This window comes from Hylobates moloch, unplaced genomic scaffold (genome assembly GCF_009828535.3).
Source record: "Hylobates moloch isolate HMO894 unplaced genomic scaffold, HMol_V3 SCAFFOLD_20, whole genome shotgun sequence".
NCBI lineage: Eukaryota > Metazoa > Chordata > Mammalia > Primates > Hylobatidae > Hylobates > Hylobates moloch.
In genome coordinates, this window is record NW_026652295.1 from 13,161,901 (window position 1) to 13,233,989 (window position 72,089).

The 72,089-nt window shown below is 43.1% G+C and overlaps 2 protein-coding genes across 2 annotated transcripts; both read right to left on the reverse strand.

Moving 5' to 3' along the window:
* Nucleotides 1-1,922: 1,922 nt before the first annotated feature.
* On the reverse strand, nucleotides 1,923-25,964 carry MCUR1 (mitochondrial calcium uniporter regulator 1). Its single transcript, XM_032140756.2, has 9 exons — nucleotides 25,406-25,964; nucleotides 18,348-18,467; nucleotides 13,672-13,775; nucleotides 12,720-12,821; nucleotides 11,805-11,846; nucleotides 10,278-10,349; nucleotides 5,368-5,421; nucleotides 3,040-3,154; nucleotides 1,923-1,999 (listed from the first exon to the last, which is right to left on the reverse strand). Exons 1-9 carry the CDS (start codon nucleotides 25,830-25,832, stop codon nucleotides 1,944-1,946), a joined length of 1,092 nt encoding a protein of 363 aa, XP_031996647.1. The 5' UTR covers nucleotides 25,833-25,964; the 3' UTR covers nucleotides 1,923-1,943.
* Nucleotides 25,965-66,386: 40,422 nt separating this feature from the next.
* LOC116460143 (integrator complex subunit 15) lies at nucleotides 66,387-68,102 on the reverse strand. Its single transcript, XM_032753980.2, is given in 3 exon segments — nucleotides 66,387-67,264; nucleotides 67,336-67,880; nucleotides 67,882-68,102. Coding segments are annotated over 3 exon segments (1,347 nt in total). The 5' UTR covers nucleotides 67,914-68,102; the 3' UTR covers nucleotides 66,387-66,494.
* Between the last annotated feature and the right edge of the window lie 3,987 nt (nucleotides 68,103-72,089).

A 72,089-nucleotide genomic window follows, 5' to 3' on the forward strand; every position in this document is an offset into this window, starting at 1 on the left:
CAAAGTTAAGACATGACATCCAAAGGACAAAAGGTAGCTATTTTTTTTACCAATGTGGTTGGAACAGTGATAACGGGTAATGTATTCACCAAACTGATAAAAAAATCTGCCTGTGGTTCCTCCACTGTATCTGTGTGCATGTGTGTGTACGCACAGAAAGGCAGAAAAGGTTCTATCCATGTCATTGTCTCTAAAATGCTTATTCTTGCCCATGTGCCAGGAATTTGAATAAGATGAGAATGGGCCAGGTGCGGTGGCTCACGCCTGTAATCCCAGCACTTTGGGAGGCCAAGGCGGGCAAATCATGAGGTCAGGAATTACAGACCAGCCTGGCCAACATGGTGAAATCTCATCTCTACTAAAAATACAAAAATTAGCTGGGCGTGGTGTAATCCCAGCTACTCAGGAGACTGAGGCAGGAGAATCGCTTGAACCCGGGAGGGAGAGGTTGTAATGAGCAGAGATCACGATGCCAATGCACTCCAGCCCTGCGACACTGTGAGACTCCGTCTCCAAAAAAAAAAAAAAAAAAAAAAAAAAGGTGAGAATGTGCTTTTCTAGAATAACCCCAGTTGTATCTAGAATTTACTTGTTTTCAATATAAAGGTAAGGTAGGTATGAGAATGTTTTTAACAACAGAATTAATCAATCTAGATTAGGATGCTGTGTGGCATGGCCATTCTCGAATTTTGAAAGCCTGAGCTGATTGTGGGCAAGGGGATATTCATTAATGACATAAATTTCATTTATGAACTATGTATCCATCATCTAGGTAGCTTACACATGGAGAGCTGAGTGCATCCCTTGTATAAAAAGTAAATGAAGACCAGAAGGAAGCAGACTTTGTCCTGCAAACTGAAGCAGAGTTCCACGCTAAGAATCAGCAGATTTTCTAGGTAGGTAATGCCACCAGTGGAGTATTATTACAGTTCTCAAATCATGAGGGAAAGAGATGGAGAAGAGGGAGGGAGGAAGGAAAATCTTGCATTCGAAGAGGTAAAAGAGTCCCCATTACAACTGCAATGCTTCATTAGACAGCTGATTTTTCTGGCTGGAAGGCACATTAAAAATAACCCTAACATAACTTACCAAGACAATGGAAATCAAAAGAAAAGAAGGTAGAGGTGCAGCTGTCTCATTAACATAACAACCAACTACAGCGGAAACAATACTCTGGTACAGGGACTAGCTCATGTTAAAGACTGAGTATTTAGGTAAAGAGGATCTGGTGCTCTTGGTTTAGCTTCAGTGATTTTCCAGCGCTTATTAAAGCCATTGCGCCCTGAACATGGAGACCCCCAAATCCTCTACGTGCCAAAGATTAAGTCGTAGAGAATTACACCAATGTTTGCTGTTGGTGTGCACCACAGATGAGACCAAGCTCCTTGGTCCGGCTAAGTGGAATCTTCCATGCACTGTGCGCAGCTCAGGTAGAAAGTCAACTAAGCAGAAAGGAGATAAGGAATGGCTATGAAATACCTGACTTCTTTATCTTGGTTATGTGTCCGTAATTTGCATAAAAATAAATAATACGCATTAAGTCAAAATCTGGGTTCAAATATGTAACAAGAAAACAAAAGGACAACAATCTGGTATTCTTTTTTTTTTTTTTGACAGAGTCTCGCTCTTTTGCCCAGGCTGGAGTGCAGTGGCGCGATCTCGGCTCACTGCAAGCTCTGCTTCCCAGGTTCACGCCATTCTCCTGCCTCAGCCTCCCGAGTAGCTGGGACTACAGACGCCCACCACCACGCATGGCTAAGTTTTTGTATTTTTTAGTAGAGACGGGGTTTCACCGTGTTGGCCAGGCTGGTCTTGAACTCCTGGTAATCCGCCTGCCTCGGCCTCCTAAAGTGATGGGATTACAGGCGTGAGCCACCGCACCCGGCCAACAATCTGGTATTCTTAAGGCAAAACAGTAGAAATCTCTTTAAACAGACACTTTATTAGATCCACAGGCGATAAAATCCCAGAGCTACTGTTAGGCATGTAAATACAGACCCTGTAAGAAAAAAACAATTGAGAATACTATTAGTTCTGTTAAGAGTTACTTGAGGGAACATCTTTTTTTTAAGAAAACACACATTTATTTACTAAGAAAACCTAAAAAAGAAAACCTAGAAACTTAGATTGCTCACTAATGTGCCATATTCTGTGAAACACCTGCCTACTGAAAAAAAAAATCCCACACCCCTTATTTTGTTTTCTTATTTTAGAGACACGGTCTCATCTGGCACCCAGGTGGAGTGCACCATGCAATGGTGTGATTACAGCTCACTGCGCCTCAAACTCCTGGGCTCAAGCGATCCTCCTGCCTCAGCCTCCCAAGAAGCTGAAGCTACAGGCGGATGACACCATGCCCGGCTAAATCTTATTGTAGAGACTAGGTCGCGCTGGGTTGCCTAGGCTAAGAAAACTTTTCAATAAAAGTTTCGAATTGCAAAAATTCTGTGGTCACAAGGTCTATGTATATGCACTATATAGACAGTAACACACAATTTAATATAAAGAAGAACATTTCACTATTAAATAATGCTGTAACCTTAAAATATTTAATTAATCCAAGATGTTAAATCTGACTTTAAATAATGGTTAATTTGGATGTGGGGGTGGTACATGAATGTTCATTCTCTCTTTTGGATCAAAAATCTCGAAAGTAAAATAACTCCTTAAAAGGAGTGTCACCAATTGAAGCAGAAAGATTACAACTGAAACACACCTTCCATTTTATCCATAAAATATTTCCTCTCTTGAATCTCATTAAAATCCCTAATAACCGTAGTTCAATTATAGTATCTTATCAAATTTCCAATTCTATCAATTATAAAGTACACAATTACTTTATTTACTACTAAGAAAGAAAAAGTGCCAATTAAACTATGATACTTCATCTACTGGAAATTGTAAGATGCTTTCCAATTTCAGAGATGTTAAAATATTTCAGAAAGTGTTGGAATCAATGAAATGCAGTATCTGTCAATGACTTATTTTATAAATTTATTTTCTTTTCAGGTTGATTTAAATAGATATAAAATAGCTTACCTGCTAAATATTTAATATTATCAAGCTTGTGTGACTCAAGCATGGTTTTGAGGCCAGCAACCTCAGTTTCGATCTTCCTGTCTGTCTGGGTAAGGGCCCGATCTTGCTGGGCATGCTTTTAAAACGAAGAGAGTCACAGCGTTAGACCACAGCACGTCCCCTCTGCTCAGCATCCTATAGCTCCTTCCCAACGGGGTGCAGTCACAGGGAAACCTGGGTAAGACTATGGAGGCCTGGGCTTTAGTCTCAGTTCTAAAACCCTAATGCTACACTGCATTGGTCAGGACCCTTAACCTCTCCAGGCCTTAGTTTTCTATTTGAAAAAAATAAAAACAGAACGAAACGAAACAACCAAGCCAGAGGCCCTGCCTTTACCTAGACTGTTTAGAGAATCAAATGCAATAATCTATGTGAAAAAGCATTTGTAAGCTCTAGGTTGCTATATAAATGAGGTGGCATTATGAGGCCGGTCTATTCTCAAAGGCAACGGCTACATCTCATCCTTCTGAATCCTCCTTAGTCAAAGACAGACAGTAAACTCAAAAATGTTTTCAAGAAATGGAGTCTTAGATATGCCGGGCACGGTGGCTCAAGCCTGTAATCCCAGCACTTTGGGAGGCCGAGGCGGGCGGATCACGAGGTCAGGAGATGGAGACCATCCTGGCTAACACGGTGAAACCCCGTCTCTACTAAAAATACAAAAAATTAGCCGGGCGTGTTGGCGGGCGCCTGTAGTCCCAGCTACTCGGGAGGCTGAGGCAGGAGAATGGCGTGAACCCGGGAGGCGGAGCTTGCAGTGAGCGGAGATTGCGCCACTGCACTCCAGCCTGGGGGACAGAGAAAGACTCCGTCTCAAAAAAAAAAAAAAAAAGAAATGGAGTATTAGATAATGTAAAAGCGGCAGTGCTTGTCTTGAGCTATTTCTAGTCATATTTTTAAAAAACTTTCTTCTTTCGTGTTCAAATATCAAGTGTTTCATTACTATGAGGCTTGACTATCCAGGGCTAATTTCTGTCCTTCCCCAAATATAATACAGTTAAACTGGATACATAATCAACCCTCAAGAAGGCAGTGGGTTTGGCCAACGCTATAGGGGGTTGTATAACTGCATTAAAGCATAAAAACTGTGGGAATGCTTCACTAAAATTCCTAGAGCAACTAAGTCTTTCCCTATGCTACCAATTCAGGCAGAGAAAAAAAGAAATAAATGCCTGGATGAGTAGAAAACTATTCCACAGAAATATCCCAGGATTCTGGAATTCTGTCATGAAAACCTCTTGGGGGTTTCAGAGGTCCCAGGTTCCATACAGTATGGAAAAGGAGAAATGTATGCTATAAATTAAAAATAGAATAAGACTTCTCCATTCCTCACTATTCTTCAGTTACTGAGATTTAAACTTTCTTAATAAAACTTTCGTTAAGAAAAACAAACTTTCAAGTAGGGTGTGGTGGTGTGCACCTGTGGTCCCAGCTACTCTAGAGGCTGAGGTGAAGGAGGTTGCAGTGACCTGAGATTGCACCACTGCACTCCAGCCTGGATGACAGAGCGAGACCCCATCTCAAAAAAAAAAAAAAAAAAAAAAAAGAAGAAAAGGAAACTTTCATTAAGAAAGTTTAAATCTTTCATAGGATAACTATCTTCGATTAAGATAACCAAATATTTTTTGAAGTGCAAAAAATCCCATGACACTCCACTTCTGCATATATACCCAAAAGAACTGAAAGCAGGGATCCCAGTAGACATCTGTGCACCCATGCCCACTGCAGCACTATTCACAAAAGCCAACGGGTGGAAGCAACACAAGTGCCCTTGACAGACGAATAAAGAAAATGTGGTATATACATATAATGGAATACTAATCAGCCTTAAAAAGGAAGAAAGTCCTGGCATTCCAACAGCATGGATGAACCTTCAGGACACTGTGTTAAGCGAAATAAGCCAGCCACAAAAAGACAAACACTATGACTCTATTTACATGAGGTATGTAGAATAGTCGAATTCATAGACAGTAGAATGGAGGTCGCCAGGGGCTGGAAACGGGAATGTATAAAGGGTGCAGAGTTTAAATTTTGCAAAATAAAGAATTCTGTGACAGACAGTGGAGATGGTTGCCCCAAAATGTGAATGTACTTTAAGTGTACTGAACTGTACACTTAAAAAATGGTTAAGATCCTAATTTTTATGTTGTGTGTATTTTAGCACAATGTAAAAAATTCCCATGACAGTAAACCTGCATGTAACTTCCTATTATCACTACAAACAACCACGCATGGGACGAAGCAAAGATGAGTACAATGACAAAGAAAAATCAAAGTCTTGTTTCTTACCAAGGCCACTATTTCTGTTCTCAATTCCAGCAGCTTCTTTTCATTCAATGAATACTGAAATAAACACATAACATGGGTCAGATTCTGATCTACTCCTCTCTCTTCTCCTTCTCTGGTGCCTTAAATATTCTGGTCTCAGTACCTCCTAGAATATGTAACACCAGAAAGTCACCTCTGGGACGAAGTAGCCTACCTGCCTCTTTATAACTGTTACTTGAGGTTTCTTTTTTTTTTTCCATAGAGATGGGGTTTTGCCATGTTGCCCAGGCTGGTCTCAAACTTCTGAGCTCAAGCAATCTGCCCACCTCGGCCTCCCAAGGTGCTGGGATTACAGGCATGACCTACTGTGCTGGCTAAAGTTTCTTATTATACTTACTCATTCCTCCAATATCTGGATTTCCTTAGTCATCTGTCACTTCTCCCTGCATCATTCCTGGGATGTCTTTAGGTCCCTCCCACTATTGTAGCAGCACACCCTGGGGACCAGTTTCGAAGGATGTGGAGTCACATGGTTTTTGGTTTTGAGAGGGTTGAAAATGGAGACTCAACTCAATTTAGGAGCTATCCCATCATAACTAGTAGCAAAACAGGTCACTACTTGAGTCTCAACAAAAGACAGGAAAGGTATGAAGTTGGGGAAAAAACAGCTGCAAGGATTATTATTCTATGACAAAGACATTGTGTTGTGATTATAAAGCACAATGTAAATACATAAATACACTAACTCATCACACGCTGGGGTTTTTTTTGGTTTGGTTTTTTGTTTTGAGATGGAGTCTCACTCTGTTGCCCAGGATGGATGGAGTGCAGTGGCTTGATCTCGGCTCCCTGCAAGCTCTGCCTCCCGGGTTCAGGCAATTCTCCCGCCTTAGCCTCCTGCACATGTTGGTTTTAATAACAATAAAAAAAACCCACTTCGGCGTAGTCATAATCCAGTGCTACTACAGGAACTAATTCTACCCAGAGTTAAAGTATCTCGCCTTTGGCTATTAATGTCAGTGAAAAGATTTAGTGCAGTTTTGTAGACAGTAAGATTGAAATCAGACTTATCTCCTTAGTAGTGGGCAACAGGATTTAATTGAGCATATGACAATCAGTAATTTAAATGAAGACTTTTAAGACCTACATTAATTTTGTTATAGAAAGAAAAAGTTAATGCTTTGAAGTATACAGAAACTTTCTAGCTATAAAATGTTCTCCTGGGACTACTGGGAGCTTAGAAGTAGGAAAAAAAAAAAAAAGACAGAGAGAGAGAGAGAGAAACAAAACCAAAAAACCCCAAAACCCTAAGCCAAGGAGTAGGTTGTAAAACCAAGAACAATCAATGCTCTTTAAACCTCAGGGTTTCAGACCAGGAGAGCCCTATGCATCAGAGGACCACTAGAGGGCGGCGTGGAACAAGATTTTGTGCAGTCAGTCTTCATTAACTCAACATTGACTCACCCTCAAAAAGAAGAGCCTAAATCTTGACGCTGCCATGGTTTTAAAAATAACATCTATGTGGGTCTATATCCCCATGCCCCAAAAGTTTATGTGCCATACTGCTTTTGGAACTGGCTGTAAATATCATAGTTAATTTGCAATTTAATATTTAACCTTATAACTTTACCAAAAGAACGAGAGCCAAAAAACTCATCTTCACCAATGCATGTTACAAACACGCTCACTGTATAATTTACTACTGCCTTGTGCTTCAGAGAAATCTAAGTTTATGATTACCAAGAACAATCTCCCAGCTAGGTTACTAAATCACATAAATTCACTGGCTTGATGGGAGCTAAGATATGAGGATGCAAAGGCAAAAGGATGATACAGTGGACTTTGAGGACTTGGGGGAAAGGGTAGGAGGTGGGTGAGGGGCAAAAGACTAGACACTGGGTATGGTGTACGCTGCTAGGGTGATGGGGGCACCAAAAATCTCAGAAATCACCTCTAAATTTCTTCATGTAACCAAACACCACCTGTTCCCCCCAAACCCATTGAAATTAAAATAATAATGAAACACTAAAAAAAGACTATGAGAACAATTCATAGTCACAGTTACTGTTCAAATATACCACAAAGACACTTTTGTGTCATGTAGAAAAAGTTACTATCATGATGGACAGGATTTAATTGAAACTCTGTGAATTGGTTGCTTTCTGGAGATTAAGGTCAATATAGTCATTCCAGATAAAGTAATTACATGTAGATTATATTTATCAGCATATTTAACTAGTAAATTCAAGTAAAATAAAATCAAGTTAAGTAGTTTGAGTGCTGCATTATCAAATTTGCAAAATATTATAAGCTTTACTTTTCTTATAAGAACACTGAATGGATCCACTCTATATATCCAATAATTTAAAAATATTAATATTTGCAAGAATGAAATTTCATCATTTTTTTCTTTTTTTTTTTGAGACAGGGTCTCGCTCTGTCACCCAGGCTGGAGTGCAGTGGCGTGATCTCGGCTCACTGCAATCTCTGCCTCCTGGGTTCGAATGATTCCTCTGCCTCAGTCTCCCGAGTAGCTGAGACTACAGGCGCCTGCCATCATGCCGGGCTAATTTTTGTATTTTTGGTAGAGACAGGGTTTCACCACGTTGGCCAGGCTGGCCTCGAACTCCTAACCTCAGGTGATCCACCCACCTCGGCCTCCCAAAGTGCTGGAATTACAGGTGTGAGCCACCGTACCCGGCAGAAATTTTTTCATTTTGGTTTAAAGACTAAAATTATAATTGTGAAAAAAATTTCTGGAAAATTTTTGTTTGCTGGATGATGTGAATGACTTAAAATGAGTAAAATCTAACTGTTACATGATTGAAAAATGTACATATAGATCAGCCTAGTTATGTTATTAAAATGACTCTATGTAAAATATAAAAAAATTCACTGGCCTTAATCTGCCCTGTATTTCCTGATGTCCTTGATGCAGTTTTTCCCAGGTTAGTTAACTACACACAGTCATTTTCCTACATCAAGTGAATTCAGTTCTTCCTGAGTACACACCCCATAAAGATAAAGGTAACCAAAAGAGTTTCTCCTCTTCCAGACACCAGTGACATGCTATAGTCAGTAACTATTTTAGTAATACTAGGTGATTTAATCTTTACGGGTGGAGACTGTTGTCGTAAGACTAGAAAGACAGGTAACACAGCCTTAATAAGTATTTTGTATAACGAAGCTGGGATTAACTCTTGAAATCCAGTGGCATTCCAAAACACAAGTAGGTTGCTTTGTTGAGTTTCAGTATTACCTTCACTTATCATTAGAGCACATTTTAATTAAAAGCAAATTGTGAAAAATGAGAAGACAACAAACAGTTGTGAGTACTCAGTTTTCTGCACGTCTATTCAGTTTTGTGTTAGTGCAAGATGCTCTCTCTGCCCTATTTCTCATTATGCTAAGAATAAAAAAGGCACCTGATGTTACCAAACTCAAATAAAGTCTGAGCAAGAAGACGGCTGAATATTCAGACAGGGTTAAAAATCACTAGAGGCAACCCGACACATATCTTTATTAAAACACACTTAGGCCGGGTGCGGCGGCTCACTCCAGTAATCCCAGCACTTCGAAAGGCCGAGGTGGGCGTATCACAAGGTCAGGAGATCAAGACCATCCTGGCTAACATGGTGAAACCCCGTCTCTACTAAAAATACAAAAAAATTAGCTGGGCATGGTGGCGGGCGCCTGTAGTCCCAGCTACTCTGGAGGCTGAGGCAGGAGAATGACGTGAACCAGGGAGGCAGAGCTTGCAGTGAGCCAAGATCACGCCACTGCACTCCAGCCTGGGCAACAGAGCAAGACTTTGTCTCAAACAAAAAAAAAAGAAAAAAAAAAAAACAAAACACTTGCCAGCCAGCCGCAGTGGCTCACTCCAGTAATCTCAGCACTTTGGGAGGATAAGGTGGGCGGATCACTTGAGGTTAGGAGTTTGAGACCAGCCTGGCCAACATGGTGAAACCCTCTCTCTACTAAAAATATAAAAACTAACCGGCGTGGTGGTGGCGCCTGTAATCCCAGCTACTCGGGCGGCTGAGGCAGGAGAATTGCTTGAACCCAGGAGACGGAGGTGGCAGTGGGCCGACACGGTGCCACTGCACTCCAGCCTCGGCAACAGTGAGACTCTGTCTCAAAAAACCCAAACAAAACAAAACAAAACAAAACACCCTCACAACTTCTCACTACATTTAAAAGACAGCATAGAATTTTTATTTTTTGGGGGGGGGACAGAGTTTTGCTCTTGTTGCCCAGGCTGGAGAGCAGTGGCACGATCTCAGCTCACTGCAAACTCTGCCTCCTGGGTGCAAGCAATTCTCCTGCCTCAGCCTCCCGAGTAGCTGGGATTACAGGTGCCCACCACCACATCCGGCTAATTTTTTGTATTTTTAGTACAGACAGGGTTTTACCATGTTGGGCAGGGAGGCTGGCTCGAACTCCTGACCTTAGGTGATCTGCCCACCTTGGCCTCCCAAAGTACTGGGATTACAGGCGTGAGCCACCGTGCCTGGCCACAAATGTTTTAATCTTGAATTCCAGTATATAATTTAATATTATTTAATATTAATAATTTACTATATTCAAGCCTGAGATAATCAACTTAACTTTTGCAAGATCAAGACCTATGAAGATTTAAGTCAGTATTAAATAGATCAAGATTGCATTTAATTTCTTTAAGAATGTCTATGTAACAGATATCTAATATTTCTGAAACAAAGATTCAAACTGACTAACTAGGATTTTAATTTTAATGTTACTTTTGAAAGCATCAAATTTAAGTCTTAATCCAAAATTATTATAATAGAGAAAATACACCCTAACACTGATAAACAGATAAACATTTAACAGTACCTATGACTTAGGCTTAACCAAGCATTCCATTCCAAAAATAAATTAATTCATAATGTATTTTTAGTAAAGGAACGTACCAATTCTTTTACTCTGCTCTTTTCTAGGTTGAAGTCTAATTTGGTATCTGTTCGGACTTTGATCACTTCATCCTAAAAGGAGGGCAAACAACAAAGAAGGAGAAATCCAAAGTAAGAAACCCAAATTCTCTGAGGACGTGACGCCGGGACCACTGCCCCCACTGTCCCTATCGTAGGGGAGGCAGCCCAGGGAGGGACAGAGCCAGGGGCTTCCAGAGAAATGGATCTAGGCCTCCGGGCATCAGGGAACTCTGGCCAAGCCACATCTGGAGGTAGCCCATCCCAGGACTTCCCAGTTAGACACAAATAACCCCCTTCTATGCTTATGCCAGTCTAGAGTGGGTTGTTGACCTCCATCCCCATTTTTTTTTTTTTTTTTTTTTTTTTTTTGAGATGGAGTCTCGCTCTGTCACCCAGGCTGGAGTGCAATGGCGTGATCTCTGCTCACTCCAACTTCTGCCTCCGGGGTTCAAACAATTCTCCTGCGTCAGCCTCCTGAGTAGCTGGGATTATAGGTGCATGCCACCACGTCTGGCTAATTTTTGTATGTTTAGTAGAGATGGGGTTTCACCATGTTGGTCAGGCTGGTGTCGAACTCCTCACTTGTAATCCGCCCACCTCGGCCTCCCAAAGTGCTGGGATTACTGGCGTGAGCCATCGCGCCCGGCCTGTTGCTGCTTTTAACCTCAAGACTCCTCATACAATCTCTGAATGGAACTTATGAATAAAGCTGATCTTAAACAACTTTGGAAAGCAAAGATGGACTCAAAGCAGCAAAATATTAAAATCTGGTTTACACAGAGCCTTTTCTCTGATACATATCAAAGCCTTTTTTCTTTAATATCTATGTTTTTTCTATTTAAAAAACATGAAATAGCTGGCACAGTAAGCATTTAAAAATCACGTGCGATTCTCTAAAAGACAGTCTAAGAGAGTTTAAGGGTTCCTTCCATGCGGCTACTTTAGAAAAACTTTTACTTAAAAATGACTTAATTCCTCCTAGAACACAATTTTCTTTTTTTTTTTTTTCTTTTTTTTTTTTGAGACAGAGTTTCATTCTTGTTACCAAGGCTGGAGTGCAATGGCACAAATCTCGGCTCACTGCAACCTCTGCTTCCTGGGTTCAAGTGATTCTCCTGCCTCAGTCTCCTGAGTAGCTGGGACTACAGGCACCTGCCACCACGCCCAGCTAATTTTTGTATCTTTAGTAGAGACAGGGTTTCACTATGTTGGCCAAGCTGGTCTGAACTCCTGACCTCAGGCGATCCACTCAGCCTCCCAAAGTGCTGGGATTACAAGCATCAGCCACCATGCCCAGCCACAATTTTCGTAATGAATATGGTTATAGACAACAGTAATTCATTCATTGGCTGTGTTCTTAGCTAAATCTTCCAATGTGTACTTTTGAGGCATATTACACAAACATTTCACATAGAATTAAGTTTTTAAAAACATCTATTTCTAATATTATACTTATTAAGTTTATATAATTACAAACAAGCCAACAAACAGGAAAGCGAATCTTACCATTACTTGTTGCTTTAACTGATGTAGTTCGAGTTTTATTTTCTAAAAACACATTAAAAAAGTCTTTAGAAAGAACAACATAAAACGTAGTAATCGACAAATATTACAATATATATTTATGCACAAGTTCTTCAGGCTTTTCCTTCATTCAGAAACCGTATTGACTGCAGAATGGCATTACAACACAAGTTTGAATTCATCTTGGAGGCTACATAAAGTTAACTCAGTTGTGTTTGGCACACACATTTGCCTTCAGTGACCCTGCTTTATTTAGTATCTCCTTCAGTTTATCTTTTAACTAATTCTACCCTCAAATAACTGATTTCAAGGACAACCTAGAGAGTCTGAAACTTTCCCACTTTACTTTTTCCTAGAAGGTTTCTTACAAGGCTAAGGTCAACAGGCAATAAATGGCCTTCCCTATGGGACTTTAAATAGGACTGAAACTAAAAGATGCATAGAGAACACTTACTTAAATGCTGATCCCATATGCTCTATTTAAAAGAAACACAGGAGATATTTTGCAGCAGCAATTATTCAAAATAACCAAAAACTGGAAACAATTCTAATATACACTACAATAGAATGATGGGGCCTATTCATGTAAGACTATAGACAATGAAAAAAATGATCTCTTGCTACAAGACACACAGTATGATACCATCAAATGGTTCTAGAATAGGCGAAACTAGTCAATGGTGTTATCAGCCAGGACAGCATTTCCTCTGGCGCAGGGGCAACTGAGAGGCATGAGAAAGGGACACTGGTCAGGTTTTCCTGCTTGATCTGACTGGAAGTGTACACTGTATGAAAATTCACTGAGATGTACACTTATGTGTGCTCTTTTATGTGTATATATTTCATCTCGATGTCTTAATATAATCAACTTTCTAAGTGTGAGTGGCTCTGTTTTACCTCATTTTCTGCTCTGAGGGCTGAAAATTCACTCTTCTCCAAAATAATCATATCCTTTTTCACATTTGCAATCTGAGACATTATTTGCTGAAAAGTGATTTCCTAGGAAAAGAAAAACAAAATACATAATCTAGTCTACCCTAAAAAGTCCACTTCCTATCATCTCAATGTGCTATCTTCTTAGTGAGAAACCAGGAGAATATGGACACAAGAAGAGGTTCAGTAAAGTCATCTTTTATTCCACAAGGGGAAAAGCAAAAGAAAAAAAACAACACAAATCTGGCCAGGCAAGGTGGCTCACATCTGTAATCCCAATACTTTGGGAGGCCAAGGCAGGTGGATTGCTTGAGCCAAGGAGTTCGAGACCAGCCTTAGCAACATGGTGAAACTTTTCTACCAAAAGTACGAAAATTAGCCAGCTGTAGCAGTGCACGCCTATAGTCCCAGCTACTTGGGAGGCTGACGTGGGAGGATCGCTTGAACCCAGGGGGTCAACAAGGCTGCAGTGAGCTGAGACTGCACCACTGCACTCCAGCCTGGGCCAAACAGTGAGACCCTGTCTCAAAAAAACCCCCCCAAAACATAAGAAAACAAAAACCACATATCTGGTTATTGTTACCAAGTGAATCACAGCTAAAGGGTGGTGATCTGAAGACTCGAGAACATGATGCTATAATATTATAATTCAGGCCACGCCTCCATTTATTAAAGTATATTTCACTGGAATCATTTTGAACAGTGAGCTTTCAAGCATAATGATTCTACAACTGTTGACTAAATAGCTCTGAGTAAGTATTTTTTATGCCACTGTAATCTTTTGCCTCTTAATCATGGTAAAAGTTACTATATACTTTTCAACTGGGTATTATCCAAAAAATTACATTAAAACATTACTACAAATAATATCCCATCTTCACAGTCCTAATTTGCTAAACCACCCAACAAGGCTAACCTGCTGCATCTTGGTGACCATATCTTTGTAGACGATGTCCATGTTGGCCTCCAGGATCTTGACCAGTGCAGACACAATGATTTCTGCTTGTTGAGTAGCAAACCCTAAGCAAGCACACAAGCAAAAAAAATCATGCTCAGGGTTACAAAAGCCCACAGCAAATGCACACATTCATGTGAATGTCCAAATCCAGGAGCAAGAGTACAGCACAGTGTGGTAGGAGGCAGGGAGGAGGGTAGAGCCACAAACTGTGATGTGTTGGTCACTCAGAGCAAGCACGAAACATACAAGTTGGCTTCCCCAGGTACCGGTGGCTTTGCTGACTGATCTGTAAGTCCTTCCTAGCTATCAAAAGTCATGTTTTCAGAGACTATTTAATGACATAGACAATGCTGGCAAGTCAATGTCAAGTGAAAAAAGGCAAGACTCAAAATTACAGATGCAATTCTTGTTTTTATAATTTAACAAAGATTCATAGTCATTTTTATTTTCTTCTTTATGTTTCTCTGCATTATGTAATTTTCTATGGTGGACAATATTTATTTAATTTTATAATGTGTACATGATTAAAAAATGATTTCCTTAAATAGGAAAGCTCAGCTGTTTTATGTCCAGCATAAGGCAGTCAAATCATTGACTATATAAATAGTAATCTAGCTGTTGGCTAACGTAATGATAAAAGACAAAATCAGCTCTTTCATTTTTCCTCCACAATTCTATTCAGTAACTAGTCTGGGAGACCCAAAGTGGAAAAAATATGTTCTTTGGCAGTCAATAAATGATACTGAATTGAATGACAGAGATTCAATGCAGTACTTGGTATTGTTTTTTTTTTTGAGACAGAGTTTTGCTCTTGTTGTCCAGGCTGGAGTGCAATGGCACGATCTCAGCTCACAGCAACCTCCACCTCCTGGGTTCAAGCCATTCTCCTGCCTCAGCCTCTAGAGTAGCTGGAATTACAGGCATACGCCACCATGCCCAGCTAATTCTGTATTTTCATTACAGATGAAGTTTCTCCATGTTGGTCAGGCTGTTCTCGAACTCCCAACCTCAGGTGATCTGCCCGCCTTGGCCTCCCAAAGTGCTGGGATTACAGGTGCAAGCCACCACGCCTTGCCAGTACTTGGTATTGTTTTTAAAAACGTTGGAACGTAACTCCTATTTCACATAAATGCCAATTAAATGCTTAAAACTGAGTGCCTGGGAAATAGTTCTATTAAATGCTTCCAGCTATAAGAATTTCAGAAGAATCTATTGATTCCTGTAATTAATTGTGTATTTTTTGGAATAAAGTAGTACTGAATTAATGGAATTTGTTTGGATGAGATGAAGCATGGGACTATAATGAACAAAAAAATCAAAGACACAGATTTAAAGGAGAAGGAAAAAAACCTCCAAAGACCTATTCCCATCACTTTCATCAAAATCCTTTAATTTTTCAACGTGTGTTGTGCACATGTCTAGGAAAAAAATACAAAAGGTTACCCACCAAAATGTTAACATTGTTTAGCTCTGAATCTGTTTTCTTTTTTCTCAGCTGTCTTTCTAATTTTTAAAAACTCAAACTAAACTTTTGCAAATTTTAAAGCTTTATTAAGAAGAGTTCACTGGCTGGGTGTGGTGGCTCACGCCTGTAATCCTAACACTGGGATGCCAAGGTGGGAGGATCTTTGAGCTTAGGAGTTCAAAACCAGCATGGGCAACATAGTGAGATCCCATCTCCGTTTTAATGTAAATAAAATTTAAAAAAAATTTTAATTAAAAAAAAAGAGTTCATGTTTAAACATAATTAGGTTTGGCAACTGGACACAGTGGTTCACGCCTGTAATCCCAGCACTTTGGGAGGCCAAGGTGGGTGGATCACTTGAGGTCAGGAGTTTGAGACCAGCCTGGCCAACATGGTGAAACCCCATCTCTAGTAAAAATACAGAAAAATTGTCCAGGTGTGGTGGTGCATGTCTGTAATCCCATCTACTCAGGAAGATGAGGTGGGAGGATCACTTGAAACCGGGAGGTGGGGGTTGCAGTAGGCCAAGACTGCGCCACTGCACTGCAGCCTGAGCGAAAGAGTGAGACTCTGTCTCAGAAAAAAAAAAAGAAAAAAATTAGGTTTGGCAATGAAGAGGAAAAGAAAAATAAAGGTAGAAAGAGAACTTATGTTGATTGTAAAACAAACTCTAAAGCCATATACTGTATAACCACTTGTGGGAGGAGAAAGGGATAAGAAAAAGTGGAAGTCTTGGCTGGGTGCGGTGGCTCAAGCCTGTAATCCCAGCACTTTGGGAGGCCGAGGTGGGCGGATCATGAGGTCAGGAGATGGAGATCATCCTGGCTAACACAGTGAAACCCCATCTCTACTAAAAATACAAAAAATTAGCCGGGCGTGGTGGCAGGCGCCTGTAGTCCCAACTACTTGTAGTCTTAGGTACTCAGGAGCCTGAGGCAGGAGAATGGCATGAACCTGGGAGGCAGAGCTTCCAGTGAGCCGAGATTGTGCCATTGCACTCCAGCCTGGACCACACAGCCAGACTCTGTCTCAAAAAAAAAAAAGTGTAAGTCTGAAAACCTAATGAGTTATGAGGCAGAAATTAATTTTTTGTAGACACGAGGGAATAGGACAGAACCAGGGTCAGTGAGATCACAGGCATATAAGAAATTTTGTTAATCTGAAGACAGGTCTGGATAAAGAAAGGGTAGAATATGCCTTGAAAAGTCCTTCCTGGCCTCCTACTCAGCCAATCATCTCAGACACCCCCAACTCATCCACGTTGGATTGAACAGCCCCTCCACACCACGTACTGCAGTGTGGCCCTCACACCACAGTCTTCAAAGATGCAAATAACCATGGGTTAAGGTTTAAAATCAAGAAAACTAGGAAGACTTCTGCTTATCAGTTTTGTTTTTTTTTTTTTTTTTTTAGTAGAGTCAGGCTCTATGTTGCACAGACTGGTCTTGAACTCTTGGGTTCAAGCCATCCTCCCACCTCAGCCTCCTGAAGTGCTGGGATTACAGGCATGAGCCACCTCGCCTGGCCTTATCAGAGTAACTTCACGTGCTCCCTTCTCACTTCTACTTTTCTCTTTTAAATTCTGTACTGAAAGAAGTTTTGGCGAAAAAAGGCTACTGTGACAGGAAAAGTTGTGAAAATTATTACACAGCATATGACAGTTTTTCCAAAGTTCATTCATGCATATTATCTTGTTTAATATTCAAAAAGATCTTTGGAATTCTTATTACACTCATACCATAATGGATGGGCAAATGGAAACTGAGAAGGAGAAAAGGCTTCCTAAGCTATGCAACTAGAAGTCTGCAGAGTTAGGCTCGAGCCCAGAGCTGCTCTCTCCCACAAAGCACAGAATAATTCATTCTGTCACTTTGTCTTAGGCATGTGAAGTACCTCTACGGAGAGTAGCTTTTCGGACACAAACATGTACAACTGGACAAATAACTAAACAATGAAGTAAAAACACAGGCAAATTTATTTCACAAGCATAATTTACACTATTTTGAAATTCTGATTTTTCAGAATGTGTCACCATATAGAGAATTATAATTGGTATATTTGTCTAAATATGATTTAGTACGAGAATGTTCCCTACATTCTAAGTCTAAAGTGCATTTTCAATGAATGCCATATATACCAGAACAATCTTTTATCTTAACAGCAATAAGGGAGAATGTTAGGCTGAATATTAAAAAGAAAAAAGAGGGCTGGGTGTGGTGGCTCACGCCTGTAATCCCAGCACTTTGGGAGGCTGAGGCGGGTAGATCATGAGGTCAAGAGTTCGAGACCAGCCTGGCCAACATGGTGAAACCCCATCTCTATGAAAAACACAAAAATTAGCTGGGCGTGGAGGCTTGTGCCTATAATCCCAGCTACTCAGGAGGCTGAGGCAGGAGAATCGCTTGAACCCGAGAGGTGGCGGTTGCAGTGAGCCAAGATCGCGCCATTGCACTCCAGCCTGGGTGACAGGGCGAGAGTCCATCTCAGAAAAAAAAAGAAAGAAAAAGAAAAAGAAAAAGAAAAAAGAATAAAGAACAGTAAGTTGAAATTGTCAAGAACTGCTACTCAGCAACATTTCAATTTCACAGGATTTTAAAAAGCACACAAGATGCACAGTAATAAAACTATCACTTCTGTGCTTCAGACACTGTTGTCATAGGAATCATTCTTCAGCTTTGCTGACTTGTGTCTAAATTTTTACCTATAACACTGTACTTCCATGGTGATGTTACAGAAATACACTTCACTTGGACAAAGAGACAATGTGTGAGAAAAGTCTCCATTCTATTGATGAAGCAAAAATGTCCTCAAGCAAAAAATGAGGACTTATAAAAACGGAGATTAATTAGAAGATTACCCATAGGCTTAAAAGTCAAAGAGATATAAAAATCAGCCAGACGTGGTGGTGTGTGCCTGTAGTCCCAGCTACTCAGGAGGCTGAGGTGGGAGGATGGCTTGAGCCTGGGAGGCAGGTTAACAGTGAGCCGAGACCACGCCACTGCAATCCAGCCTGGGTGACAGAGCCAGAGCCTGTCTCTAAATAAATAAATTAAATACAAATAAAAAATAGAAGTCAAAGAGAAACATGAGAAATTAAATGAAACCATAAGAGAAGTCATAATTTAAAGTGTTTTTCTAAGGCACTAAATGACGAATGAGAGAGGATTACCATTGTCTTCCAGTAAGCACACTAAGGCATGAGTGTCGAAGTAGAGTTTCCTGCTCCCAGAAGAGGTGAAATCGCTCCTTTTGCGCTCCAGCTGCAGGGATCCAGCAGACAGGCTTAGCTCTAGGGTGGAAAGGACATTAAGCTCAAAACAGACTTCATGCAAAACAAAAGCAACTCAGCACTCTGAGAAAATAAGGCATACCCCAAAGCCTATCTGGTACTTTATAACAGCTTCACTGAGATACACAATTCACCCAATTTCAAGCATACCATTCAATAGATTTTGGCATAGAGTTGTGCAACCATCCCACAATCAAATTTAGAATATTTTCATCACTCTCAAGACAAACTGTACCCCTTAGCTGTCACCTTCCAATTCCCCCAGCCCTTCTCCACTGCCCCCAACCATACCCAGGTCAAGCACTGGTCTATTTGCTGTCTCTTTCGTTTATCTACTCTGGAGATTTCATAGAAATTGAATCATATAATATATATAGTCTTTTGTGACCGACTTCTTTCACTTAGCATGTTTTCAAGGGTCATCCATGTTGTAGCACGTCCATACTTTTATTTCTTTGTATTGCTGAATACTCCTCCATTGTATAGCTACATTAAATCTTGTTTATCCATTTATTAGTTGAAGGATGCCTGAGCTGTTTCTACTTCTTGGCGATTACAAATTACATGGACGTTGTTTTCAATGATCTTGAGAATATACTTAGGAGTAGAATTGCTGGATCATATGATAACTCCATGTTTGTTTTAGCAACTGCCAGACTGTTTTCCAAAGCAGCTATACCATTTTACACTCCCTCTAGCAGTGCACAAGGGTCTCAATTGCTTCACATCTCACCAACCCTTGCTATTATCTGGGTTTTTAAAAAATTATAGTTATCCTATTGGGTGTAAAGTGGTATCTCACTGTGGTTTTAATCAGCATTTCCCTGATGACTAAGGATGCTGAGCATCTTTTTACGCGCTTGTTGGCCATTTGGATATCTTCTTTGGAGAAATGTGTATGCAAGTCAGCTATGGTTTGAACGTGTTCCCCAAAGTTTATGTGTTCAAAACTTAATCCCCAAAGCAACAGTGTTGAGAGGTGGGTCCTTTAAGAGATGACTAGGCTATCAGGAGGGCTCGGTTCATGAATGGATTAACGCTGCTATCTTGGGATAGGTTTCTGATAAAAGAATGAGTTTGCCACCCCTTCCCTGACACGTGTGCTGTTCTGACTTCTGCCACGTTACGAAGCAGCAAGAAGGGCCTGGCCAGATGTGGGCCCCTCAATCTTCAACTTCCTAGCTTTCAGAATTGCAAGAAATGTATCTCTTTTCTTTATAAATTACCAGTCTGTGGTATCTCCTTATAGCAGCACAAAACAGACTAAGGCAAAGTCCTTTGCCCATTTTTAATAGGGTTGTCTTTCTATTACTGAGCTGTAAGAGTTCTTTACATATTCTAGATACAGGCTCCTTATCTGATTATGATTTGAAAATATTTTCTCCCATTCTGTGGGTTGTCTTTTCACTTTTTGATACTGTCTTTTGAAGCACAGAAGTTTACTTCTGATGAAGTCCAACTGATCTGGTTTTTCTTTTGTTGCTTGCGCTTTTTTCTTTTGTTGCTTGTGCTTCTGATAACATACGTAAGAAACCACTAGGTAATCCGAGTACATGAAAATTTACTCCCATGTCTTCTAAGAGTTTTACAGTTTTAGCTCCTACATTGAGGTCTTTTCCTCATTTTGGATTAGTGTTTTAAATGGTGTGTGGTAGTGGGTTCAGCTTCATTCTTCTCCATGTGGATATCTAGTTGTCCCAGCACCACTCCCTCTACTGAAATGTCTTGTCACTCTTGCTGAAAATCAGTGAGCTGTAAGCATGAGGCCTTGTGTCTGGGCTCTCCATTCTAATGCTTTTATCTATGTGTTTGTCCTTACACCAGTGCCACACTTTCTTGATTACTTGTAAGTTTGTTTTAAGTTTGACACCAGAAAGTGTTTTTTTTGTTGTTGCTCTTGATTTTTTTTAAGACAGGGTCTCGCTCTATTGCCCAGGATGGAGTGCAGTGGTGCAATCACAGCTCACTACAGACTCGACCTCAGCCTCCCAAGGTGTGGGTTTTAAACTTTGTCGTTTGTCAAGGTTGGTTAGCTATTCTTGTTTTCTTGTATTTCCATAAGAATTTTAGAATCTGTGTGTCAATTTCTACAAGAAAACCACTTGAGATTTTGATAGGGATGTGTTAAATTTGTAGGTCAGTTTGAAAAGTACTGCCACCTTAATATTAAGTATTCAGATCAATGAACATGGATGTCTTTCCATTTATTTAGGAATGTTACACTTTAATGTACATTATACTTTAAGTACATTGCACTTTTTGTAAGTTGCTGGATTTGGCTTGCTAGTATTTTGTTAAGGATTTTCTCATCTTTAATCATAAGAGATATCGGTCAACAGCATTCTTTCCTTGTAATGTCTTCGCAAAAGCCTATCTTTAGAGAGCTATGTTCTAACAATTTTTACATTACCTTTTCTATAAGTTTTTGTGCATTTAGCCACAGATCCAATCCATTTTGTAAACTTCTTGTTTCAAGGTACTCATCTGAGGGAGATGATATAGTATATGGTACAGTTTCTTGGCTTTTGGATTTTATGAATTGCTAAAATCTTTTTTTTTTTTTTTTAATTGGGCCAGGTGAACTAGTTCATGGTCGTAATTCCGATACTCTGAGAGGCCAAGGTGGGAAGATCACTTGAGGCCAGGTATTCGAGACCAACCTGGGCAACACTGCAAGACCTCATCTCAAAAAAAAAAAAAAAAAAAAATTAGCTGAGTGTGGTGGTGTGTGCCTGTAGTCCCAGCTATTCCCAGCTACTTGGGAGGCTGAGGCAGGAGGATGGCTTGAGCCCAGGAGTTTGAGGCTGCAGTGAACTATGATCACACCACTGCACTCCAGCCTGGGTGACAAAGCAAGATCCTGTATCGAAAACAAAAATATTAAAAGGCTGGGCGTGGTGGCTCACGCCTGTAATCCCAGCACTTTAGGAGGCCGAGGCAGATGGATCACGAGGTCAGGAGTTCAAGATCAGCCTGGCCAAGATGGTGAAACCCTGTCTCTACTAAAAATACAAAAATTAGCCATGATTGGTGGCAGGCACCTGTAATCCCAGCTACTCGGGTGGCTGAGGCAAGAGAATTGCTTGAACCCGGGAGGTGGAGGTTGCAGTGAGCCAAGATCGCACCACTGCACTACAGCCTAGGTGACAGAGCGAGACTCCATCTCAAAAAAATAAATTAATTAAAAATAAATAAATAAAACAATATTTGAGTTGCCAATTTTTAATTGTGTCATGAAAGAAAATTTAAATATAGCTGCTTACTACTACTATTAAATATTGTACTAAAAAAGACATTATGACACCAAAAGAAAAAAAAGATGAACAATCTAAAGAACTTCCATTTAATCAACTTAGTATATGAAAATCTTGCTACATATTTGCCATTACTCTTCTAATTTTGCCATTAACTGGCACCAGTCTGAGGTCTGGTGTTGTAGAAGACAGGTAGGAGCAAGAAGGGTCACCTGCCAACTCAAAGGTCAAAGGTTTCCCCAGCAGGCCTCTGAATGACCAGAAAGATGCTCCAGCTGATCAGCTTCCACTCGCAGTCCTTCATCCCTGATTACACTATAATGAAATCAAGAGTAAACAAAAATATGATGTGGACTGAACCCTACAGATGTGACGCTTTGCTGCAGCCTATGGGAGTCACTCCCAGCCTACTCACAGCTTGGGAAGAGGAGGGTAAAAGACATGCAATAATCCATATCTGTATCAAGAACCATTTGCAGACTGACACAATATAAAGTGCAATGACTTACGTGTGTTTGTGTTTGTTGGTAAAACTGGGCCCTGAGATTCAAAGAACCACTGTGCTATGACACGAGGTCCTTGACCTGGCATACAAAGCCCTTGCTATTTATGACCACGCTTATCCTTTCAGCTTTCTTTCTAGCAACCTAAGCTATTCTATTTCCTGCAATTGCATGCTTAAGCATGGCTTGCTCCCCTTTCCCAATCGTTAAACTTTAAGCATTCTTTTTACCCTTCTTCATTAAATCGCCAATTTACTGAGTATACATTATGTTCCAGGTGTGGCATTTTCTTTTTTACACTTTATGGTTCTCTCTGCTTCCTCCACCCAGCTAAGGGAGCAACCTTTACTGCGCCCATACCTGTGTTCTCAGCTCAGTACAGATAGCTCAACACAGCACTTACTACATTATTTCCTCATCTGTATCATCTATTTGTCCAAGCTGCCCAGGAGCAGCCAGTCTTGCTCATTTTTTATCTTTAGCATCTGGCAAGGCGCCTGGCATACAGCAGGCTAGGAATAATTTTTTTTTTTTTTTTTGGTAATTGAACTGTAATGACTTCTACAATCTGGATTATGCAACTGTCTAGAGGGAAAATTCGAGATGAATTCCTTGCTCCTCAGTTCTTCCCTTTTCACATAAATGAGCTCACTTAAATCTGGTACCTCTTTTTCAGTTTATTTCCAGTCCCGAGACCAGAACTGGCCTCCACGAGAAGAGACCCAGGATGTCTGCCCAACACAGAAGAGACGTAGCTTGAGAAAGAGTGGGAGTGAATGAATGAAAGCACTTCTCTAGGGGACCTCCTAAGGACCACCTCACCGGCCCTAGAACTCTACTGGACTGTCCCATGTGTCAGGGAGCGTGAACACACCTGAGTCTGGAATGACTTGTAAAGAGTGACAGGATTCCTCTAGACCCAAATTCCTTGTTTCTAGTAAGAAAATAATCATTCCTGTATTTAAAACACAACCTCCTCACCCCTACCTCCACATAAACAAAACAATCACATGACTACTTTGTAACGCCAATTTGGATACTATAGTTTTTTTGTTGTTGTTATTGTTCTTTTTCAAAAAGATTGGAACCAGAAACAGCAAGCTTAATTCCAAGAAATCCTGCCTCTGAAAGGTCGACAGAAGGGCTGGTCACTTCCCAATGGGCACTCCAACCCCGGCTGAGGGAAGGAAATGCCCTCTTGCCTTCTGTCAAAGGGCACTACCTGAGGACGTGGCCAACTCCCAGACGCCTCACTGATCATAAGGAAGCGAGTCAACTGAGCTGTGTTAACGTGTAACATGCAATTCCCCTTTCTGGGGACCTTCAGCCCATCGAGAGGATATTAAAAACCCACAATTACAATAGGAGCCCAAAGTTAGCCTTGGACAGGATGAGGAAAGCTTCCTACTCATGACATCCTTAAGTAGCCCAGTTGAGAACCTCAGGCACCAAGCAAACAAACGGTTGGGAAACGCTCATTAGCTGGTTAATGGGCATACACCCTTCCTTAACTGTGTCTCTGCTCTGCTTGTTCTTATGCATCCATACTCATTTTTTATGATGACTGAAGAATGAGATCGCTGACACTAAAACAACAGTACCACCTTACTGATTGGTCAGCAAATCCATGAGAAAGAACACTCTCTTTTTGCCCCATACTCTTCTATTGAGAGAAAAACAAATTGGAAATTACTAGCTTGTCAGAAAAAGCACAACAACAGGCAAAATACAGCAATAAAGACCAAACTCATCTCCAACTCCTAATTACTGAAGGACAGTGACACCGAGTTCACTACTCATTCCCCACTCTCTCTATATAAAGTTTCCTTCACTCTATTGCTCTACGAATCAGTTTTTACCCCAGCCGAAGATATTCTTAAATTTTAGCTATAGTCAACATTTACTGCGCCTATCTGTTGAATATGAAAAATGTGTGGTTAGTGATGGCTACTAATGAATATGTATAGACTGCCCAAAGTGATAATTTTGCCAAGTCTGTTGATTATCCGAAATGATTTTTTTCGTTAATCAACAATATGCTATCTAATAAGTTGATTCTATTTACTTTCCTAATCTCCAGGGCAGTGATCTCTCTCACTTCCTAGTCATGCGCCCCACAACTACCTTTCAGCCCAGGACAGAGGGGCACACACGACAGTGGTCTATGAGACTATAATACATATTTTTACTGTACCTTTTCTACATTTAGATGCGCAAATACCATTGTGTTCAGATTGCCTCTAGTATTCAGTACAGTAACATGCTGTTCAGGTTTGTAGCCTAGGAGCACCAGGATCTACCTGATAGTCTAGGTGTGTAGTAGGTTGTAGCATCCAGGTTTGTGTAAGCACACCCTACAATATTCACACAAGGACGAAGTCGCCTAATGACTCATTTCTCAGTAGGCGACTGTCCTGAAGGGATGCATGACTCTAATTAAATGCTACCTTCTCAATGAAATCGATTCTGATCACCCTATTTAAATTCGCAACTGGAGACCCATTCCACTTCCCAAGCCTTATCCTATTTTTCTATACCATGTATCAAATTATGAATATATAAAAATTATTTGTATATATAAATTATATATACATCAATTATGCATACGTATATCCACACACACATATTTACTGCGTCTGCTCTGCTAGAATCAAGCTCTAGAGGGAAGATTTTGTGGACTGATATATCTCACACATCTAGAAAAGCGCCAGGGACAGGGTAAACGCTAGGACTCCACGAATTAATGATTCAATCAGAATCTGAAATCAAACTGTAAAGCAATCCCTTCACTTCCCAGAGCTTTGCTCCTCAAACATACACACCCCTTCCCCCTGAACGGCCAACAGGCTGAGCGCTGCCAAACAGAACGCCTGGAAGGCGGCGCCCAAACGCAGACCCCAGGAGTGGGCGGGCACCACCTCCCCGCCCCAGCACGCACCTCCCTCCAACTTTAGCGCCCGGGATTCCCAGGAATTCGTCTCTTCTGGGCTAAGCCCCGCCACCGCGGCCGAGCTGGGCGGGCCCGGACCTTCGACCCACGCTCCGGGGAGATGCCGGTGCCCTTGGCTGACCCGCCCTCCGGCCTCCCGGGCCTTTCCTCGGGGAGGCTGTAGCCGAGGTCCCCGCCCCGCCGTCCAGCACCGCAAGACGAGCCCCCTCTCCTCTCCCGCCTGGGCCTCACCTCTCCTACAGGAAACGAGTGCAGGCGCCGGGCCGTGGTACTGGGGAAGGGCGCCGGCGGCAGCGGCGACGCCCGGGCCGAGGCCCGGTGAGCACCTCCACGCGCCGCTGCGCACGGCCGGGGGTGCGGCATACCCGAGGCGCGAGCGCTCCCAGTCCCCGAGCTGCCGGCGCGGGGCTGCGGCGGCCAAGCGCGGGGAGGGCACTAGCAGGAGGAGGAGCAGCGGCGAGGCACGTGACACGCCGCCGCGGGCCGCCGGGGCGCGAGGGCGCAGCGCCCCCAGACCGTCGGAGAGCGCAGAGAGGCAGCGGCGTGCTGAGGATTCGCTGCCGCCCGGTCTTCCGCTGAGGCCCGCGGGCAAGAAGAGAAGCCGCCGGCGGCGGGGCAGGCGCTGGGTTTTCTGGCCGCCGACCGAGTCGCAGTCCATCCCCGAGCCGTTCACTGGCCCGGGCGCGCGCTCATGCCTCTAGCTCGCGGCGCCGGTCACGCGCGGTCCAGGCCCAGAGTCCAACGGCGGGAGCGAGCGTGGGCGGCAGCGCAGGACCGCCCTTTCCTGCCGGGCGCGCCGGGGGTGGGGCGGGGCGGCGGGAGCCCGCGGTGGCGCTCCGGTATGCGGGGCCGAGCCGGGGTGGCTAGTCTCGGAGCTCTGCGGGGACCGTGCGAGCCCCCACCCCATTCGCTAGGCGACGGCGGCGGTCGGGAGGAGCCTGCAGGCACTCCGGAACTGGAAGGAGCTTGCTGCTGTCATGATTTGCATATTCACTGCATTGCTGTTCTTAAAAAGGAATTACCCCGGTGCCCTTCAGTGTCCTGTGAAAAGTCCCAGACCGACAGGCTGCCCTGGATTTCACTGATTATCCTAAGTCCCCCAACATGTGGTTTTAGGGAGCATTTTAAGGAATTATTAGCAGGGCCCAGGGAAAGGCCCTCACATAATACATTCAAATCTAAATTTTCAGAGTTTTTGTTTCCAGATTAGAGCACCAAAAGCATGGGAAAGTAGCAATTTGGGAACTTAAAACGTGGGGTATGAATGTTAAAATGAGACCTGTCGGGTATATTTGAAACTGGTAATGTTTAGTTTCGTGGGCTTTTTGAAGGCCTGTTACACCATTCACAGATAACTGGTCCCTTATGTGAACTTGGAAGATGTTAGTTGAATGAATAAATGAAATGCGTAAGGCACCAAGCTAGGAGATTTTATTAAAAATAAAAAACCGCAAAACATTGTTCTTTTCCTCCAGAAGCTGTTTTCCTATACAGCCATATGTGTACACATACGTGATGGAAGAAGAATGTGTTATGAGCCATGAGAGATGTACAAAGTGCTGGGAAGAGAGGAGCGTGCATATGGATGTGCAAGATTAAGTGTCTATCAAAATTTGAAGAACTAAAAAACAGGACTGAAGTCATAGGTTGGTGCAAAAGTAGTTGTGGCTTTTGCCATTGCAAGTAATGGCAAAAACCGCAATTACTTTTGCACCAACCTAAGAAACACTTGTAAAAGGAGTGTACATTTATAAAATTGGTAGAAAAAGCAGTTTAGCAATGAGTATCACCAAAAATTTGTAAGCTTTTCTCAAGTCACCTAACTAAAAATGGGGATAATGGGAATAATCCAAAATATTAAAAATCTACTAGGTTTGACTATAAAAACTTGTCATTTTTATGGGTCAAAATGCTTAATATTGGTAATTTCACATATGCACAAAAAAGTCATCGTATCATAATTTGTGATTGTGAAAAAATGGGAAAATAGTGCACAACATTAGAGTAACGATTAAACTGTGGCACAAACTTTAATGTTAATCCTTTGTAATTTTTAAAAATTGAGGTATAATTTGCATACAGTAAATTCCACAGACTTAGGTGTTCAACTTGATGACATTTAGCAGTTGTATACACTACCCAGTCAAGATCTAGAACATTTTCATTGCTCCAGAAAGTTATTTTGTGCCAGTTTTCCAGACAATCCACCACCACCCCAAGGCAACTATTTTCTCTTTTTTTTTGAGATGGAGTCTTGCTCTGTCGCCCAGGCTGGAATGCAGTGACACAGTCTCAGCTCACTGCGTCCTCTGCCTCCCGAGTTCAAGCAATTCTCCTGACTCAGCCTCCCGAGTAGCAGGGATTACAGGTGTCTGCTACCACGCCTGGCTAATTTTTGTATTTTTAGTAGAGATGGGGTTTCACCATATTGGCCAGGCTGGTCTCGAACTCCTCACCTTGTGATCTGCCCACCTCGGCCTCCTAAAGTGCTAGGATTACAGGCATGAGCCACCGCGCCCGGCCAAATATTTTCAAATTTCAATGACCATAGATTAGTTTTGTCTTTTTTTGAACTTCATATAAATGAAGACCTACAATACGCATTGCCTTGTGTCTTCTGCTTTGCATCTGACTTCAATATCAATGGGATTCATCCATGCTGTTGTATCAGTAATTAGTTGCTTTTAATTGTTGAATAGTATTCCATCGTATGACCACACCACAAGTGGTCATCCATTCTATTAATGGCCATTTGCTTTGCTTATAGTTTTTGGTTGATTATGCATAGGGCGTTATAAACATTCTTGTATAAGACCTTGTGTGGACATACATTTTTATCCCTGTTGGGGAAAGTATCTGGGTCAAATTGCTGACTCATATGGTAGCTTAACTGTAGACACTGCTGAATTGTTTCTCCAAAGCGACTGCACTCTTTCACACTCTTAGCAATAGATGAGAGTTTCGGTTGTTCCACATCCTTGCCAAATTTTGATATTTTCAGTCCTCATAGAATGGTACCTTATTGTCATTTTTAACGTACATTTCCCTGATGCCTAATGATGTTGACTAACTTTTCATGTATTACTATTACCAGCCATATTGAATCCAATAACATATGTAAAGCACTTAGCACAGTGCCTGGCCTATGATAGGAGTATAATGAATGTCAGTTCTAACTACAGGTTGGATAGCATCCACTTTTCTTTGAATGTGACACCTGTTGTTTTGTTTTCCAAAGCATTCCCCTTCTTTTGGTCTCAGCACCCTAGTTTTCCATGGGCAGTGGCTCTTCTCCACCCTCAGTCCATGCGGTTTGGAGGGACTGATCGCTCCGCAGACCACAGGCATGGGCATGTCACCCAATCAGAGTTAATGAGCAGCTGGGCGCGGTGGCTCATGCCTGTAATCCCAGTACTTTGGGAGGCCAAAGCAGGCGGACCACTTGAGGTCGGGAGTTCGAGACCAGCCTAGAGAAACTCCGTCTCTATTAAAAATACAAAATTAGCTGGGTGTGGTGGCACATGCCTGTAATCCCCACTACTTGGGAGGCTGAGGCAGGAGGATTGCTTGAACCCAGGAGGTGGAGGTTGTGGTGAGCTGAGATTGCACCATTGCACTCCAGCCTGGGCAACAAGAGCGAAACTCCGTCTAAAAAAAAAAAAAAAAGCTTCAATTCTAGGATTCTTTTTTTGTTTGTTTATTTAAGATGGAGTCTCACTGTGTTGCCCAGGCTGGAGTGTGGTGGCTCAATCTTGGCTCATTGCAACCTCCACCTCCTGGGCTCAAGCGATTCTCCTGTCTCAGCCTCCCACGTAACTGGGATTACAAGCAAGTACCACCCTGACCAGCTAATTTTTGTATTTTTAGTAGAGATGGGTTTTCGCTGTGTTGGCCAGGCTGGTCTCAAACTCCTGACCTCAAGTGATCCACCCCCCTTGGCCACCCAAAGTGCTGAGATTACAGGCATGAGCCATGGCATCTGGCCAAAGCCACCTTGTTGAGGCATCGCTTATCAAGAAATATTTAAGGAAATGAATGTGTTAATTATGTCTTAATAAAACAACCATAAAGTTAATCTGTATGAATGGTACCAATCAAATTAGAAGAAAATTTACATTTTAAATAAGAGTAATTAAGAACTCAAAGTCACTGGTAGGCAGCCTCCAGGGTAGTTCTCAGTGTTATTCTGCTTCTTGATATTCATGTCCCGTGCATGCTTCTCCATCTTCTAGGGACTGCCTGTGTGACTAATAGCATATGGCAGAAGTGAGAGTACATCACTTGGGTCATTTACTGTGTGGGAAGACAGCTGCCACGGCATGAGCAGCCCCTTGGAGAGGCCTACACAGTGAAGAACTGAGGCCTCCTGCTGACAGCCCTGTGAGTGCGCCATTTTGAAAGTAGAGCTTCCGGCCCAGGCAGGCCTTGAGCTGACTGCGGCCCCTGCCAAAATCTGAACTGCAGCTTGGCCAGAGATCCTGGCCAGAACCACCCAGTTAAAATGCCCCTGATAAGACTCAAACACTATGTCCGATAATAATGTTTACTGCTTTAAGCCACCAACCATGCAACTAAAGATAATTAATAAAAGAGGACATAATAATTTGTATAAAATAATTGTGTCTTGTTTTCATGGAAATAAAATTCTTTATGACGATTTCAATACTTACTTGCATTAGTATTTTATTTTCTATAGAAACGATTCTAGATTTTACAACCTTTCTTTTGACATAGTAGACCTTAAGTAGGTTTTAAATAAATTTTAGTTTTGGGAAGCTGTATTCTCCAGTGAGGAGAAATAATTTAAAGGCTCAGTATTCTTTTTTTTTGAGATGGAGTTTTGCTGTTGTTGTCCAGGCTGGAGTGCAATGGCGTGATCTCGGCTCATCACAACCTCCACCTCCCGGGTTCAAGCAGTTCTGCTTCAGCCTCCCGAGTAGCTGGGATTACAGGCATGCACCACCACACCTGGCTAATTTTGTATTTTTAGTAGAGACGGGGTTGCACCATGTTGAGGCTGGTCTCGAACTCCTGACCTCAGGTGATCCGCCCGCCTTGGCCTCCCAAAGTGCTGAGATTACAGGCGTGTGCCACCGTGCCCAGCCTAGGCTCAGCATTCTTATATTAGAATTTATAGCATTTTAAAGTAATGTATAGTAACAAGCTGCTGAATTTTAATACACGTTAAAATTTTGCAATTATGACAATTTCATAATTAAATTATTGCTATAAAATAATTAGCCTAGCATTACTTATTAATTTCTAATTTATTTCCATATAATAGTTATTACTTTGAATTATTTATGGTAAATACTATTAGTGGTTATATTATGATTGTAGATTTAAAATGTGAACTCAGCAATGCTGTCTGATACAATAAAATGACAAATGATATGAACTACAATATAAAATAGCAAACGTAACCAGCACACTAATATCAAAAAGCAATTTATTAGTAATTTTATGGCAATTGCTGATTAGCCCATCACTCATGAAAGGAGCAACTCATTTAGAAACTCAGGTTATTTTAGTTATTGCTAGATCAACAAGGTTTTCTTTTTAAAATAAGTTAAAGTGGCATTGTTCATCCTGTTAGAACAAGGCACTTTACTTCCATTTGCTGGAAAAATTTTATACTGGATGTACGCATTCTTATCTTTGGAGGAAAAAAAGCCAAAAAAAAAATCACCCACCAAACCCCACAAAGAAATAAAGACACCTCTGATGTGAATGGCATGTGGTGATATCATGAAATACACAACCTAAACGCATGTACGTGGCCGCCCTGAGTGTTCAGGCTGAGAAAAGGCAGCAGACTGGGATACGCTGCCTTTTAATCTGAGGAAGAAATGAGAATGACCAGTGGGATGCTGCCAGAGTCCTCCAGAGTTGGAGTTTTGAGTATAACTCTCTGGGTTATTTTCCCTCCCTCCCTAAGGCAGCTACAAAATAAGAAGAATCTGCTAGCCTTGCTTTAACCAAATTCTTTAAGGGAATCACTTGAGTATCTGCGATAAGAAAACACTGCACTGTAGACATCTTTGAGGCTCAGGGTGCACCCAGTGAGAAACAGCACTGAGCAGCTGAGCAGAGCACTTCGGGGTCAGCAGGTTTACTGTCATCTGCAGAGCTTGCAGCAGGCCTGAAGAAGTACCACATGCAGGCCCACCCGATAGCCAAGGGAGGGTCCTAGTAGTTAAGAAAAGGTGCCCACTGATGCCAGCCACTGGGAGACACTTGGGTAAGTGGATGAGAACATCCTGTGGGACCCTGTTACAGCCCTGCCCAATGAGTTATTTGGGAAAGCAACTTGTGGGGATGAGTTCAGAGCTGGGGAGGAGGAGGAGAACATATTCTGAAGTATAATGAACAGGACTTCCCCTCTCCTTTTTGTCTTTTTTCTTTGGGGCATTTCTTGAAAGGGAATCCCCTAGGAAATGGAAACTTACAATGCAGAGTTTGTGCAGCCCAAAGTGGAAACATCTTTTCCTGGAAAAAGTTTACCAAGCTAAATGACATTCAGGAGGTGGTTTTCACACGTGTGAGGGTTTGGGTCTGGGGACTTGAGGGCTTGGCATGGAAGAGCTTGGTGACATATACTCTCTTTGAACAAGTGAGCATGTGTGATAGTAAAGACTTGGAACCAACCCAAATGCCCATCAATGATAGACTGGATAAAGAAAATATGGCACATATACACCATGGAATACTATGCTGCCATAAAAATATGAGATTATGTCCTTTGCAGGGACATGGATGAAGCTGGAAGCCATCATTCTCAGCAAACTAACACAGGAACAGAAAACCAAACATCTCATGTTCTCACTCATAAGTGAGAGTTGAACAATGAGAACACATGGACACAGGGAGGGGAACATCACACACTGGGCCTGTCGGGGGTTGGGGGGCAAGGGGAGGGAGAGCATTAGGACAAATACCTAATGCATGCAGGGTTTAAAACCTAGATGACGGGTTGATGGGTGCAGCAAGCCACCATGGCACACGTAAACCTATGTAACAAACCTGCACATTCTGTACATGTATCCCAGAACTTAAAGCAAAAAAAAAAAAAAAAAAGAAAGAAAGTAAAAAAGAATGATTGAGAGCTGTTGAGTGAGCAACATAGTTACTTTAAAGCATTTGAGTATATTTATCATAACATTGAGTGATGCATGTGAAAAAATATAACCAAAATAGAACTTTTTGGTTACAACAGAATCAGTTAATTAAGAAACAAAATTTGCAATAATCACACCACTGCTGATTCCTATAAATGTAATATATCTTAGGATTCACATAATCCAGTTCTAGGATTCAAAGAAAAAAAGAACACCACAAAAGTCACTGAAAATCGTTCCAGATGTTATTTTTATAGTTCCAAGACCAATGAGGAGGCTCCATTGCCTCTTCTTTCTACTTCTTTCAAATTCCTCAGTGGCCACTGCACCTCTGAGCCTCTTCTCACTCTCACTTCCCTCCTGAAACTCTCCCAGACACCTTTGCCTTCCAAGGTACCCTCTTTCTTTCTTATCTCCTTTTCTAGAATTTCCTTCCTCCTGGTCAAACCCTAATCTCCACTAAACTCCTTGGTAAAGAGTATCCTTATATGAGAATTTCCTGGTGAAAAAAATTACTCACCTCCTTATATAACAACAGAGTAATAAAAACTTAACATTCTTTACTTTAAAAAATGCTGTTGACTGAGTAATTTGATTATTTTGTTCAAAAATGTCTGTGTTGCAGCCATAAAAAAGAATGAGTTTATGTCCTTTGCAGAGACATGGATGAATCTGGAAACCATCATCCTCAGCAAACTAACACAGGAACAGAAAACCAAACACAGCATGTTCTCACTCATAAGTGAGAGTTGAACATTGAGAACACATGGACACAGGGAGGGGAACATCACACAGTGGGGCCTGTCGGGGGTTGGGGGCAAGGGGAGGGAGAGCATTAGGACAAATACCTAATGCATGCAGGGCTTAAAACCTAGATGATGGGTTGATGGGTGCAGGAAACCACCATGGCACATGTATACCTATGTAACAAACCTGCACGTTCTGCACATGTGTCCCAGAACTTAAAAAAAAAAAAAAAAAAAAGAAGAAGAAGAAAGAAAAAGAATAAAAGAATGAATGAGTATGTGTGAATAGCTCCTAGCCACAGAGAGCACTTCAAGGGAGAACTGCATGGGGGGACTCCTAGTGCAGGATGGCTGAGTTAAGTGAATTAGCAATATTCAATACCTAAGGGAAATTGGATGAAGGCTTGTGATTGGTTTAAGATTGATACGAACATTTCAGGTCACTTTTGTCATTTTCCCTGTATATCCCAGCCCTGGGGGTATCAGGTGTTTGACAAAATTCAAGGGACTCATGGATTTAGAGCTAGACTTACTTGTCATCCTTTGAAGGTAAGAATGATGTAGAGATTTGTGGATCAGATGCCTTTTGTGTACCCCCCTCATATCCTTTCAGGCTTGACTCTGATTGTAGTCAGGGCTGGATCAAATAGTTCTGTGTGGGCTTTGACTCATTTCTTGCTGACAGCATCTTACCTCAAGCACCAACTCTATATACCTTTTATGTTCTGCCCCAGGTTTTTCCAATCAATGGTATGGGATGACAGTGAATGTTTGCTCTGTAGGCACGAATGTGAAACCTACTGGACGGAAGGAGCAAGGCTTCTTGCATCACCACGCGGAAGGCTGCCTACTGAACAGTGCATGATTGGTCCATGACATGAGTGAGAAACACACCCCTCATACATGAGACCACCGAGATTTGGAGGTTATTTGTATACATGTTAGCCTACCTTGACTAATACACCACTGTACAGCTCCAGGGGGAGCCACTCACATAACTAGGATGTGAATGGTGGCCCTTCAGAGCTACGCAGCACATAGCCTGCATGGCTGCACAGTAGCCCTACTTGCCTTTCCAAGAGAGAAGCCAGAAACACACTTTCCCAGTATCCCTTGCAGTTGGATATGTGACCTAACCTCTGCCCTGCAAATATAGACATGTGCCAGAGTGAGACTTTGGGAAACGATGTGAAGGCAAGCACCATTTTCCTGGTAATGATGATGGTGGAGGCATCGAGTTTCAGGGGAGGCAGTAAGAGCAGTTTTGGCATCTAATGCACAGCACCAGGTATGATCAGCAGGGCCTTTGCTGGTTTAGTGCTGTCATATGGTAGTACATTGGGCATTTTTCCTGGTTATGTACTCTCCAAGCCTGATTGATTCTCCTGCAAATTCTGTGACTTACTTAACCGTCTTTATTAAATTAAATTTCTGCTTAACTAGCTAAATTGGTGTACTATTTAGGTTGTAGGTTCAACATCTAAAACCACAAGCTCTACAAATAAGATTGAGATCTTTTCTCTCTCATGTAACCATACAGGGTTGATATGGTGGCTCCACAGTGTTGGCAAACCCACTGACTGACCACTCTTAGACAGTTGTCATTATCTGTCAACATGGGTCACCAAAATTCTGGCATTCTACTCAGTCAGAAAAAGAAAGGGAAGATATACCTCTTCCCTTTAAGAACATGACCTGGATGTTGAACACATCGCTTCCCCTTACATCCTCCATTGGCTAGAACATAGTTATATGGCCAAACGTAGGTGCAAGAGCATCTGGGAAATGAAGTGTGAAAGTTGTCAGAATCAAAATGGAGTCACTAATGTTAAGAAAACCTTGACAAATAGAGCCAGAGAAGGTCATGAAGAGAAGATTCATAAATTAGCTGGGCGTGGTGGCACATGCCTGTAATCCCAGCTACTTGAGAGGCTGAGGCATGAGAATCACTTGAACCTGGGAGGCGGAGATTGCAGTAAGCCAAGATCACACCACTGCACTCCAGCCAGGGTGAGAGAGCAAGACCTGTCTCAAAAAGAAAAAAAAAAAGAAAGAAAGAAAAAAAAAGATCCTCATGCTTGTTCACCTGATAAGGAAAAAGACTACAAAAACCACAACCTTGGACAAAGGACTTTGCAACCTTATACAAAAAATACTTCTCCAAGGACATCTGCCCAGCAACTACCTGTCCAACCTCAGACTAGCATTGCCCTTGCAATTGATCATTGTAGCCAAAGATAATATATCAAAACAATTACATAATCTTCCTTATTCTTTCTTTCTTTTTTCTTTTTTTTTTTTGTTTTAAGAAGGAGTCTTGCTCTGTCGCCCAGACTGGAGCGCAGTGGCACGATCTCGGCTCACTGCAAGTTCCACCTTCCGAGTTACGCCATTCTCCTGTCTCAGCCTCCTGAGTAGCTGGGACTACAGGCTCCCGTCACCACGCCCGGCTAAGTCTTTTGTATTTTTTTGTATAAAAGTAGAGATGGGGTTTCACCGTGTTAGCCAGGATGGTCTCGATCTCCTGACCTCATGATCCACCCACCTCAGCCTCCCAAAGTGCTGGGATTACAGGTGTGAGCCACTACACCCGGCCTCCTTATCATTTTCTTTAAAAACCTTTGTCAGCTGGGCATGGTGACTCACACCTATAATCCCAGCACTTTGGGAGGCCCAGGTGGGCGGATCACCTGGGGTCAGGAGTTTGAGACAAGCCTGGCCAACATGGCGAAACCCCGTCTCTACTAAAAATACAAAAGTTAGCCGGACGTGATGGCAGGCGCCTGTAATACCAGCTACTCAGGAGGTTGAGGCAGGAGAATCCCTTGAACCCTGGAGGCGGAGGTTGCAGTGAGCTGAGATTGCACCTCTGCACTCCAGCCTGGGCAGCAGAGTGAGACTGTTTCAAAACAAACAACAAAGGAACACCTCTGTCTTCCTTTGCCTCCCTGAATATGCACATAGTTTATGATGGCATGCATATTCCCATTGCAATGCTCTATTCCCAGATAAACATCATTTCCTTTTAGAGCCTCACTCTGTTTGTTATTTAGGTTAACGTTACTTTCAGTGTTCAGAAATCTTTGTTGGCTTCCAGAAATAGCATATATAAAGGATCTGAGGTAAGGAAGAATATGAAATACTGGGTAATGGCAAGTAGTTTGGTGTGACTGCAGCTTATGGTGGAGTGGGAGACCTATTAGTGAAGGGTGAGGCCAGAGATGCAGCAGTGCCTATATGCCAAGATAAGGAGTTTAGACTTTATCATGGTGATGTTTTAGGCAGACAAGAGATGATTAGTTTGCATTTTAGAAAGGTCATTGTATTTGCATTTGCCTAACTTCTTGCACAAAAGAGAAGCTGACTCTGGCTGATTAGGCAGAAATAGAGTTAATTAAAATATCATTGCATCATAGAATTATTAGGAACTTGGTCTGAAGTTCAGTTTCCATGAACAGTGTCCCAAACCATGTGGCAGACCTGGTTTGATGAGAAAGCTGTCCTTCCACTGTCACTATCATCTTGGAGCATTAGTTGCTATAGTTTGCACTGATGCCAGCAAGTCAGCACAACTGAAATTTCCACAAACTCCAGCCACTGCAGCCATTTCTGCACCTTAGGAATCCAAGTTTGCAGACGCTGCTGTTTCTGAAGGCTGGATACCTTTACCACCAGCAAGGAGATTCTACATGGATCCCCCTGCCCACCCTGGTCTACTGCTGAATCGGATTCTGATTTAGACGTCTGATTGGTGGAGCTTAGGTTACAATGTGCCTGCTAAGAAGCCTTTTGGGTAGCATTTTCTGAGTTAACTCCCCAAACATAGAAAAGATGCTTCAAAGGTACTGGCTGGCCGGAAAACATGATAAATGCCCACGTCATAACTTTTTCACGTGGTCTGGCTTTCCAGAAATACACTGTCTGGACCCAGGCATTTATCTTGGTCTTGGACAAGACGGAGAAGGTAGCAATTCTTTTTGCTAAGCACAGGTGTTACTTGTCTTTCCAGTTCCACATTTAAAAAAACAATCACAAGTTTTAACTCAAATTTCATTGCCAGGCATTATGCCAAGTACTTTTGTTACACTCCTCCTCAACTCCTTGTGCATCAACTCCCCACTATTAGACAGATGAGCAAACTGAGACTCAGAAAGTTTAAATTATTTAAAAAGGCTGGGGAACTTGGAAGTGAGGGAACCAGGATTCTGATCCAAGTTTCCTGACTTCCAGTCTTTTTCCATTATACTTTGTTGTGTATAAAACCCTGGAATTTTCTAAAATTAGAAAAAGATTTTAATAAGTTGTATGAACTTATTTATTTCCTTATTGCTGGTAAATGGGAACTCACGGCTTATACAGAAACAATGTCTTTCTTTTTAAGTGAGCACAAGGAGCCTTCTATTCATTCCATGAGGTGTTTTTTTCTCTGTTTTGTTTGTTTTGTTACCAGTTATTCCAGGGCCCCTGGAAACCTCTAGGTACCATCTTTTCTTAGAGCAGATATAAACCCACCTAGCATCCCTAGAGCTGACTTGGCAATAACCCTCATGGCTGCTGTGGATGATGGGCCTAACTCATGGTAACTCATGGTTGGTGATAACTGGGCCTTTTGGGAGGCACAGTTGTGAATGCAAATTTGGGATTTATTGCCAAACACTCTCCTACCCTCAAATGTTTATACCCTTATACTTAAGAAAAATAAGCATGATACAGTAAGTTTCTTATGATAAGAACAATTTATTCATTGCTTATCATACTGACATTTTGGCCTTCCCAATTTGTTACTCTTGACATAACTTTTTTTTCTCTTTTTTTGAGTCAGTGTCTTACTCTGTCATCCAGGCTGGAGTGCAGTGGCATGATCTTGGCTCACTGCAACTTCTGCCTCTCGGGCTCAAGCCATCCTCCCACCCCAGCCTCCTAAGTAGCTGGGACTGCAGGCATGCGCCATCGTGCCCAGCTAATGTTTGTATTTTTTTGTAGAGACAGGGTTTTGCCATGTTGCCCAGGCTGTTCTCGAACTCCTGAGCTCAAGCAGTCCTCCTGCCTTGGCCTCCAAATGTGCTGAGATTACAAGTATCAGCCACTGCTCTCAGCTGACATAATTTTTTTCAAAGAAAATCATTGTTTTAGTATATAGTGAGTCCCTTTATTTAACTTTTAAAAAATGTTTTACTGATCTGTGAAAACTGAAAGATCATTTTACCTAAAGGAAGGCCTATTCTACTTGGAAGTATTTGTGTATGTTTGTATGTATGAGACAGACTTTTATATTGCCAGAAAAAGAAACACACACACACACACACTCTTCCTTAGTGAACAATACTGCAAACTATTTCTTTTAATCTTGACAATTTGACTGCAGCCAGGTCCAGAAATCTCACTGTTGCCTCCAAGGGCTGATCTGTTCCATTTCAAGGCGCCTGCCTATTGCTTCACTTTAGATTCAGCCAGTTCTAAGCAGGAGCCTGCCCAGATCCCAACTTCCCAGCTGTTACCCACTTTAGGGTTTGGGACCTGGAGAAAATGAATGTCCAACAACGCATTTTATAAAGGTTCAAGTTAATGTGACAAGTTCAAAATACTTATTTTTTAGCAGAGAGCTCAGATGACATCAGGCTGGAATATATTTCATGAGCGTGGCTTCCCCAGTCCCCAGTGTTCTCATGGGATATGTGCGAGGCCGAGTCATGCAATCTTGCCAAACTAGAGCCAGGTTTTCGAGTCCTGGGAAGCTCTGGTGGGGATTTAGCAATCCCCTCTATCACCCCAAGCAAGTCACCCTCAAAGGCTGGCACAGTTACCTTTTAGAATTGCAACTACATCATTTGGATCTAATATTTAGGTCCCAAGTACTATTTCTTATGATGCTATTAGTGCCATTTTGCTATAGTGTTTCAAAGATTACATATTGTGAAAATGACTAGTCATCACACAACTACATCTCACCCGCCTCAAGATGACCTGTCTGAGACAAGTGCAATAATTACCAGGCCCCGGAGAAACCCAGCACAGCTGGCTTGCCAGGGCATATGCCGTCCACCCACAGTCCCACTTCTTTTCTCAACTTGACTCATCAACTCCTCTAATACTGGGCTGGGATCAGACCAAGGAATCAATTCCTTGCTTATCTACCCAATATTGTTATTTTTAAAACTGCTGCTCTCTCTGGGTGAGAATACAAGTATCTTCCGGGGATAAAGGTGATTGAAGTGGAATAGATGCGGCTCCAGGAGAATGTCACCTAGTGCACCATTGATTGTAGCATCCCGGTCTTTGAGGAGTTATCCGACCCTGTGTACAACCTGCTGAGTCTGTGGGTGTGCAGGAAAGAGTTAACAAAACAGCCCCAAACTGCTATCCTTGAAAAGGTCTGCTTGCCAGGCTGGCCCTTCGCTGGTATCTGAGAACTCAGACTTCAGGAGGGTTCCCACTGTTAACTGATAGGAGTGGCTCAATGTGCCTAAGCTGTTTGTAGAAACAATATGGTTTATGACAAATATCTGCTTTGCTTCTGGGCGTCTGGAATTTCAGTACATGTCCAGCAGAGTCTGTCTACATGACCAGTACCCCTCGCAAAAAACTCTGAGCATTGAGTCTCTAATGAGCTTCCCTGGCAGGCACTATTTCACACCTGTGATCACAACTCATTGCTGAGGGAATGAACATATTCCATGCGATTCTAATAAGAGAGGATCTGGAAGCTTCTGCCTGGTTCCCCCCATGTCTCTCTCCATGTACCTCCCTTTGCTGATGGCACTTGGCATCCTTTGGCCCTAATATATCATAACCATGAGTATGTTTATATTTATATGCTGAGTCCTGTGAGTTCTCCTAGTGAATTACTGAAACCGAGGGTGATCTTGGGGACTTCCCACGCACAGGGCAGTAAAACTCCTCAAGAGCAATGTAACGTCTGCCACATATGCAATGACTTAAAACCTATCTATCCTATAGAATGCAAGCTCCATGAGTTCAGGGGCTATGTTCTGTTCATCACTATCTTTAGTACATGGTACAGTGCGTATAACACAAGTGGTATTGGCTACCTTTTCTGAAGAACTGACTGACTAAACAGGATGGGAGGAGCAGGTTCTTAGCCAATGAACTGTGGGCAACTATATGCTATGGGTTTGAGCCCAAATTTGACTTCATTTTTGATCATGTAGATAAACAACCCAGACTGTGGGACAATATTTTAGGCTAAGTACCGCATCATACATTGTGCAGCCATCCCTGGCTTAGGCCTAGTTCATATTCATATTTTACGAAATGTGATCCCACCTATTTTCATTCACCTATAGTTCCCCCGTGTACAGGGTTGGAATACTACCTCCCCTAAGTTCATGTCCTCTTGGAACCTCTGAATGTGACCTTATTTGAAAATAGAATCTTTACAGATATAATGAGTTAAAATGATGTTAAACTGGGTAATTGCAGTGGCTCATACCTGTAATCCCAGCACTTTGGGAAGCCAAGGTGGGTGGATCACCTGAGGTCAGGAGTTCGAGATCAGCCTGGCCAACATGGAGAAACCCTGTCTCTACTAAAAATACAAAAATTAACTGGGCGTGGTGGTGGGTGCCTGTAATCCCTACTCAGGAGGCTGAGGCAAGAGAATCGCTTGAACCCGGGAGGCAGAGGTTGGAGTAGCCAAGATCGCACCGCTGCACTCCAGCCTGCCTGGGTGACAGAGTGAGACTATGTCTCAAAAAAAAAAAAAAAAAAAGGGGTTAAACTGGATTAGAATGGGCCATAAACCAATGATTGGTTTCTTTTTAAGAAAAGACAGATGCAGGCAGACACAGAGAGGAGGAGGCAATGTGAAGACTCATCAAGGTGTGGTAAAAGTGGGACTTGACTCCAAAGTTAGGGCTCAGACACCAGACCAGCCTGAGGACTAACTAAAACAGGGCCAGGGCAAAAGCTCTTTCAATCAGTCATGACCACCTGGGAGTTACCGCCTCTTTCCATGGCAATGACCCAATGATTACTCCTTCCCTAGAAATTTCTGCATAAATTACCCCTTAATCTGCATGCAATTAAAAGTGGATATAATTATGACTGCAAAACTGCCCCGAGCTGCTACTGTCTGCCTGCAGAGTAGCCCTGCTCTGCGGGAGCAGTCACGAAGCTGACACACTGCCTCTTCCATAAAGCTGTTTTCTTCTACCTCTGGCTTGCCCTTGAATTATTTCCTGGGTGAAGCCAAGAACCCTCGCGGGCTAAGCTCTGCTTTGGGGCTCGCCTACCCTGCATCAGAGGGAGAAGGCCATTTGAAGGGGGATCCAGAGACTGGAGTGACGCATCTATAAGCCAAGGAATATGAAGGATTGCTGGCAAATGCCAGAAGCTGAGAGAGAGAGGCATGGAACAGATTCTCCCTCAGAGCCTCCAGAAGGAACCAACCCTGTTGACACCATGATTTCAGCCTCCTAGACTCCAGAACTATGAGAGAATCAATTTCCATGCTTTTAAGCCACCCAGTTTGTGGTACTTTGCTATAGCAGTGCTAGAAAACTGACACAGCCCTTAAATCCTGAGCCTTGCATGTGATGAAGATATTCTTTTTCCTTTGCACTTCTAGGAAACAGGCAAGTATTGTTGTATCACACTGGTGTACCTTTTACATTTTTGCTTATATAACTTAACTTAATATTCGTATCTGTAAACATAGGCCTTTATTCTTGTATACAAGCTCCTATCTCTAAATGAACCTGCCTAGATGGTTTTCTTCAGCCAAGTTTGATGTTAAAAAGAAATTACTCTACCAAAACCAATTATCTTGTATGAATATATCTGGACAGCTATTTGGAACTTAAGTATTCTTTTTTTTTTTTTTAATTTCTTGTTTGGAAGAAATGGCACAATACAAATCCAACAAGTATATATTCACCAAAGTACATTATAAGTATTTTTCCCTCTGTGAAATCAGTGAAGACATTTGTAGAGGGTGGGAGAAGAATCCTACAAATGCCACAGCAATAAGCAGATCAGAATAAACTTCAATTTGATAAAAATACTCAGGGGCGGCTGGGCGCGGTGGCTCACGCCTGTAATGCCAGCACTTTGGGAGGCCGAGGCGGGCGGATTACAAGGTCAGGAGATCGAGACCATCCTGGCTAACACGGTGAAACCCCATCTCTACTAAAAAAAAACGCAAAAAATTAGCTAGGCGTGGCGGCCGTCGCCTGTAGTCCCAGCTACTTGGGAGGCTGAGGCAGGATAATGGTGTGAACCCGGGAGGCGGAGCTTGCAGTGAGCTGAGATTGCGCCATTGCACTCCAGCCTAGGGGACAGAACGAGACTCCGTCTCAAAAAAAAACAAAAAATACTCAGGGGCACCTGACCAGCGGTGGGAGAGGAGAGGTGAAAATAAAAGCACGTTTATTTTTATCCATTAATAGATGGATAAAATGTGGCTCCAAAATACGGCGCTGCTTGGGTGATGTGCCCCGTCTTACTGGGATCAGAGAGTACAACGATGTTTTCAGTGACATTCCCCTCCTGCCATCAACAACAATTACTAAATGCTTATTCTGTGCTTATGACAGGTTAATGATCATCATTATCATCATGAGATAAATTACCAATATGAGATTTTTTTCTTTTCTTTCCTTTTTTTTTTTTTTCGAGACGGAGTTTCGCTGTGCTTGCCCAAGCTGGAGTGCAATGGCGCGATCTCGGCTCACTGCAACCTCTGCCTCCCGGGTTCAAGCGATTCTCCTGCCTCACTCAGCCTCCCGAATAGCTGGGATTACAAGTGCATGCCACCATGCCCGGCTAATTTTTGCAATATGAGATTTTTCCGACTAAATTTGCTTTACCCAACTCAGGCTAGAGGGCATTCCAAATGCACTTCCTTAGGGAAGAGTTGTTACAGTAGCAATATGAATAAATTTAAGAGTCAATCTTAGTTTTTCAGTTTTTTTTAAAATAGAAATTCCTCCTTGTTTATTTACTTACTTATTTTTTAGAGATGGGGGGCCTTGTTTTGTTGCCCAGGCTGGATTTGACCTCCTGGCCTCAAGTGGTTCTCCTGTCTCAGCCTCCCCACTAGTTGGGACAACAGGCATGAACCACCATGCCTGGCTTAGTTTTTGGATTTTTTTTTTTTTTTTTTTTTTTAATTTGAGACAGGGCCTCACTGTGTCACCCATGCTGGAGCGCAGTGGGGTAATCTTTGGCTTAGTGCAGTCTCCACTTCCCAGCCTCAAGGGATTCTCCTGCCTCAGCCTCCCAAGTAGCTGGGACCACAGATGCCCACCACCACGCCCAGCTAATTTTTGTATTTTTAGTAGACACGGGGTTTCACCTTGTTGGCCAGGCTGGTCTCGAACTCCAGACCTCAAGTGATCTGCCCGCCTTGGCCTCCCTAAGTGATGGGATTACAGATGTGAGCCACCTTGCCCAACCAGCGTTTGGATTTTTTTTTTTTTTTTTTTTTTGAGACTGAGTCTTGCTCAGTCGTCCAGGCTGGAGTGCAGTGGTCTGATCTCGGCTCAATGCAAGCTCCTCCTCCCGAGTTCACGCCATTTTCCTGCCTCAGCCTCCCGAGAAGGTGAGACTACAGGCGCCCTCAGCCTCCGGAGTAGCTGACACTACAGGCGCCTGCCACCACGCCCGGCTAATTTTTTTTTTGTATTTTTAGTAGAGACGGGGTTTCACCGTGTTAGCCAGGATGGTCTGGATCTCCTGAACTTGTAATCCACCCGCCTTGGCCTCCCAAAGTGGTGGGATTACTGGCGTGAGCCACCGCACCCGGCCCAGTGTTTGGATTTTAAAATAGGTTTTTATTTTCAGAGGGCAAGGATGGCGGATCACTTTAGCCCAGGAGTTCGAGACCAGCCTGGGCAATGTGGTAAAACCCCTACAAAAAACCTCTACAAAAAATGCAAAAATTAGCCCGGCATGGTGGCACACGCCTGTAGTTCTGGCTACTCTGGAGGCTGAGGTGGGAGGATCCCTTGAGCCCAGGAGGTTGAGACTGCAGTGAGCCGAGATCGCACCACTGCACTGCATCCTGGGCGACAGAGTGAGACACTGTCTCAAAACAAGAGCAGAAAATACTTTTGTTTTTAAAATGTGGGTTTTACTATTATTCAGGTACGGCGAGGCCAACAGATGAGGAGAGGACCGCCGTTGAAAAAGATTGTTAAACTTTCCGATCCCAAGGGGAGGGGGTGCGACGCCCAAGGAGGGCCACAGGGGGAGCACCAGGGTCAGTCAGGAGGCAGCAGGAGTGAGGCAAAAACACGGGCAAGGATTGGCTGGTTTGAACAATTTCAGTGGACTCGGGGATGAAGGGACTGTCCTGAGGTGTCTGGTACCTGGCCCTGTATTGTCCCAAGTATGGAGGTGGTAGAGGAGGTGGTGGAACGAGGGGGCTCTAGATGAACGCGTTTGCGTATGAAAGGCACACTGGAGGGAGAATCATTTACTGTCTCTAGGAACTGGCTAACCCTGGAAGGAGCAATCTCTCCAGGGTCAGCAAGACCCAGTGAAACTGCATTTGCAGAATTACAAATAATGAGAGAAATCTAATATGACTGACTCCATCTTGCTTCTAATCTCACAGGCAAAATTGCTTTTTTGTTTATTCTAGCACAGAGGCCATGATAACTCACAGCTATGGATAACTCATAAGCAATGAGACGAATTTGGTTTATAGTTAAACTTGGAGGTCAGGGAAACTAACCCCACTCTTTGTCCAGAGATTGAAGCTGCATTCATAACACAAGGTTAGACTTATGGACTTTGCTAATGAATAGGCAGAGTTAAACAATGACCTGCCATTGCTTAGCTTGTTTTCCTATAAGCTGCTGACTGCCCCAGAGTCATGTAACTGGGGTTCCCGAGATTTATAACTTCCCCAGTGACTCCTAGATAGCAGCACTATTGTGAAACCTAAAAAACTCGTTTTGAGATATTTTCGGTAGACCAAGAGATGCGGCCTGGTCCTGAGACACTCCTCCCACCCACCCCTCCTGGAAACTGACTCAGCGGCATGAAGACAGTTTTAGACACCCCTATGATTTCATCCCCAGCCAATCAATTGTTGCAGTTCCCCAGCCCCGTGCCTTCCAACGTACCCTTAAAAAACCCTAGCCTCCAAATTCTCAAAGAAATGGGTTAAGAAATTTCTCCCTGTTCTCCTCGCCTGGCCAGCCCTGTGATTATTAATCCCTTTCTTTGCTGCGGTACCTGCTGTTCTCTTTGGAGTATTTATAGGGCAGCGGGCAAGAAGAACCTGTCAGCCTGTGACATCAAGATGTCAAAACATCAGAATTATAGAAAATTAAAAGGCATGATTAATACATCAGGTTTTTTAATTACAAAAATGTTCAAATGGTTACAAAAATAGAGACAATAGTATAAGGAACTCCATTTACCCATCTTCCAGCTTCAATAATTATCAACAAATCCTGTTTCATCTAGTCCCTACCTACTCTCCATCTTCCTCACCATTGGATTGTTTTGAAACAAATCCCACATGGCTAATCATTTCATCCATAACTATTTCACTATTCTAAAAGAAAAGGACTTTTTAAACATACAACACTATTACCATACATTAAAATTAACAATAACTCTTTACTATCATCAAATATCCAGTCAGCATTCAAATGTCCTCAGTTACCTTATAATATTTTTCAAAGTTTGCCCAAGTCAGGATAGAAATAAGATCCATACATTGCATTTCATTGGCATATCACTTGAGTCTCTATTAATTTTAAATTCTCTTCCTTAGGGTATTAGGGTAGCAATATAAAGAAAAGGTAAGAATCAAGTCTCATCTTATGAGTTTCACCATAGCCTTTTAAATATCACAGCAGAGATAGTAGTTAAAAGTGTTTTGAATCTTAAGCTTTTGAATATCCTGTTTTTTAAGGATTCAGAGTATAATATTCATACCATAAACAGCAGATGTGAAGGAATACTTGCTGAGCCATTTTTTTTTTCCTTGCCTCAGAGGAATTGAAACTATCTGGGAGCTGGGAGAAGGGTCAGAGCTGGATGGGAGAGCAACTGAGTTGGAGAGCGATTGTCTGAGCGGGCTTCAAGCCTGCCTCGGCGCATCTCTGATAAGACCACCAGTGGGAGAGTGTGTGGAAATAGAATCCCTAAATATGTTCGGGGATCAGAGGTGTGGAAATAAATAAAGGCCAACCCGATGAGGAGAGGCAAAGGCTATTTATTCAGAGCTTGCTACAGCAGGGAGTCAGCCACTGTTACTTGCACTTGGCAGCAACTCTGAGGCTGGCAGAGTGGGGAAGCTTTACAGTGGAAGAAAGGGTGGGCTTCAGGTGTGCACCGATTGGAGGCTGTTGGTGTGGGAAGCTGGACTGGCTGCCTAGAAGCAGGGTGTCCTATGTGGTTGCTTAGGGGTAAATATTTACCTTTCTCTGGTTAGTACTGAATTGGAAAGAAGGACAAAAATTAGGGAAGCATCAGTTGTTAATCAAATCCTGACCATTTTTGGCTGAATGAAAAGAATTATTGTTTGCCTTCCTGAATTATTACTAGGCATAGTGATCCGACTTCCTACAAGTCTGAGTTAAGGCAGGCTGACTTCCTGGGCTGGCTATTGTAGGTAAGGGGCTGGTTTCCTGGGCAGGTTGCTGCAGGCTGTGGGTCAGTTCTTTTTTTTTTTTTTTTTTTTTTCTTTGAGATGGAGTTTCACTCTTGTTGTCTAAGCTGGAGTGCAATGGCACGATCTCGGCTTACCGCAACCTCTGCCTCCTGGGTTCAAGTGATTCTCCTGCCTCAGCCTCCCAAGTAGCTGGGATTATAGGTACACGCCACCATGCCCAGCTAATTTTTTGTATTTTTAGTAAAAGCGGAGTTTCACCATGTTAGCCAGACTGATCTCGAACTCCTGAGCTCAGGTGATCCATCCGCCTCAGCCTCCCAAAGTGCTGCAATTACAAGCGTGAGCCACGGCTCCCAGCCCCTCTTTTTTTTTTTTTTTTTGTTTGAGCTGGAGTCTCTGTCACCCAGGCTGGAGGGCAGTGGCTTGATCTTGGCTCACTGCAACCTCTGCCTCCCGGGTTCAAGCAGTTCTCCTGCCTCAGCCTCCCGAATAGCTGGCATTACAGGCACGAACCACTGTGTCCAGCTGATTTTTGTACTTTTAGTAGAGATGAGGTTTCACCGTGTTACCCAGGCTGGTCTTGAACTCCGGACCTCAGGTGATCCACTCGCCTGGGCCTCCCAAAGTGCTGGTATTACATGTGCGAGCCACTGCGCCCGGTGCCAGTTCTATCTTTATACAGGATCTGGCCATCATCTGTTTATACATTCAATCTTTCAGAGGGTGGAGAGGCCACCTGTGCTGTACTTCCCAGGTGGGCCTTGCTAAGTTCTCCTCCTGCCAATCAGCTGTGACAGGCCACAGGAGGCCACGTCCTGGGAATAAAGAGCAACCTGCCCAGTTCAAGCACCGGAGACCAGATGGGAACAAGGGGCTTGTTACTCAGTGCTCAGTCTTGCTCTTTAATGGTCTTCTTAAAAGTATTTTTTTCTTTACCATTACAAACATGACACCATTTCAGTCTGATATGGTTTGGCTCTGCGTCCCCACCCAAATCTCACTTTGAATTGCAATCTGAATTGTAATCCTCTGGTGTAGAGGGAGGGACCTGGTGGGAGGTGACTGTTCTCATGATAGTGAGGGAGTTTTCAAGAGAGCTGATGGTTTTATTTAATTTATTTATTTATTTGTTTGAGATGGAGTCGCACTCCGTTGCCCAGGCTGGAATGCAATGGCGTGATTTTGGCTTACAGCAACCTCCAACTCCCGGGTTCAAGCAGTTCTCCTGCCTTAGCCTCCTGAGTTGCTGAGATTACAGGCACCGGCCACCATGCCTAGCTAATTTTGTATTTTTAGTAGAGAGGAGGTTTCACCATGTTGGCCAGGCTGGTCTCAAACTCCTGATCTCAGGTGGTCTGCCCGCCTCGGCCTCCCAAAGTGCTAGGATTACAGGCGTGAGTCACCGTGCCCGGTCACAAGAGCTGATGGTTTTAGAAGTGTTTGGAAGTTCCCCCTTCACACTGCTCTCTCCCCTGCTGCCATGTAAGATGTGCTTGCTTCCCTTTTGCCTTCTGCCATGGTTTTAAGTTCCCTGAGGTCTCCTAGCCATGTTTCCTGTTAAGCCTGTGGAACTGTGAGTCAATTAAACCTCTTTTCTTTATAAATTACCCAGTCTCAGGTATTCTTTATAGTGGTGTGAAAACAGACTAACACAAGTCCCATGGTGGCCCTGTGTATTAGCTACATTTTCTTATTTTCTGGCACGTAGAGCCTTGGTCCTGGAGAGGCTGCCCCTCTGGGGCTAGCTAATTCCTAGACAATAAAAGACTCCCAGGAGCATACCTTTATACAAACCGATCAACCCAGAGCCCACACCTCCAACCGTCTCCTTCGTCAAACTCTCCAAGCCAAGCCAATAATCCCCCTGCCCCAAATTACCACTGTACCAGGTACCCAGACAACTAGGGATCACCCCTGTAGGCCAGAGCCCTTTGGAGTTAGTCACAATCCTAAACTTCCTCTGCATGTGTGTGCTGCCTTGCGACAACCCCAGTAAAGGCTCCAGGCCATGCTGTAACCTTTGTCCCTCTTCTGCCTCCTCGGGGTCCCTGGTGCTGCCCTGTGTGGCATGCCACACCTCCCATTTCTACGAATCTGGGAGTAGGAAGTCCTTCCTTCATGACAATCATTTCTGTGTCTGCAGGTCTCACTATACCTGATTAAAACAAGTCCCAGGTACATTTTAACATACCCTGTCAGAAGATGCTATGGTCTGAATGTGTGTGCCCCTCAAAACTCCAATGTGATAGGATTGGGAAGTGATTAGGTCATGAGAAGGGAGCTCTCATGAGTGGGATTACTGCCCTTATAAAAGAGACCCCAGAGAGATCCCTCACCCCTTCCACCAAGTGAGGACACAGATAGAAGGCACCATCTATCAACCAGGAAGCAGGTCCTCACCAGACAGTAAACCTCCTTGTGACTTCATCTGAGACTTCCAGCCTCCAGAAATGTGAGAAATCAATCTTTCTTTCTTTCTTTTTCTTTGTTTCTTTCTCTGTTTCTCTCCTTCTTTCTTTTCTTTTTCTTTTTCTTTCTGTTTCTCTCCTTCTTTCTTTTCTTTTTCCTTCTTTCTTCCTTTCCTTTCTTCTCTCTCTCCTTCCTTCCTTCCTTCCCCTTCCTTCCCTCCTCCCTTCCTCCCTCCCTCTCCCTCCCCTCCCCTCCACTTCCCTTCCCTCTCTTTTCTTTTTTTTTTTTTCCTTCAACAGGGTCTCACTCCTTTCGCCCGGGCTGGAGTACAATGGCATGATCTTGGCTCACTGCAGCCTTGACATCCTGGGTTCAGGTGATCTTTCCACCTCAGCCTCCTGAGTAGCTGGGACCACAGGCACATGCCACCGTAGCCAGATAATATTTGTATTTTTGGTAGAGATGGGGTCTCCCTATGTTGCCCAGACTAGCCTCAAATTCCTAGGCTTAAGTAATCCGCCCACCTCAGCCTCCCAAAGTGCTGGGATTACACGCATGAGCCACTGCACCTGGTGAAATAAATTTGTTCTTTATAAGCTACCTGGTTTATGGTATTCTGTTATATCAGCCTGAATGGGCTAAGACAGAAGGTTTTACTATTCTCGTTTAAAGATGGGTTAACTGAAACTTGGAGCAGTGTAGTATTTGCTAAGCTGGTGAATTATGGAATTGGAATACAAATCCAGATGATTCTCCTACCTTCACCCAGATGCCTAAAGAGGATGGCCTCCCCCATGTTCTTCATAGATGCTTCCTCTGCTAATCTCACTCTCAAAGCTTTGGTGAAGGCCATGTCTTCTGGCCCGCTGAGAGCCACAGTTAGGGGCGGGGCAGCAGGTAAGAGGTGTGATGCATGAGGTCACACATCACTAATCCGCTGCACGGTCCCATCTCCCCAAGTCCTCAGGTTCCTTCCTCCAAACCAAGGAATTTCTGGCCTCTCAACTTCAGTTGGGGGCAACCTCCACTGGATCCAGTGTTTAGTTCATCCAACGAGAAAGCAGCAAGAATCCCTCCCAGGTTCATGGACTTCCTAGCACCATGAATCCAGAATCTCAGGTAATCTCGCCACATAGATGACACTGGTTTCATCTAATTACATTCTTCCGTTTCTGGTCTAGCCTCTTAAGGATCTACTCCCACACTCATTCTCTAGGGTATTGGAAGGTCCACAAACCAGGCATTTCTTCTGCTGTGAAACTAAACATTGCCTTGGAGCCTTTTTTTTTGAGACAGGATCTTGCTCTGTTGCCCAGACTAGGGTGCAGTGGTGCAATCATAGCTCACTCAACCTCCTGGGCCTCACTCGGCCTCCTGAGTAGCTAGGATTTTAGGTGTGTGCCACCATGCCCACCTATTTTATTTTTTTGTAGAGATGGAGGTCTCGCTGTGCTGCTCAGGCTGGTCTCAAACTCCTCAGCTCAGTTCATCCTCCTGCCTTAACCTTCCAAAGCGCTAGGATTATAGGTGTGAGCCACTGCACTTTGCCGAATTGTCTTTTGAATTGACCCCCTAGGGACAAAGTAAGATCTGACTGTATCTAGGTTTAGGAGATGAGAGATGGAGGAAGGGGGCATGACGACAGTTGCCAGCTGAATTTCTTGAAAGAGGTCATTCAAGACGGGCACGGTGGCTCAAGCCTGTAATCCCAGCACTTTGGGAGGCTGAGGCGGGCGGATCACGAGGTCAGGAGATCGAGACCATCCTGGCTAACACGGTGAAACCCCGTCTCTACTAAAAACACAAAAAATTAGCCGGGCGTGTTGGCGGGCGCCTGTATTCCCAGCTACTCGGGAGGCTGAGGCAGGAGAATGGCGTGAACCCAGGAGGTGGAGGTTGCGGTGAGCCGAGATCGCGCCACTGCACTCCAGCCTGGGGGACAGAGAAAGACTCCATCTCAAAAAAAAAAAAAAAAAAAAAAAAAAAGAGGTCATTCCAGGGTCCTCAGGCAAGCCAAGGCCAGCCTCATTAGAGAGGGAAGTCTACTTCTTCTAGATAAAGGGACTCTAGATAGAGTTTTTGGAGATTCAAGTACTCTTGAATAACCCCATTTTAAAAGATATTTCAAAATTGATTTTGAGAGATTTTTTTTTTCTTAACAGCTCCGGTTAGATTGTTTTTACCTTGTGTTGCAGCTAATAAAGAGCTTGCATGAGAAACAACAGCTCTGCCTTTTTCTTATTATTCCCTTAGTGCTAGTGTGTCTGAAAATCATTCTTGGTCTCACTGACTTCAAGAATGAAGCCATGGACCCTCACGGTGTTACAGTTCTTAAGGGCAACCTGTCCGGAGTTTGTTCCTAGTAATGTTCACATGTGTTTAGAGTTTTTTCCTTCTGGTGGGTTCATGATCTTGGTGGCCCAGTACTGAAACTGCAGACCTTCCCGGCGAGTGTTAACAGCTTTTAAGGTGGCACATCTGGAGTTGTTCATTCTTCCCGGTGGGACCATGGTCTGGCTGGTTTCAGGAATGAAGCCAGAAGCCTTCACAGTGAGTGTTACAGCTCATAAAGGCAGTGTAGATGTAAGCACTGAGCAATAGCAAGACTCATTGCATACAACCAAAGAACAGACCTTCCACACCACAGAACAGTACTCGAGCACGTTGCCACTGCAGACTCGGGCAGCCTGCTTTTATTCTCTTATCTGGCCCCTCCCACATCCTGCTAATTGGTAGAGCCCAGCGGTCTGTTTTGACAGGGCGCTGATTGGTGCGTTTACAATCCCTGAGCTAGACACAAAGGTTCTCCAAGTCCCCACCAGAGTAGCTAAATACAGAGTGTCGATTGGTGCATTCAGAAACCCTGAGCTAGACACAAGGTGCTGATTGGTGTGTTTACAAACCTTGAGCTGGATACAGAGTGCCGATTGGTGTATTTACAATCCCTGAGCTAGACATAAAGGTTCTCCACCTCTCCACCGGACTCAGGAGCCCAGCTGGCTTCAGCCAGTGAATCCCGAACCGGTGCTGCAGGTGGAGCTGCCTGCCAGTCCCGCTCCGTGCGCCGGAAATTCTCAGCCCTTGGGTGATCGATCGGACCAGGGGCTGTGGAGCAGGGGGCGGCGCTCGTCTGGGAGGCTCCAGCCACACAGGAGCCCACGGACGGAGTGGGTCGGAGGTTCAGGCATGACGGGCTGCAGGTCCCGAGCTCTGCCCCGCGGGAAGGCAGGTAAGGCCCGGCAAGAAATCTGAGGGCAGCGCTGGTGGGCTGGCACTGCTGGGGGACCTGGTACGCCCTCCGCAGCCGTTGGCCTGGGTGCTACGTCCCTCATTGCCCGGGGCTGGCAGGTCCGGCCGGCTGTTCCGAGTGCGGGGCCCGCCAAGCCCACGCCCACCCGGAACTCCAGCTGGCCTGCAAGCGCCGCCCGCAGCCCCGGTTCCCGCTCGCGCCTCTCCCTCCACACCTCCCTGCAAGCTGAGGGAGCCGGCTCCGGCCTTGGCCAGCCCAGAAAGGGGCTCCCAGTGCAGCGGTGGGCTGAAGGGCTCTTCAAGTGCCGCCAAAGTGGTAGCCCAGGCAGAGGAAGCGCCGATAGCGATAGCGAGCCAGGGCTGTGAGGACTGCCAGCATGCTGTCACTTCTCACTAACATCATACACATCTTCCACCTGAGGTCTATCCATGGGTGTTTTAATTTGCCAAGGCTCTGTAACAAAGTATCACAAACTGGGTGGCTTAAATAAATTTGTTGTCTCACAGTTCCTGAGGCTGGAAACCCAAGATCAAAGTGTCAGCAGATTTGGTTTCTTCTGGGGCCTCTCCCCTTGGCTTGTAGATGGCGCGTTCTCTGTGTGTCCTCACCTCATCTTCCCTCTGTGTTTGTCTGTGTTTAAATGTCTCCTTCTCATAAAGACACCATCATATTGGATTAGGGCACTCTCATGGCCTTACTTTAACTTGATTACCTCTGTAAAGACCCTATCTCCAAAACAAAAGTCATATTTTGAGGTCCTAGGGGGTTAGGACTTGAACATACAAATTTTGAGGAGACAAATTCAATGTGTAACAATGGATATCTTCTTAAGATGCTTGTGTATTTAGTGACACCAGTTCCATCTAATTATGTTAGTTTAGGTAACATTAGATATCATAATTCTTAAATTGGGTTAACTAGCACTGGTAAACTAATTATCAGCAACTCTTTCAAAATAAATGATAGTGGGAGGGGCTGCCACAAATTCTCATTGTAGTGAAATTCCTCCTTTCCCCTCATGGCCCCTCACGTGCTATATGTGGCATATGACCTTAATACCTATGGACCATGTTGGGGCAGAGTCAAGCTATATACTAAACATGGGTAATGTTTTCTTTCCTATTCTTTAAGGTAAAAATAAATATTCGAGTTCTAGTGTGTGTGTTTTATTTTAACTTTGGAGACTGCTGTTTTATTGAAGTGCCTTTCTGTCCACATAAAACCGTCTCCAACTTGAAGGAATAAAGGTACGTTTTAGAGAGAATGAAAGAGACCTAGCAATCCTTACCACTAAAATAGCTGTCATAGCTAAGAATAAGGAAGGTGTTCCTCCAGGTAGAGTTAAGGAGCTGCAACCACTGATTTAAAGGAGACGTACCAGTCAAAGAGGCACCAGTGAAGAGCTTCAGCCAGTGGCATGCTTAGTAAGATGGCCCCGAATCAAAGAAATTCCTAATTCAAAACTCATGTTCCCCCACAACTCCTTGCACAGTTGAACAAGCCTAGGTTGACGTATATTTGTACATAACTTTACTAATAACAAAATAGCAGTTGTTTGATGAAATAAAACATTTTTTACATAAATTTTAAAACTTCAAACTTGAAATCAACAAGATAAATGCAATGTTCTGCTAATGCAACAATGGATTTTGATACTAGTTGGCATTAACAGAATAACAATAATTTCTTCAATTTCCTTTTTTCCAAACTCTTTGAGGTTGTATGCCTTGAGGTGCTAACTCTGTTTTTGGCTATTGTCCTGTAGGATGGGTTTATGAAATAGTTTTGAATTGTCTGTAGTTAGCCCAGTCCTTCTCTTGCTGTAGAGTGCATCGGAATCACTGGCGAGCTTGTTAAAACACAGATTGCTGGACCCCCCTCCTTTCTGATTGAACAAGTTGGGGGTTGAGTGGGGTGAGAACTTGGTTTTTTTTTTTTTTTTTTTTTTTGAGATGAAGTATTTTACTCTGTCACCCGGGCTGGAATGCAGTGGCGCGATTTTAGCTTACTGCAACCTCGGCTTCCCAGGTTCAAGGGATTCTCCTGCCTCAGCCTCCCGAGTAGCTGGGACTACAGGTGTGCACCACTGCGCCCAGCTAATTTTTGTGTTTTTTTTAGAGATAGGGTTTCACCATGTTGGCCAGGCTGGTCTCGAACTCCTGACCTCGTGATCCACCTGCCTCAGCCTCCCAAAGTGCTGGGATTACAGGTGTGAGCCACCACGCCCGGCCCCAAGAACTTGCATTTTTGACAAGTTTCAAGGTGCTGCCATTGCTATGTGGGGACTGCACTTTGAGAACCACTGTTCTGAAGCACTTGTCTGTTTTCTTTATTTGTAATGATTTTTTTGTTTATTTTTGAGATGGAGTCTCACTTGGCTGCCCAGGCTAGAGTGCAGTGGCTCAATCTTGGCTCCCTGCAACCTCCTTCTCCTGGGTTCAAGCAATTCTCCCTGCCTCAGCCTCCTGAATAGCTGGGATTACAGGTGCCTGCTGCTATGCCTGGCTAATGTTTGTATTTTTTTAGTAGAGACGGTTTCGCCATGTTGGCCAGGCTGGTCTTGAACTCCTGACCTCAGTTGATCCGCCTGCCTAGGCTGGAATTACAGGCGTGAGCCACCACACCTGGCCTGTAATGATTTTTGATACCCTTTTAATTGAAAACTGAAGCACCTGGCAAAGCCTAAATGCATGCTATTTTATACTCTTTTGTAAAATGTTACTTTTGACTGACTATCCGAAGCTGTGATTCTATTGGTAATAACTCTACCAAGTTACAAGATATTTTTTTGTATGGCTCTACATTTCTCCCAATGGACTTTTCACACATTTGTGTTGGCATAAGAAATATATTTGTATAAGTCAGCAGCTGTATCTTGTGTTTGGTTTAGGGAATTGGATAATATTAACTTTAATATACATTTCTGTATTGCCAGTTCATGAAAAAGGAGACTTGCGATCGCTCCCTGTTTATTTAAAAATTGACATTTTAGGTTTCATTTCTGCATAGTAGATGTTGCTTCCTTAATGGTTATGTTAAAATTCATTTTTATTTTAAAAACTTGACTATATGATGTTTCCAGGGAGTATAAACCTTATCAAACATCTGTTCTAATTTTTCTTGGTAAAATCATTGCTGTTGCATTAACATTCAGTAAGATTTTTGCATTCATATTGTGAAAAGTTTTTTAAATCAAAGTTCTGAGTGTTATTGTTAATCCAAACAGCCTAAGAACTTTTATTATCTTTCACTAATTCAAAGAAGATTTTTTTTCACAGTGCCTCTATTAGTCTGGAAAATTCAGTTTCATAGAAATTGAAGCGGAATATTAACTTTTTCAGAATTTAAATTCTTTGATATAGTGTCTGAATTTCTTGGGGTGCAATTTGTGGCAATCTCAATAATTCACACAGTAGGTAAAAAACATTTATGTCTTTTGAACAATGCCAAAATAAATGGGTATCTCTGGTGCTCACTTACTGCCTTGTTACTTAAGAAAGTGAGATTCTGAACCAGGTGGTGTATGTTGTCTTTCTCTTAGGCCTGCTTCTATGCATGAATATACTCAATTTATTGTATTTTATTCTATCATAGCCCTGCCTGTAACATTTTGAAAGCTCCTAACCATTACAATTAACGAGTCCCCCACATGAATGTAATTCCCGAAGTTGAATCATACTCTCTAACAACAAAATCAAGAAATGGTTTCTTTATATTTTATTTCCTTTTTCAAAAAATTGGATCAATGGGATGTATTTGCATTCTAAACTCAGTTAATTATTTTGAAAAGTATTTTGAGTTATATAAACAATGAAAGCAAAATATGGAAGTTCCTTAATTTCTCTAGTTAGTTATTTTATTGAAGTTGGCCGAAACATTTAATAATTTAATTTTGCATTTTAGGACTTAACTATGTCATAAATCCAAAAGCTGCTCAATGCTTACATCATATTCTATTGAAAGCTTTGTGTTCAATAAGTACTTTTACACATTAAAACTTTCGAAAAGCCTTAATGGAGTGTGTAAAGTTACAAAAACAACAAATGCTTGTTAACTGATAAGGGGTTTGTAATTCAAGTTCAAGATCTCCTACGTTAATTTTGCTCTTGTGAAGTATGTTCTCTGTGGTAAAAAACCATATATTTATATCCTATAGTCATTAAAACGTAAAAAAGTGGAAAGATGCTAATCTTATCACTTTGTAGTTTGATTTGTTCACTTAACATTATATCATGGACAGATGAATCTTCAGGTTAAAGAGTTTTGCTGTAAGGGCACAGAAAAATGAGATGGAAGCTAGAGAGGTAAGATATTTCTTTTTTTAAGGAAGCTATAAAATGAATATTTTAAATGTGTATTTTAAGTGAATGCTTCAAGTCATTGTCAGCATATCCATTAAGTTAGGGTCAGCTTAGAGGCGAGATATTTCTGAAATATCTAATATTTTGGAAATACTTCATTAACTCTATAAGCGTGCTTTTATACTACGTTGTTTCATACTTGTGAATATTGTGAGATTATTTTCACTATGAGATATATCTCAATCTTAAATGATTCAGCAGTGCAATTCATTTTCTATGGGTGTTTTGGCCACCAAATAACATTTCCAATTTGAAGATTCTTCACTTCCAGATGTTTTTTGGATTATAAGTGTATGTTGCTTAAAATCAAATATGAATTTATTTATTGTTTTGTCAGTACTAAGATATATAGACATATTTGTAATTGATGGTGAAGCATAAAGTTAATTTTCAGATTTTTTGAAGATTTTATCTTCAGAATTTTGGTTGCATCATATTTTGTTTGCATGTCTTCTCTTGCAGAGCTGTAAGAACTTTGTATATTAAATAGATTAGCCCTTTATCCTGTGTCTTGCAAATGTTTTTATACTTTATTATTTATTTGTGTTGGTTTTGATGGATGAAATTTAAATTTTATGTAGTCAAATTTATTAGTCTTTTCTCTGGTGGATACTGGGTTTTATCTCAAGCTTAGAAAGTCCTCTCTCAGCTGGGCACAGTGGCTCATGCCTGTAATCCCAGCACTTTGGGAGGCCAAGGTGGGAGTATCACTTGAGTCCAAGAGCTTGAGACCAACCAGGCCAACATAGTGAGACCCTGTCTCTACAAAAAAAAAACAAAAAATCCAACAAAACAAAACAACACCTAGCCAGGTGTGGATGCATGTGCCTGTAGTCCCAGCTATTTGGGAGGCTGACGTGAGAGGACTGCTCGAGCCCAGGAGATTGAGGCTGCAGTGAGCTGTGATTGCATCACTGCAGTTCAGCCTGGGTGACAGAGCAAGACCCTGTCTCAAAAAAAGAAAAGAAAAGAAAGCCCTCTTCTTCTCTAAGCTTATTCACTGAAGTTTTCACTGAAGTGTTCTTCTAATATTTTCATAGTTTCATTTTTAATGTTTACTTCTTTGATTCCTTTGGATTTTTAAAAAAGAGTAAGGTGGAAATTCAATTAAATTTTTTTCCCCAGACAGCTGGCCAGTTGTCTCAACACCATTTATTTTATATGCCACTGATTTGAAATACCAATGTTATATGTCAAAGTCCCATATAAACTTGGGGGCATTCCCAGATTTTCTGTTCTGTTCCACTGATATGTCTTTTTCCCCATTGTTACCATGTATTTGAGAACATCACTTTCTTTTATTTTTTTATTCTGAAAATAATATCCTGCTTATAATATTTGTTTATATAATTCCTCATCATAGTCACCAATGAAATTTATATTGAATTAAAGGTCGGAAACTTAGTTCCACGGTGGTGAAACTCTGATTTTTGTTCATTGTTCAGGGTCTCCCTGAGATATACTTCTTTTCCTGTCACATCAAAAATGCTCATTTGTCTCCTTGATTCCTTTCCCCACTGTTTACCTTGCTCTATTTCCTCTTTCCTATGAGAACTTAGTCCATATGCGCATAGGTACACCAAGAGGGAAGTGTTTGCTATGGCTATTTCTTCACAAAATTGAATGTCTTCCAAATTTGCCTCTGGTCAGTGGTCTCTCAGTTGACCCAGCTGGGTATACCCCTCATAGCTCCTGTATCCAAGGCAATGCGTTAGCTGTATCAGTTCAGTTTCACCCTTGGCTACACTGTGGAGTAGAGAGCTGATGGTGGTTGTGGCTTTTTAGGGACAAGTTGTAAAAACTCTATAGCTCTAGATCCCCAGATTTCCAACCTTAGAGGAAGTGCACTAACCCTGACACAGGAAGAATGAAAAACATTATGGATGAGCAGTACAGATGGTGGCATTACCACAGCGATGTGATGGGAGCTGACAGGGTAGCCAAATACAGATTATTGTAATTCAGCTTAAGTTTTTCTTGTGGCAATAATTCAGAAAGAGCCTTTCTGGAGACCCATAATCTAGAGATTTATTTTTCAATGAAAGTAATGAAACAAATGAGGCTACATTCTAGATTTTTTTTTTTTTTTGACAGAGTCTCACTCTGTCGCCCAGGCTGGCATGCAATGACGCGATCTTAGCTCACTGCAACCTCCACTTCCCAGGTTCAAGTGATTCTTGTGCCTCAGCCGCCTGAGTAGCTGGGATTACAGGCACCTGCAACCACACCTGGCTAATTTTGTGTTTTTAGTAGAGACGAGGTTTTACCATGTTGGCTAGGCTGGTCTCAAACTCCTGACCTCAGGTGATCTCCAATTGCCTGCCTTGGCCTCCCAAAGTGCTGGATTACAGGCATGAGCCACTGTGCCTGGCCTACATTCTACTTTTAAGTGAGAACTTCCTGAAAAATTTCTCATCTCCTATGCAACATGGTAGTAAAGAATGAACATCTTTGGTTTAAAAAAGGAAACTGTTGAGTAAGCAAGATAGTTACTTTAACTTTAAAGTATTTGAGTATATTTATCATAACATTGAGGGATAAATGTGAAAAAATATAATGAAAATATAACTTTTTAGTTACAAGATGATCAGTTAATTAAGAAACAAAATTTGCAATAATCATACCACTGCTGATTATTATAAACCTATTATATTTCAGGATTCACATAATCCACTTCTAGAATTCAAAGAAAAAAACCCATCCAAAAAGTAATAGATTAGATTATATGTAAAAATCGACATGTAATAGATTAACGTAAAAATGGACAATTTCTGCATTATACAATAAAACTGTGTTTTGAAGTATAGTATATTCATAGAAAATTTGAGGTACAGTAAAGCCAACAGATCAGGAGATGGCTGCCATTGATAAGATAACTGGTTACAGTTCCCAAAAGGCAGGGGCATGACACACCATGGGAGGTCACATGAGAAGCACCAGGGTCAGTTAACAGTCAGAGGGAGGGAGAGGGACTGTGTACAAAGACCTTCATTATGGTTTCTCAAGAAAGAAACAGGTGAGACAAGATAAGCAGGCTTAGGATTGGCTAGTGTAAATAATTTCAGTCAGTTCTGGGGCCTAGGGGGCTCTCCCTGGTTGTCTGGTGCCTGATTCTTGGGTTATTAGGACAGGTGGATAGTGGCCTGGAATGTGAAAGCAAGATAAAGGAGGTGGCTGGTATGTGGGCCCTGGATTTGTTTGTTGACATTTGACAAGTATGCTCAAAGGTGAGTCATTTACTATCTCTAGGAATTAGTTAGTTAACCGCGGAATGGGCCAGCTCCTTCAGGGTCAGCAAAGCTCCAAGAGGTCAAAGCACCAGAATAGAAAATAAAAGACATACTTAACACATTCTACAATACCAATTTCTAAAAATATAATATAAGCTTCCCAATGTATAGAATATGTTCATCTTAAATAACTCTAGACCGAATGACCACTTATACCTAATACTCCCACATGGTCACAAATTGATATCCTCACTGTCTCTATTTCACATGGCAGTAAGATGAGAAATAAAGGAGCCTCAATTCTTACATAATTGTAATTGTTTTATGAGAAAAAGAAGGGTTAGGAGGTAGAAGTTATAGAATAGTAATTATTATAATAAAAAGTTATTTTTCCTATAGGCATTTCAATGTAAAGGTACTGCTTTTATTATAAATGCAGAGCTGAACAACCAAAATACCACTGGGCAAATCCAATATTTGATTATATCTAGTTTTTTTTTAAGGTTTTTCTTTTCCTATTATTACCACTACTCTGTTGTTGGAGAACACTGTCTTTATATATACTTCTCAATGTTTTTCACATTTATCATTCAATGTTGTGATAAAAAAACACAAACTTTTTTTAATTTTAATTTTTTATTTTACTTTAAGTTCTGGGATACATGTGCAGAACGTGCAGGTTTGTTACATAGGTTTACATGTGCCATGGTGGTTTCCTGCACCCATCAACCGATCATCTAGGTTTTAAGCCCTGCATGCATTAGGTATTTGTCCTAAGACTCTCCCTCCCCTTGCCCTCCACCCGCCGACAGGCCCCGGTGTTTGATGTTCCCCTCCCTGTGTCCATGTGTTCTCAATGTTCAACTCCCACTTATGAGTGAGAACATGCTGTGTTTGGTTTTCTCTTCCTTTGTTAGTTTGCTGAGAATGATGGTTTCCAGATTCATCCATGTCTCTGCAAAGGACATGAATTCATTCTTTTTTATGGCTGGAACACAAACATTTTTGAACAAAATAATCAAATTACTGTCAACAGCATTTTTTTAAAGCAAAGAATGCTAATTTTTTTATTACCCTGTTGTTGTATAAGGAGGTGAATAATTTTATTCACCAGGAAATTCTCATGTAAGAAGGATACTCTTTACCAAGGAGTTTAGTGGCGATTAGGGTTTGACCAAGAGGAAGGAAGTTCTAGAGAAGGAGAGAAAGAAGATAGAGAGGCACCTTGGAAGGAAAGTATCTGGGAGAGTTTCAGGAGGGAAGTGAGAGTGAGAAGAGGCTCAGAGACGCAGCGACCACTGAGGAATTTGAAAGAAGTAGAAAGAAGAGGCAATGGAGCCTCCTCATTGGTCTTGGAACTATAAAAATAACATCTGGAATCATTTTCAGTGACTTTTGTGGTGTTCTTTTTTTCTTTGAATCCTAGAGCTGGATTATGTGAATCCTAAGGTATAATAGGTTTATAGGAATCAGCAGTGGTATGATTATTGCAAATTTTGTTTCTTAACTGATTCTGTTGTAACCAAAAAGTTCTATTTTGGTTATATTTTTTCACATGTATCACTCAATTTTATGATAAATATACTCAAATGGTTTAGAGTAACTATGTTGCTCACTCAACAGTTTCTTTTTTTGTTAAAGCAAAGGTGTTAATTCTTTGCTACCTTGTTGTATAAGGAGGTGAGGAGTTTTATTCACCAGGAAATTCTCATTTAAAACGAAAATGAAGCCTCATTTGCTATTTTGTGTCCTTAACTGCTACAATATGGTACTTTTCAACGTAAGGAAATTTCTTTGATTAGTATAGTGATTTTTTTCTATATTGAGTTGAGAAATCGTTTATTTGGAGACAATTAACTTTTCCTTTTTATATATATGTTCAAAGCTTTTTTTTTCTGATAATTGCTACATTTCTATTTTGAGTAGTATAGTTTTGTTCTTTTAGTGGCTTGTAATATGGTTAAAAATATTATACTTTGTGCTTTCTTCCCCCTTAACATATGTTTATAATAGACTTCAGAGATGTTTGTGTATTTTCTATTTCAGATGTATGGTTTAAATAACTATATGGAATCTATAATAATTACTGTTCTTTGAGAATCTAATCCATGTGGTTACAAAGCAGTCATATAACTATCTGATACTGGTGAACCTGGAGAACACATTTCTTTTTAAGTTTGACTGTGTTTTTGTCTTGATAACATGCCATTTTCTGGCAGTTGTTCATCAAACGAGATCCCCATGAATTAGCCACTGTAGGCATCAGACATTAAGTAGGTATTAAAGGAGGCATCCTTCTAATAAACTTCAGGAATCTTTGGAGTTTGTGAGAAGAGGAAGAAGAAGAAAGAGCACAGCCCCTTTCCCAGATGGAGGGTGTGGCTGGCCAGCATTACCGTCTCAGAGCTGGCCGTGACAAGTGCCATCTGCCATGGCAGTTCAGCTCTGGCCTTTTTCCAGAATGGCAACGTCAATGCTATAGTTCCCTGTGAAATTGGAGAAGTTAATTATACTTTAAAACTTTTTTCTGTTGCCTTAAAGATGCTGACTTTGGTTTATAGGTAAGTATACATGTATAAAATGCAAGAATTACGTGATGAATTTTCACTTGAACGTGGGCATTAAAACTAAGTTCTAGAGCCAGATTGGTTGAGTTTGAGGCCTGGTCCTGTTGCTTACCAGTCCTATGACAGGGGAAGTTACACAATCCTTCTGAGCCTCAGTTTCCCATCTGCAAAATGGGAGTGGTAACAGTACCTACGGCACAGTTGTGAGAGCTAAATGAAATTGTGTAGGTAAAGCACTTAGGAGCACACAGTAAGCATTCAGTACATGCTATTATTATTATTATTATTATCATCAATATCACCAGGCATTTAAATAATAGGCTCCTTTATTACATTTGAAATAATTTGTTGCATGGTATAATGGGAAGATCACTGGACTTGGAGTCAAAATCAATGGTTTCTTGGTCCCCATTTTACTATTATTATTCCTCTGTGATGCCTTGAGCATGTTTCTTATCCTCTCTGGGCTCCAGCTTCCTCACCTACAAAATGGAATCAGATAATGTTTAAGTCCTCTTTCAATATATTATTTGCTGCTTTTTATGACTTCTATTAAAACTTACAGTTGTCTTTAAAAAAAACCCTGCCCTAATACTAAACCTACACTAGTGGTATCTATACATGCTTTCTCTCTCTGTCTCTCTCTCTCTCTCTTTTACACACACACACACACACACACACACACACACACACACACACAATCTTTCTGTGGGATTTACTTTATACATCCCTAGGCTGATGCAGAATCATTGAGCAAAGTGAAAATTGTATTGGATTTTTCTTAAGGTCATAGTGATACTGCACTGCAGAAAATGACTAGTGTTTTCTAGCTTAATACACACACACACACACACACACACACCCCTCAAACCCCTAACATCTTACAAATAAGACCTTTCCATATGAGTCCATAATTTTTTGGCCTTTCAGCCTGACTGTTTTTTTTTTTTTTAGATGGAGTCTTGCTCTGTTGCCCAGGCTGGTGTGCAATGGCACCATCTTGGCTCACCGCAATCTCTGCCTCCCAGGTTCAAGCAATTCTCCTGCCTCAGCCTCCTGAGTAGCTGGGACTACAGGTGCACACCACCACGCCTGGCTACTTTTTTGTATTTTTAGTAGAGATGGGGTTTTGCCATGTTGGCCAGGCTGGTCTCAAACTTCTGGCCTCAAGTGATTGGCCCACCTCGGCCTCCCAAAGTACTAGGATTATAGGCGTAAGCCACCGCGCCCAGCCTAGCCTGGTTATTTTGATGTAGATAAGTTTTGACTTAGCCTTCAAAGCTAACACCGTTAATCAAACAACTGACACTAAATATGTATGTTTTGAAAAAAGTTACCAAGGTAGTTTGGGTTCTCCTGAAAATTGAGCCTGAATCAAAGGCTTGGAGGAGGGGTGACCCCAGAAAATAAGGGAGTGGAGAGAGGTAGATTAGGAAAGAGGGAAAACTGATACACAGGTGAGTTATCCAGGTGATAGGAGTACAATTCCACGTGGATCTCTGAGTAGTGTGGGTCTCTGAGTAGGTAGCCTCTCAGAACTGTCTCTCTGTTGAATGAAACCCTGGGGCATTCACCATCCACCACCAGTTCTGTCCATCCATTGGTTGGAGTTGCCCTAGGGGTGTTAATTGCCTTGTACTTCCAGGCTGTGTTTTGTGAGGGCCTGGTGGGCTCCTGGGAGTTCAGTGAATGATTTGAGGCAAGATGTGGAGACTAAGGTGAGGGTGTCGGGTGGGCTCCATAGGCAAATCTGAACTAGCAGGAACTGTTTACTGCAGCTGTGACCGAAATCGGAGGTGAGTGAAGAGAATGGGACATAGGGCACCAAAACAGGCTGCTACAATTTCCCTTTAATGTGGCCACTTGCTGTCTCACCCTGTTTGGGACACCCAACTTCTCCTTGGGCCTCTTGCCCTCATTGTGGTGGGAGTGAGTGTGAGGAATGGGATGGGGGGGGCACTGGGGTGAAGGTCAGGGATATCCATACTTCTCTGGTGAAAAGTGTTTAATTTTAAAAATGAAACTGTTTTTACAATGGTATATTATTGTGATGTGGGGGTGAGGGCAGGGGAAAGGCCCAGAGACAGCGTAAGGCTGAGGGTGAGGTGCATGCAATGTCAGAGATGTTTGTTTGAAATATTACTAGACAATAAAAAATGGTGTTTCTTTATTTTGATGCAGTGTTTTGATAGGATTGACAAATGGCAGGCCAAAATGTCATACCTTCACCCCCCCCATGTCAAAATGCCTGTTCTGATCAGCAGGGTAAGCACATTCCATCTAGCTGGATCTAAAAGAACTAAAATGTAAATGATTTTGGATAAGATAATATTTATGCTAAGTTTTAATTGTATATATTTAAGGTGTACAACATGATGGTTTATATACCTACCTTGATATACATATACCTAGTGAAATAATTACTACAGTCAAGCAAATTAATACATCCATCGTCTATCTCATAGAGCTACCTTTCACGCACATGTGCTCGTGTGTGCGTGTGTGTGTGTGTGTTTGTGCACCTGCTAAGAGTACCTCAAATCTACTCTTTTGGCAAATTACCCATCTATAATACAATATTAACTATAGTCCTCATGTTGTACATTAGATCTCTAGACTCATTAATCCTGTGAAACTGCTTTATGCAAATGTTTGTATTGAAAAGACAAAGATACTTGGAGATGCATATTTGGGTGACATATCATTCTTTCCATAATTATGAAAAGGTTGGTCAATACTTTGACAGAATCATTTGGATAATGATAATTCATTGCAGGCTAAAAAAAAATCCATGTGACTCTCAACTTTTAAAAATTACCAGATAACATTTGTAATAGATACTGCCACCTCTCCTGGCCCCATCACTTCTTTGATTCTCATCTTTTCCTTCATTCCTTCTCTCTTCTGTAAGAAAATTATTTTAAAAATATATATCTTCATTTATTGTTTTTCCCCAGTAAATTTACCACATTAGCCATTTTTAAGTACAGAGCTGTTAAGTACATTTATACTGTTGGTTGTGCAAACACCACCATCCATCCACAGAGCTATTTTCATCTTGACAAACTGAAACTCTGTATCCATTAAATAGTAGCTCCCCATCCCCATACCCCAGCCCAGGCAACAACCATTCTACTTTCTGTCTTTATGACTTTGGCTACTGTAGGTACCTTGTATAAGTGGAATCATACAGTATTTGTCTTTTTGTGACTGGCTTATTTCATCTAGCATAATGCCCTTGAGGTTCATTTGTATTGTGGCATGTATCAGAATTTCCTTCCTTCTTAAAGCTGAATAACATTCATATATATACACACACACACACACACCCCAAATTTTGTTTATCCATTCATTTATTGATGGGCACTTGGGTTGGCTTCTACCTTTTAGTTGTTGTGAATAATATAGCTATGAAAATGGGTATACAAATAATCTCTTTGAGACCCAGCCTTAGTTTTTTTTTTTTTTTTTTTTTTTTTTACTGTTTAGAAAAATTTATTTGAACATATGAAAGGAAAATTTAGACACCCCCAATAAAACTGAGAATTTCCTTTCCGAGGTGAGGGGAATTCCTGACAGCTTCCCTGAGCAGTGCTGCACATAAGCTTGTGGTCACTACGCAGCCTGGGCTCAGCTCACGGGGCTGCAGAAGGAGCCCACTTTTTCTGGCGGCGACACATCGTCTTCACGAGGAAAGAGGCCAGACACACGGGCTTGCACCTGTGGCTCCTCCCGTCACACTCTTCGCCACACAGGCTGTATGTCTGAAATGCGTAGAGAACAGAGGCTCCCGGGATCGGCATGTTTTGAAAACGCACGCAGCAGGCTCTCGGCAGAGGCTGGACTCTTCCCTTCACCATCCAATCTGGACGTCAAAGAATGCGACCGGGTGGGAAGCACCTGGACTCCGTGACACTGAGACGGTTCTGCCGGCGGGGAGGGGCTGCCGGCCCCTTCCCCGAGGTTCTCTTCTGGGGGTCTGGCCACCCCTTCCTTCTCGGAAGGCTTCGTCCAGCGAGGGCGCAGAAGGCACACGCGGGCCAGCCTAGCGGATGGGCCTGAAGGGAAACGTCACGCCCGAGATGAAGGTGTGCCCGGGGTGCGTGGGCAGGGCGGGGTGGGCGGCGGGGTGGGCCGGGACGGCCCCGTAGCCCAGCGGGGGCATGTGGATGTGGGGGTAGAACCCCGGGGGGAGCGCGGCGTGAGGTGACTGCTGCACGAGACCCGAGATCACCAGCTGGAGGAGGTTATTATGGGGCAGCCTGGAGCACAAGGTTCTCAGGTCATCTCTCGTGCACAGCAGAGCTCCTGAGGCCATGGCCACCTGCAGAGCCTGAGCCAGCCGGTCCAGCGAGAGCTCGATCTCCTGGGAGGCGTTGAGGGGGTTCAGTTCATCCGCCAACCTGTTCATCTCCTCTACCAGCGGGACCATGTGGTCGAAGAGGATCAGCCCCAGGCGCCCATACAAATTCTTCTCGGTCAGGTGCAGCTGCAGCGTCATGAGGACCTGCAGGACGCTGAGGTGGAGTTTTGAGTACAGGAGGTGGGAGTCTCTGTCCATCCCCACGCCCGGGTCCTTTGTGACCTTGTTGCTGACGTGGCCATTGGATAAGGGGGGCTTCTTTTTCCTTTTATAAGCCAGGGGGGCCTTCACGCACCAGCGGATCAATCCAACGAGCGGGGTGAGCTCTAAGAATCCTATTGGCAGATTGGCCGCAATCGGAGTATTTAAAAAAGTGATGAGAATCAACCTTGGGTCCTCAAAAATCCAGGTGACAATCATTTCAAGCAAGTCCATAGGTGGGATGAGGTCATCTGTGGTCCCGACTGTCAGGAGGCTGAGGGAGAATTGCTTGAGCTCAGAGTTCAAGACCAACCTGGACAACACGGCGAAACCCCGTCTGACGACAGATCATAGAGCGCAGTAACGGAGGTGATGAACTGGCAGCAGAATCTTGGGCTGGCACTGAATATCTGCTTCAGCGTCTGAATGGATCCCGGCACCAAACAGCAGTAGTCATCCACAAGGGCCTTGGCTAACCTCACACAGTAAACCACGGGCGTCCGCTGAAGCCAGGAGGCGGCACACTCCAACACTGGGATTCGACACACAGCCACTGCCATGGAGACCAGTTTTCCCAACAAGCTCATCCGGCTGTCATCAGCTTTGTTCCCTTGAGGGCTGAAAAGGGATGAAAAAATAATCTGCCGAACAGAGTCCTTGGTTTGCTCCTGGAAATAATTGCACATGATTTCAAGAAGTTGAAGCTCCTGAAGTGAATTCAGTCTCTTGGGCTGCGCACTGCGCTCCTTGGGCACCTGAAACACGAACTCCTCCAGCAGCTCCACGGGGCCCTTGTCCACGATGGGCAGCGGCGCACTCTGCAGCTGGCTGCTGAAGTAGATGTCCAGGTGGTACAACACCTCCTTGGCGGCGCAGCAGCGAGTGGCGGATGTCGCTCATGGTGCGGCCGCCGCGGCCCCCGCGCCGAGAGCGTCTCACTTCCGCCCGGGGCCCGGGGCTGCGCCGCTACCCGTGGAAACAAAGAGGCGCGACTCGGGCCTGGGCTGCGGCACCCGCCCGCTTGCCCGCCTGCCGCCGCCTGCTCCCTGCCTGCTCAGGGGGCCATCGCCGCTGCCGCCGGCCAGCAGGCGCCCGAAGGTCCGACTCCCAGCCTTAGTTCTTTTGGATGTATACCCAGTCGTGGAATTGCTAGATTATATAATTCTACTCTTAATATTTTGAGAAACTGTCCTTCTGTTTTCCATAGCAGCTACTCCAGTTTGCATTCCCACGCACCGTGCTTAAGAGTCCAAATTTCTCAATGTTTCCTGTTACTTATTATTTTCTGGTTTTCCGACAGTAGCCATTCTAATGGATGTGAAACACTCTCTCTCCTCTAACTGGTACGGGATGTGAGGATTCCAATTGCTTGGAATCAGTTGTCCCGGAGAGCCTCTGGGTAAAGAAAGCCCAGTAGCTCTTGGCAGTGTGTAGTCACAGAAACAAGACACAAGATACACTGAGCTGGAAAATGCATTGCTGTGCAGAAGTTCATTGGGATCACACAAAATAGGCTCACCGCAGTCATTTATTGTGTTTTAATAGATTCGCTCAGGATAAATGGGAACCAAAACCTTCAGTTATGGTGCTGTGAGAGGCATGAAGAAAAGCTGTCTACCTTGGTTTTGCTCCAGTAGTTTTGCAAGTCAAAAGTAGTGAAGATCTAGATACTCTGGAGGGTGTCTGCGGAGTGGGGTGGTGAGCAGTTAAGCTTGCTATGAGTTATACTTCGGTGAAATGCGTCCTTGGAACAAATGCATCTATAATTCTCATTAATGCTTCTCACAGAGCCTTACGGCAGTGAAAGAAAAATTTCCAATGTGACAGCATATTCGAGGTGTGGCCTTGGGGTTTCAGCCAGCTCCAGCAGCATTGGCTTTGGCCTTCATTTTTTTTTTTTTCTTTGCTTCTGGTGAGGGTGATTCCAGGGCCTTTTTAACTTCCTGTCTATACTTGTGGCTCAATCTCTTTGCACACAAGGAAGCAATTTCTACTCTACGGGAAAGGTTCATTTCCCCATGACCCCCACATTTTGTTTTTCAAGTGCTCAACAACTGGGAACAAGTTTATTGTCATCCAGGTGAGGCAGTTAAGCGGGAGTGTCACAGCAGTATTTGTGAAGGAAGGGGCTTAAATATGGGTAACAGGAATGTGATGTGTTTACTCCGGCAACAACCTAAGACATTAAACTTCCTCTTCTCCTGATCCTACACCTCTCCTTCCCCATCACCAGTGGTTAGGCAACAGGGTGACTGTCGTGGGCTGAACTGTGTTCCCCTTACCACCCCCCTAGTTTATATGTTGAAGCCCCAACCCCTGTATCTCAGAATGTCACTGTATTTGGAGATAAGGTCTTTACAGAGGTGGCTGAGGTAAAATGAGGCCGCTAGGGTGGTCCCTAATCCAATATGAGATGTCTAATGGTGACACCAGGGAGGATATAGCAAGAAAGTGGCCATCTACAAGCCACGGAAGGGAGGTCTTGGAAGAAACCAACCCTGCCAACACTTTGATCTTGGACTTTCAGTCTCCAGAACTGTGAGAGAATCAGTTTTTGTTGTTTAAGCCCCTCATTGTGTTGACTTTGTTCTGGTGGCCCTAGCAAACTAATATAGTGGCCTTGTGCAGGTGAGACAGTTGAGAAAAAGAGGAAAACTGGTTTTCCCCCCTTTCCGGTGTGTGTGTGTGTGTGTGTGTGTGTGAGAGAGAGAGAGAGAGAGAGAGATTAGAGGGCGGGGAGGGGAGAAGAGAGGAAGCAAGCTAACCGGAGAGAGGGCAGGTGAGTTTTCTTTTGCAGAACAGAGTTAATGAAGTGGCAACTCTGCCTTCCCCTGTGAATCTGGGAATTTCCACCCGTCCCTCCCACCGCATGCAGCGGGTTGACTGCCCACCCACGAGGACCCAGTAGGATCCCCCAGGCCCGGCAGAGCCTGGCCTGCGGTCCTGCCGGCTCTTCGCCCAGCTGCCCGGTACTCGCAGGGTGATGGGCAGAGACTTGGCGGGAGGCAGAGGGACGTTGGAGGGCAGGGCGGGAGCGAGAATGCCTCTGGTTTCTGTGGAGAACTCCTGCACCTGGGTCAGGGTCTCAGCCACGGACAAGGGGCGCGGCTCTGCAGAGCGAAGCAGGAGCTCGACCGGCTCGCAGGGAGGGAGGGAGGGGGCGGAGGTGGCCTCACTGCCTGAGGGGATCCTACCCCTCCGGAGGACGCGAGGCAAAAGCCAATAGGCTCACGACGCCCCCCGCGTGTCACACGACAAGGCCAGCAGGGCCGCCACCAGAGGGCACCAGCGGCTGGGACCCGCAGGAAAGGGAGGAAGAACAGGTGGCGCCGGTGAGGCGAAGGCACGAGGGGGCGGCCTGCGGCCCGCGCTGCTCCGGAGATGGGCTTCCACCTGGACCGTGACGGAAGCCAGGGCGACTCAACAGGACACATTCGCACCATTTGCACGGCTGGGTGAAACGACAGCCCCTCAGCTGGGCTCAAATTACGTGAAGGGCCTGCATCTGCAACAGATTAGCTTTCGGTTTTCCTCCCGAGCTGCCCCTAGGGCACCCAGGGGGAGAGTTCCACAAATCAGTCATTAAAATTACCAATAAGAAGAGGAAAACTGCTACGTATTTGTTCTGAATGAGACAAGAATCCTGAATCCCGAGAATCCTGAAATAGAATTGGTTCAGGGACCACCATCCGACAACTATTGTGTAATCCTCAGTCACACAAATGGAAGTCTTCTTATGGGTGTGCCCTTCACTGTGTCTACAGGCTGGATTTTAGGACTAACGTGAGCACTGTGCTGTAGCTTAACACAGAAAATCTCAATGTTAGGACAGAACACTACTAGCCGTAGTACAGAGGGCCGCTTCATAATAATAAAACATATTTAGCAGGAAGAGAGTATACTTGAGTGCACTTAATAACAAAGCTTTGTGGTATACCAAGGAAAGCGGACAGAACTATTAGGAAAAATAGACAAATCCACTCTTGTAAGTATTTTAAACGCACTATATTAGATCATTCTTGCATCGCTGTAAATACCGGAGACTGGGCAATTTATAAAGAAAAGAGGTTTAATTGGCTCACGGTTCTGCAGGCTGTACAGCAAGCTTGTCCAACCTGTGACCTACAGGCCTCATGTGGCCCAGGACAGCTTTGAATGTGGCCCAACACAAATTCATAAACTTTCTTAAAACATGAGACTTTTTTGCAATTTTTTTAAAGCTCATCAGCTATCGTTAGTGTTAGTGTATTGTATGCGTGGCCCAAGACAATTCTTCTTAAAATGTGGCCTATGAAAGCCCAAAGATTGGACACCCCTGCTTTACAGGAAGCATAGTGGCATCTGCTCAGCTCCTGTGGAGCCTCAGGAAATTCAGTCATGGTAGAAGTTGAAGTGGGGCAGGCATCTCACATGGCGAATGCAGAGGCAAGAAAGGGAGAGCAGGAGGAAGGTGCCACACACTTTCAAACGACCAGGTCCTGAGTGAACTCAGCATGAGAGCTCATTGATCACCAAGGGGATGGCCCAAGCCATTCATGAGGGATCCATCCCCATGATCCAAATACCTCCCACCAGGCCCCACCTCCAACATTGGGGATGACAACATAAGATTTGGGCGGGGGGCAGGCGTGGTGGCTGACGCCTATAATCCTAGCACTTTGGGAGGCTGAGTTGGGTGGATCACGAGGTCAGGAGTTCGAGACCAGCCTGGCCAACATGGTGAAACTGTCTCTACTAAAAATACAAACATTAGCTGGGCATTGTGGCACGCCCCTGTAGTCCCAGCGACTCAGGAGGCTGAGGCAGAAGAACTGCTTGAACGAAGGAGGCAGAGGTTGCAGTAAGCTGAGATTGTGCCACTGCACTGCACTCCAGCCTGGGCGACAGGGCGAGACTCTGGCTCAAAAAAAAAAAAAAAAATATGAGCAGGGACAAGTCTCCAAACTGTGTCAGACTTTTCTCAATTATTGAAGACTGAAAGATTGTAAATCAATAAGGACATGGGTGATTTCAATACTACTACTAGAACTAATAATACTATAATATAAAACCTTGCATCCAAAAGTTGGAGGATAT

Bases quoted from the DNA above. Each gene is read 5' to 3' on its own strand.
- MCUR1 (XM_032140756.2), bottom strand. From the start codon at position 25,832: ATGGACTGCGACTCGGTCGGCGGCCAGAAAACCCAGCGCCTGCCCCGC. The intron at 13,776-18,347 runs GTAATCCTCTCT...GTGCTTGCTTAG, and splicing joins GTGCTTACTGGAAGACAATG to GGTTTGCTACTCAACAAGCA. The intron at 3,155-5,367 runs GTAAGAAACAAG...TCGTTTTAAAAG, and splicing joins GAACAGAAATAGTGGCCTTG to CATGCCCAGCAAGATCGGGC.